Raw genomic sequence first — 72,089 nt, forward strand, 5'->3', positions numbered from 1 at the left:
TCTTTCCGAATTTGGGCATGGGCAGGCGAATTTGGCAGCCGAAAAACCCTACGATAACAGGACGATTGTGCTCTGTCCAACCAATTATTCATTTTGTCCTTGAATATTATTGCTCCAAAGGAGATAGTGGGGAGTAATTTTGCGGTAATCAGTTTTATTAGTGGTACTAAATTTTGAGAGTGCAAAGCACTTTTCGTTCTTATAAAGGCCCCTTCCAGGCTACGGGCCACGGCCTGCATTTCAGTTGTGTGCACAGACGGTCTCCCTTTGTGGTCGATCCACACCCCCAGGTACTTATAGGTAGTAACAGTTTCCAGTCTTTTCCCTTCGATGAACCACGTGGGCTTTTTGGTTTTTCGAGATGTTATAATCATTGCTTTAGTTTTCGTCACGTTTATCTCAAGCAGGTTCGTATTGCAGTACTGAGCAAGGGAGTCGAACAGTCTCTGGAGACCTACCTGGGTATGATCTAGCAATATGGTGTCGTCTGTGTATTGCGGAGTTTGGATCTTTCTTGATTCTATTCTTGGAGGGAAAGCACGAATGCGTGACAACCATTCGGGGAGATCCGCAAGGTACAAATTGAAAAGCATTGGTGCAAGGGTGCACCCTTGCTTTAAGCCTCTGGTAGTGTAGATTTTATTGGAGGTTGACCAACTCGATGTGACTCGCACTTTGACCCAGGTGTCAGTATGTAGAGCGATTAATGCTTTCAGTACCCCATCTTGCAAGTTTTTCCCACAATTTTGGCCGACTTACGCTGTCAAAGGCTTTTCGAAAATCGATAAAACCAAGATGTAAGGTTTTACCTTTTGCGGCTAAGGTGGTTTCCATCAAATGGGCAATGCATATCAGGTTATCTTCAATGTGGCAGCCTCTCTGGAAACCAGTTTGAGTGAAGGGAACTAGGTTGTTGGTTTCTGCCCACGAAGTAAGTGCTGTTAAGAGAATGCTAGCATATGCCTTCCCGTCCACATCTAAGAGAGCTATCATCCGATAGTTGTCGGGATTGGAGCGCGGTCCTTTCTTATGAAAGGGGACAAGGAGCGATCCTTGCCAAGACGCCGGGATGGGGCCACCCAGTATTCCGACCTCAAAGAGGGGTGTCAGTATCTGGGCCCATTTTCCAGCAGAGGTTTTAAATACTTGGGTCGGGATTCCATTAGGTCCTGGGGCGCCATCCGAGCGCATTTTCTTTAATATTCTGGTTATGTCAACCGTTAGTGTATTGACAAGGTTGGTGGTTTCTTCCTGGTTGACTGATTGATCGAGAAAGGCTGAGCTGTTGTAATCTGGCCATGTGGAGCTGTGTAAAGCATTTTAACGTAGGTTTCCCAATCCGCCGGAGAGATGTTGGTTGCGGTAGGTGGTTTGGTGGTTTGACTGGCCTTATTAACCCAATTCCAGAATTTCCTTTGATCTTTAGATTTTATAATCTCAAAGGCTGTTGCCCAGTGCTTGTCTTCTTCCAATTTCTTTAGGGCAAAGCGTTCCTTCCTATAAGCTTTCCGCGCAGCCATGATATCCTCCTTCAAAAGTTTGTGGTCGTTTTCATTATGAGCAGTTTTTCTTTGCAGTTTGTTTAGTTTACTCTTGGCAGTTCTTGTATGATGGTGTTGAACTGACAAAGTTGTCATAGTCAGAATGTCCCTAGATCGATTGTTTGGCATTTTTGAGGCGAAAAGGTCTCTAAAGTTGGTCAATATAGCTTCCCATGCAGGGGCTGTCGCCTGGATGCAAGCGGCAGGGGGACCTCTGAGCATGAGCTTGTCCACCTCCATTTCGATTGTGTCCCGGTTACTTTCTGACCATCGTAGTTTCCTCACGCTCTGCAGGCCTGAAGCTGTCCCAATTGGATTTATATTAGGGCGATGTACTGGCCCGAGGGCAATGCTGCATGTTAAAATGGGTACGCAGACATAATATCGAACTTTTAATATCGAAGTGACATAATATCGAAGTTTAAATATCGATGATGAAAAATATCGGAATCACAAATATCGATTACAAAAATATCGTAATAAGTATGTGTGCTGAAATATCGATAACAAAAATATCTAAGTAAAAATATCGTTGTAAAGAAATATCGATAAATAGTAAAAATATCGAAATAAAATATATAGTAATAATTATGTAGTAATATGTGTTATTGTTGTGTAATAAATAATAATATTTAGAATGTATTAATAGTAATGTGTACCTATAAAATATAATAAAAAAAATAAAAAAACATATATAAATTTAGGAGCGGGATGTTGGGTTAATAGGGGATAAGGGTGGGGAGTGTATTAAAAATTTATATATTATAAATATAAAATTGCAGAATTTTTATTTTAATTAGAAAATATTACAAAAAAACAAAATTAAAAATAATTTTATATAAAAATTAATTAATTGATATATAAATTTAGGAGCGGGATGTTGGGTTAATAGGGGATAAGGGTGGGGAGTGTATTAAAAATGTATATATTATAAATATAAAATTGCAGAATTTTTATTTTAATTAGAAAATATTACAAAACATTTTTTTTAAAATAAATGTTATGTAAAAATTAATTAATTGATATATAAATTTAGGAGCGGGATGTTGGGTTTATAGGGGATAAGGGTGGGGAGTGTATTAAAAATGTATATATTATAAATATAAAATTGCTGAATTTTTATTTTAATTAGAAAATATTACACAAAATTATTTTTTTTTAAATAATTTTATATAAAAATTATTTAATTGATATATAAATTTAGGAGCGGGATGTTGGGTTTATAGGGGATAAGGGTGGGGAGTGTTTTAATTTTTTTTTTTTTTTAAATATTTAATTGAAAAAATATAATTAAATTTAAAAAAATTTAAAAATTTAAAATTTTAAATTTACAAAATACAAATTTTAAAAAATATATGTTTTCAAATATATTTTTTTACAATTTTGATATTTGAAATAGCTGTTATTTTATAATAATTATTTTAAATTAATATAATATAAAAATGTTTATAAATAAATATATTTAAATAGGAGAAAAAAATTTAAATGGTTAAATAAATCTGCTTAAAAAAAGTTTTTTACATTTTACATTTATTTGGAAAAAATTAAATAAATAATTCACAATATTTTGTAATTTTAATATATATATTTTAAAAAATGTTTTTAACATATGTAAAAACATTTATTAAACCAATATGTACATTAAATACAAATTTAAAATTTCGAATTTCGGAAAAATTTTGAAATAAATTGCGAAATTTTTTATATTACATTTTACAATATTGTTCTACTTTAAAATATGTTTAACAATTTATTTGATATAAATAATTGGAATATTTTAATACATTATTATTGTATATAGTGTTTAAGGTATGTATTTTTATTTAACTAAACATATATATACATGCATTTTATGTACCTTGGAGTGGGAATTTAAATGTATATGTAAATAGTGTACTAAAGTATTCCTAATTAATGTAGAATGGAGTAGGAATAGTAAATTATATATAATTAGTGTCCACCATCTATCTCTAATTAATGTAGACTGGAGTGAGAATATTAAATTATATTTAATTAGTGTCCAGCACCTACCCCAAATTAATGTAGACTGGAGTGGGAATAGTAATATTTATTTAATTAGTGTCCAGCACCTACCCCAAATTAATGTAGATTGGAGTGGGAATATTAAATTATAATTAATTAGTGTCCAGCACCTACCTAAATTTAATGGTGACTGGAGTGGGAATAGAATGTTATGTAGAATGAAATGTCATTAAATAAATATTTTAGTGAAGTAAAATATTAAATACTGTAGTGTTTTTTGGAACAAATTAATTTTTTTATTAACATGAGAAAGAACAACAATAAACATTAGTATAACATATATTTTTTACATTTATATTTATTAATATATTTGTGTAAGTTGTGTAAATTTTATTAAACATTTCAAAAAATATTGGTAATATCACTTAATTCAAAGAATACATATTTAATAAACATAAGTATTGTTAGAAGTAAATAAAATGGGAAACAACCATTACAACGCAACTTTTACAACGCACTACCATTACAATGAAATTTTTACAACGCTAAAACTATTACAACACATGTATTTACAACGCATTTTTTACCAACGCAGGTACCTTTACAACGCATACCATTACAACGTAAGTATTGGTAAGTATATAATTATAAATTAAATTTTATATGTTTGGTTTTTTTAAAGGGATATTTTTAAGGGTCCAGGGTCAGTTTTCAGTTTTGGGGTAAAGGGGTATTTTTAGGGTTCAGGGTCAGTTTTCAGTTTTTTGGTAAAGGGGTATTTTTAGGGTTCAGTGTCAGTTTTCAGTTTTTGGGTAAAGGGGTATTTTTAGGGCTCAGGGTCAGTTTTCAGTTTTTGGGTAAAGGGGTATTTTTAGCGTTCAGGGTCAGTTTGGGGTTTTTGTGTAAAGGGGTATGTTTAGGGTTCAGGGTCAGTTTTCAGTTTTTGGGTAAAGGGGTATTTTTAGGGTTCAGGGTCAGTTTTCATTTTTTGGGTAAAGGGGTATTTTTAGGGTTCAGGGTCAGTTTTTAGTTTTTGGGTAAAGGGGTATTTTTAGGGTTCAGGGTCAGTTTTGGGTTTTTGGGTAAAGGGGTAATTTTAGGGTTCTGTGTCACTTTTCAGTTTTTGGGTAAAGGGGTATTTTTAGGGTTGAGGGTCAGTTTTTAGTTTTTGCGTAAAGGGGTATTTTTAGGGTTCTGGGTCAGTTTTGGGTTTTTGGGTAAAGGGGTATTTTTAGGGTTCAGGGTCAGTTTTCAGTTTTTGGGTAAAGGGGTATTTTTAGGGTTCAGGGTCAGTTTTCAGTTTTTGGGTAAAGGGGTATTTTTAGGGTTCAGGGTCAGTTTTCAGTTTTTGGGTAAAGGGATATTTTTAGGGTTCAGGGTCAGTTTTCAGTTTTTGGGTAAAGGTTTATTTTTAGGGTTCAGGGTCAGTTTTGGGTTTTTGGGTAAAGGGGTAATTTTAGGGTTCAGGGTCACTTTTCAGTTTTTGGGTAAAGGGGTATTTTTAGGGCTGAGGGTCAGTTTTCAGTTTTTGGGTAAAGGGGTATTTTTAGGGTTCTGGGTCAGTTTTGGGTTTTTGGGTAAAGGGGTATTTTTAGGGTTCAGGGTCAGTTTTCAGTTTTTGGGTAAAGGGGTATTTTTAGGGTTCAGGGTCAGTTTTTAGTTTTTGGGTAAAGGGGTATTTTTAGGGTTCAGGGTCAGTTTTCAGTTTTTGGGTAAAGGGGTATTTTTAGGGTCAGTTTTCAGTTTTTGGGTAAAGGGGTATTTTTAGGGTTCAGGGTCAGTTTTCAGTTTTTGGGTAAAGGGGTATTTTTAGGGTTCAGGGTCAGTTTTGGGTTTTTGGGTAAAGGGGTATTTTTAGGGTTCAGGGTCAGTTTTGGGTTTTTGGGTAAAGGGGTATTTTTAGGGTTCTGGGTCAGTTTTGGGTTTTGGGTTTTTGGGTAAAAGGGTATTTTTAGGGTTTAGGGTCAGTTTTGGGTTTTTGGGGTACAGGGGTACAGGGTTAAAATAAAATTTAATTTAATTTAATTAAATGAAATTAAATTACATTAAATTAAATTAAATTATATTATTTTCAATTAATTTAAATAAAAAAAATTAGTATATACTTACCAATACTTACGTTGTAATGGTATGCGTTGTAAATGTACCTGCGTTGTAAAAACATGCGTTTTAAATACATGCGTTGTTATAGTTTTTGCGTTGTAAAAATTGCGTTGTAATGGTGTACGTTGTTAAAGTATGAGTTGTAACGTCATACATCCAAACAAAATATACTGTTTGAAAAATACATATACAATGTATATATTCAAATACATGTTGTTAGTAAACTATCGTTTAGTATTCATATTAATATAAATATATTAATATTACATTTTGTAACAAACTTTTTAATTGAAGAAAATATTGTAGAATAGATTTATTTATATACATTTTGTTAAACATTTTGTTAAATTTTTTTACACCATTTCAACATTTTTACAATTATAATAATAAATATTATGTATTTTATAATATTTATTTTTATAATTTTACAAATTGTGTACTTTTTTCTAAGTAATTTAATACAAATAAAAAATTACTATTTTTTCATAGTATTCCTTGGTTTATTAAATTAACAAATACTTTGCTTGCATTAAATAATAAGGTGTCGATTCCGATCCGGTAAAATGCGTTCGGAATGGTCGTACGGAGAGTTTTTTCCCCGTACGAATCGTATCCGTAGACGTCCCGTACGTACGATGAAGTACGATCCGTACTAGGTGCCGAACTCCGTACGAGTCGTACAGGACTCCGTACGACTCAAATCTCCGTACGAATCTCACTCGGAACCCGCTGTACGCGACATCGCGGCACGTTTTTACGACCCAGCAAGTACGATTCGTGTCGGGTACGCGCCGTACGACCCTTTTCCTACGGGAGCCGAAAACAGTCGTAAACGCAGAGTTCGTGCCAAAACAGGTACGGAACGCCCCCCCCGGGTACGGCACGTACCCCCCATGATCGCAGGGGTACGCGGCGTACCCCTGTGGCCATGCGGGGTACGTGCCGTACACCCAGCGTACATGGGGTACGCACCGTACCCCATGTACAGTGGGTGTACGGCACGTACCCCATGTACGCTGGGTGTACGGCACGTACCCCGCATGACCACAGGGGTACGCCGCGTACCCCTGCGATCATGGGGGTACGCGCCGTACGGTGTGTAGGTGATCGTGCGCTTTTCCGTACGAATCGACGTGTACCGTACGAATCGCGTACGGGTCGGCCGATCGGGATCGGAATCGTCCGGTCGTACGGCGTCTGTACGAGTCGTACGGAAACGGCTCCGGATACGATTCGTACGGACGGGGATTTTACCGGATCGGAATCGACCCCAAAGTGTGTAATTTCTATCATTTTCTTTAGTTTTGGGTCCTTTATTTTGTAACCGCTTTAGGTCGTTTTGTGTCATTTTGAGGAAGTTCAGCTAGCGGTTGGGAAACACTTCACGTCTCTGAAGGTAAGGTTTATTTAATATGTTTTAACTGTGTTTTAAATAAATTTTGAGAGTAGTTTGGTCGTATTTAGTGTTGTTAGAAGTAAATGTGTTGTATTGGAGATTATGATATGTTGTGTTTGCGGATGTACATTTAACGTACTTTTTTGTGTTGTATTGGCTTGTGTGTAGAGTTAGTGTTTCGATGTTTAAGTTTATTATTCGAAATATTATGTTGCTATTACTTTTAGTAGGACTGTATGTGTTATTTTATGTGGGTGGGAATATTTCTTTTATGTCTTTCACTTGCAGGAGTTCCTGATGTCCGAAGGAAGCGTTTTTTTTTTGGGAGAAGTGTTCGTTAGTTTTATTAACTAATAGTTTGTAGACACTTCTTCAAATTTTTCGGTTTTCCTGGAGCGTTTTTTCTACATTTTTACATTTTTCAGCTTTTTTATGGTATTTCGAAAGAGCTTCGTGGAATGGATTTATCTATTTTGGGACACTTGTATTTTTTCATTTTTTTTTGGGTAACTGGTATTCGAAACTGGATTATTTTGGTGGAAATGGATTCTACATCATTTGGAATATCTTTGGTAAGTTATTTTAAATTTTTATAATTGTGGGTGGGTAATGTTTTAATGATTATTGTTTAGTTTTATTTATTTCAAACATAATTAATGTGTGTATATATATTTAATTATATAATATATATTCCATACATTAATTATTTTCGAAATAAATTATATGAATGTAATATTATTGTATTAGAACATTTTTCAATTGAGATTGTTTGTGGCTTACAGTAGTTTACAGTAGTGTTTTGGCTATTATATTGAGGTATTCCATGCCTGTTGTGCTAGGGTACAGCTTTACTTGTTGCTCTAGGTATTTGTGCATTTGTTTTGTTTGTTTGGATGTTTTTGGAGTTAGTTCAGTAATGGATTGCTCCATTCTGAATTCCTGATAACTTTGCTCTTTTTGGAGGCATGTAATGAATTTTTCTAATGTTGGTTTAGTTCGGCCTGTTGATTGGAGGAAGGCATTGTGCCAACCTTCAACTGCGTTGTTTGTTTTAGATTCTCCATTTAAGGTGCTTCTGTAAACATTCCACCAGGGTATTAAGATTTTAGGATTTCTCCTGTGGCCAGATCTATGGAGTCTACCTATCCAAGTGTCCTCAAAGTAGTCTAAGAGAGGACTTAACTTTGCTTCATTTTGTTTGTAAAATTAGCTGTCTATTAAAAGGTTGTAGTGTTCGGCCACATCTGTTTCAGGGACGTAAGCTAGTGCTATCAGTTTTTTTATTTGATATGCAAAAGATGAGCTTGTAGCATATTCTATGCTTAGAGTAGTTTTTTGTAAATGCCTCCAAAGACACTGATTAAAATGATAATAGCAGCCTTGGATACAAGTATGGGGGTGTATTTTTAAAATAGCTGAGAGCATTGCTTGTTCAAAATCCAGTATAATTTTTTCAGGGGAATAGTCATTTGTTTTTTGTTTGATAATGTTTAATAAATCCATATATGTTGTATTAGTTTTATTTGGAAGCAGTGCATATAGTAGAGGTATGTTACAGTTTTGATATAAGCCATGTATTGTGTAAAGTTGGTAGAAAGGTCTGGGACAGATGTTAAAAGTACCGTCCATCATCCAAATTTGGCATTGTTGGAGTTTTATTAAATTTATAGCAGTACCAAAGATTATTATTCTTTTCTCATTGTTTTTATTGTCGTAAATTATAAAAGGTATTTTGTTTAAAGTTATAGTTTGGTCATGAGTTAAATTTATATCACTATATGTTTTAGGTGGTGGAGTGGTAGTAGTAGTTGCTTTTTTGGTACGTGATATTGTTCTTTTGAGAGAAATTATATTAGGCATTTGGGTAGTGGCTGTTTTTGGGATTTGTGGAATTTGTTCTTTTAAAATTAGGCTTGTAGGTTTTTGGGAACCTGTACTAGCTTCTTTAATGTTTTCTAATGCTGTTCTGACTTCTATTTCTGTTACATTTGGAGGGTGGTTGTGTTCCCTGGTGTAAAGGACAGTTGCTTCTCTAGTTGTTGCTCTTCCATAACATTTGTTAGAGTAATATTTGCAACATTTCCAATTTACTTTCATCCCAAATTGTTTCTCTTGGGTATAAGTATAACCCATGTAGCAGAGTAATAGTTTCCCTTTTTGACTGGTAACAAATGCAGCTCCTTCTGTCATTTTCTCCTTTTTAAATCTATAAGAAATGTATGGTATAGTTATTATAGTTATAGTTATATGTATTTTAAGTGGAATTTATAAATATTTATATTGTGCATGCTTACCTTTGGTTGAAGTTTAGTCTGTGATTTTGATGTTCTTTACTCTTTTCCTTGTGGTCTGTCTTTTCTGGTGTTTCTTTGCCTGAAAAAAAACATTTATTTGTGTTAATTGTTTAGTTATATTTTTTTGGGTAGCTTTTACATGTTTTCCTATAAGTTAAATCTTTTACTTATTTTATCTTTTGGAAAAGTGTTTGGATATACTTACTTTGGTAGTTGTATCTTTGTTTGTTGAATTCTGTTCTTTGATATTTGTTGTTAGTGGATGTTGTAGTGGTGCTAGAAAAAAAGAAGGATATATGCATAAATTATTACAATATGTTAGCAATTTTTAAATCTTTAGGAGTTACTGTTTGTCACATCATTAAATTGACTTACTTTGTATTAGTTGCTTGTTATGCAGAGTTTTAATGCTGTTGTAGGTGTAAGGCAATCTGTTCAATTTTCTGTTGTGGCCTGTATTTTCTTTGATGTCTTTATCTGTAAAAAAAAAAATTAATCATTAAAATCCATATTTAGAAACATATTTTTTGTAGCAGGTCTGTTTGCTGTTTTAATGTTAAAGCTTCAATTAATTAATGTTGTTCGAGAAAAAATAGAAAATGATTACTTTTTTAGTAGTTTCGTAGTTTTCTTCTTAGGTTTTTCTGTTCTTTAGTAGTGAAGTTTTCTGTAGTGGTAGGAGATAATATACAATACATATGTATGAGTAATTTGTCCTTTTTACTAACTGTGTAATTTTAGCAGTTCCTTTAATTAAGTTACATTTTGTTACTTACTTTCAATCCTCTTAATGGTAGGTTGAATCTTAGTTTTCTTGTAGGCGTGGTCAAATGTATCCACAGTATTCTTTCCTGTCTTCTACTTTTCTGAGGTAATTTGTTTGTTGGATGTAATTGTTTATATAGTGTTTTGGAGTTAGTAATTAGTTAGCTATTGGTGAGTTTATGTTTGTACTGTTTTGATTCGTTGGTTTGTATTTTTGAAAAACTGTTGGTGTAATTAATTACCATATATGGTAAACGCTAATTAATGTTGAGCATACATACCTTTATATAATATGTTAAAGAAATAATTTATAAATGTGTAAATCATTTATTTTTAAATGTGAAAATATTTTTATTTATAAATTGTTGTAAAATGTTAATTGTAGTGCTAATAGTAATTTTTTAATGTTTAAAAGTGTTATAGAATAATAATAAAATTGTTCGATATTGCTTAAATAACGATATTATTGTAGTCGATATTTTTACTCTCAATATTTTAACGTACTGTTTATAAATTTTAATTATCGATATTTAAATATTGCGATATATATGTGGTCGATATAATTGATATCGATGTTTATGTATTGCGATATTTTAATTTCGATATTTGTGTATGTGATTAAATAAGTATAGGATGACTATATATTTGATGTCGATATTTTAGTGTCGATAATTTTGTACTACGATAATGTGTGTTCCGATATTATGTCATAGATTCGTTAAAATGGCATGGTCGCTGTCTGAAGACGATGTTACCAAGAATTGGGACACCAGATGGAAGGCCATTAGCGATATCCACATGTAGTCTAGAGTGGCCATTCGAGAGGAGGATATGTGTGAGTAGGCGGCTGGTTGATCTGTGGCCATCCTTCCATTGAGGATGCGCAGGCCGAGATGGTTCAGTTTTGTTGCCAGTTTTATTCCATTCATGTCCTTTCGCTGGTACGGGGATTTTATCTCCGGAATTGCCCACATTGAGTTAAAAGTTGTTATTTGGGAGGATTGGGTAGAGTCAATTTCCATTAGGTTTGCGTTGAAGTCACCCATTATCAGCCACAGGTCAGTTGGATAGAGAGCTTCAAGGTTGTTCGTTATTGGTAGTAACTTACTCAAGGTGGATTCACGCCTCGTTTTTGTTGGATGTAGATAGATGCTGCCGAGGATCATTTTTTGCTTTGATTTCCCCTTGGCCTGGCTCTCGATCTCCAAGCTGATAAAGACATAGTCGCCGTTCTTCACAGCAATCAGCACACCCCCGGATGCATGGCCGCCCACCTTAGAAGGAGTGGCAGTGGATTCTAGTACAGTAAAGTCTTCCCAGATGGTATTTTCCAGGGCCCAGGTTTCTTGTAGGGCAAAGATTTCGTGGGTCTTCCGCGGACCTGAGATTAGTCGCTCTGTTTTCTCCTGTGAGAGGCCCCGGATATTCTGACCACAAAGAACACGACAGCCGAATGGCCTTAACCTTTTTGCAGAGAAGCACTATTTTGTCCAACATGAATGTTGCAAGGCATACGAACCCTTTCACACACCATGTCACACCATAGCACCAGCACACAGCACACACCCAGGAGGAAGTGAAGGGCCCCAATTATGGGGGAACAGATCGTATTTTCAAACAAGCATTAAAAATGCAATAGGTCTCAGATTTATTTGAGTTAGAGGTAATGGCATTGTAAATGGCAATGTCTTTTATCCATGTGTTATGGAGTGTATGCATGTGGTGTGTAGTAGAAATATGTGGGTTGTATTGGAATTGTATCCATGGTGGCATGCTGCGGTTTAGATGAATATGTTTAAAAGTAAAGTGCACCATACTGCGATTGCTACAATAGTTTATTGTGGATGCGTTAACAATTGATGTGTGCACTGATGGCTGTTGGTGCACTGCCTCTGCACTCACTCTGCACTCACTCTGCACTGTACTCACTCTGCACTCACTCTGCACTCATTCTGCACTCACTCTGCACTCACACTCATTCTGCACTCACTCTGCACTCACTCTGCACTCACTCTGCACTCACTCTGCACTCACTCTGCACTCTGCACTCACTCTCACTCTGCATTCTGCACTCACTCTCACTCTGCACTCACTCTGCACTCACTCTGCACTCACACTGCAGTCACTCTCACTCTGCGCTCACTCTGCACTCACTCTCACTCTGCACTCACTCTGCACTCATTCTGCTCTCACTCTGCACTCACTCTCACTCTGCACTCACTCTCACTCTGCACTCACTCTGCAGTCAATCTCTCTGCATTCACTCTCACTCTGCACTCATTCTGCACTCACTCTGCACTCACACTCATTCTGCACTCACTCTGCACTCACTCTGCACTCACTCTGCACTCTGCACTCACTCTCACTCTGCACTCTGCACTCACTCTAACTCTGCACTCACTCTGCACTCACACTGCAGTCACTCTCACTCTGCGCTCACTCTGCACTCACTCTCACTCTGCACTCACTCTCACTCTGCACTCACTCTGCAGTCAATCTCTCTGCATTCACTCTCACTCTGCACTCACTCTGCACTCACTCTCACTCTGCACTCACTCTCACTCTGCACTCACTCTCACTCTGCACTCACACTGCAGTCACTCTCACTCTGCACTCACTCTCACTGTGCACTCACACTAGGCAGTGGCTAGATCTTTTACCACAGACGCAAAGACACAGACGCTTCTGTGCCCTGTTGAGAACTGATACATCCACTGGGCTAGTGGCCTTATACTAGTACTTGATACATACAGAGTTCTAAGTTACTTTAGGACAAAAACCTTCAAAAACAAAAAGCTCTGATGATGTGACCGCTTTGATTTCTTTTGTTTTAGTTGTTTTTGATTCCGAACTTCCCATCAACATGCTGCCACCCCATTGCCTCTCTCCCACGCAGCCTTCCCGTATTTATGGCGGAGGTACACAAAAGAGATGCGGATGTGCCCTTGCCCGCCCTGGTGCCCATGACCTCTGCCCGGTGGAATGTGTGTGACCAGACCAGCTTCCTGTCTGTGCTGCTGATGCGAAAGTGGGAGATATGAATGGTCCCAGAACCGATGATTAGGCACTGTTGAGGCGCGCTTGCCCACACGTTCAGTGTTTTGATGCTTTGATTTTCGACGACCACAGCTCGCTGGCGCCGGAGCCTACTTCAGGAGCTGCCTGTCCCCAAAAAGTCTTTACTGTTGTCCGCATGTCCTGCTGGGCCTTCTACAATGGGGGAAGGGGTGGGGTGCGGTCTGAAGAGGTGCTCATGACTGACTCTTCAGTTATAGTAAATCCCATATTATATCAATTAATAGGCATTGAAACAGCCAAATGCTGTAGTAACCCAGAGACCCTATGATGAGCAGAACCTCCGACGATGCTTTTGCATTTGATCCTTTGCTCACGCCGTATATTCTATTTGTTTGAGTCCATCCTCGTTGTTTTTCTGACTAATGTATGTTAGTTACAACGTAACATCTTTAAGATGTCTGAGTCTGCCCAATGGAGTTACTATTCTTCCTTTTAAAAACCGTGGAATGACCTTTGGCAGAAACTCACATTATAATATGGCCGCCAATATTCTTTAGGCTGAGCACGTCATCCATGTTACTGACTAATGTACGCTAGCTACAATGTCACATCTTCATGACGTCAGATGCCGAACATAGGATTCATACGCCGCTCTGTTAAAAGCCGTGGCACACACACTCGTTTTTGCCGATTATCGACAGAGCGGGGTGCTGGACGTGTGGCGTAATACGGATAAGACATACAATAAGTAAGTGCACCATGAAAAAAAGTAGCGCGCAGTAAAAGATGCTTTTAAAATAAGCACAAGCAAAGTATTGCCCAGAATAATTGTATTACATAGAATATATTGCAGAGTAAGAACTAAATAACTACACTACTGGGGCAATAGGTATTAGATAAACAAATAGGATCGCGAATTCAGAAGGAGGGCCATAACTTCCAATATTGTCCGCCAAAACTGTAGAAGCGTGATAAACGATTACAAGCCCTGCATTTTATAAGATAGGAAGCAATGGTAAATGAGTTTGTGCCATACATCACAAGAATAGTAGCATTAGATTAGGGGGCTTTAAGATAATCGAATGACATATATTAGTAAAAAACCAGGTATCAACTTAATCGCAGCAGCCTTAATTATATTTCATATCGCATAAACCGTGGGCAGGTTGGGACAATAATTTACAAATAGAAATGTTTGGCACTAGAAAGAGCAACCAAACGATCTATAGTAAGAAGAATAAATGTTTCCAGGGCATTCGCAGCACACCAGCGATGGGGAAGGTGTACACACAGAGAAGAGGCGCTGACAGGGAGAGCTCCGTGAAATGGATTACAAAACAAAAAAAACGTGCGCCCAGCATCTGTCTTCAATTACCGTGGCCCCTGACAGCTGGTAAATGAAGAAATATGCCCTTTCGTGCGCGTGACCGCACACAATATGCAATAGGCGGATCTACTCTACCGCCTATGGCCTATTGCGTGCTCTCTTCTAAAAAAACACGCATGCGAGGCCCAATTGCCATGCAGCTGGCAAAAAGAAGGATGAAAAATCACGAGCAGCCAGGAATTTTTTAGGTAGCTTTTCGGAGATGCTAACTACAGGACTCTTGGGCTCCGCCCACACTGCTACGCAGTGTGACGTAGGCCCGAGTCCTAAAAATCGTAAGAGACACAGAATACAGTCAGTAGTCCCACACATAGAGGCAGCAGGGGCGTAACAAACGCCCCCGCAGCCACCGCGGTGCGGGGGGGCCTCACTCTCTACAGTTAATGAAGGGGGCCCCTCAGCTCTTCTGAGGGCTGTGAGAGAGGCCTGCGCTGAAGCAAACCTCTCTCCCTCTGTTTCTGAAGCAGGTGCAGCCTGCTCCAAGCCCCCCACCCCCTCCCTCTGACTAAAGAGAAACAAAGTATCAACATTGTTTCTCTTCAGTCAGAGCCGGAGGCAGGCCCAGGACAAGGGTGGGGTGGGGGCCCCAGAGACAGCAGTCTCCACTGCTCCTCTGAGGCAGCACAGAGCCCAGCCCCCCCACTCCCTCCTCTTGATAAGCAAAGCCCACCCCACAAAAGCAGAGACAGGGACACGAATGGGGTGGGGGCCCCACCACACAAGAGAAGAGAAGAGACAGGGACAAGGATGAGGTGCGGGCCCCACCCAACAAGAGAAGAGACAGGGACACGAATGGGGTCGGGGCCCCACCCCACAAGAGAAGAGAAGAGACAGGGACAAGGATGGGGTGGGGGCCCCACCCCACAAGAGAAGAGAAGAGACAGGGACAAGGATGGGGTGGGGGCCCCACCCCACAAGAGAAGAGAAGAGACAGGGACAAGAATGGGGTGGGGGCCCCACCCCACAAGAGAAGAGAAGAGACAGGGACAAAGATGGGGTGGGGGCCCCATCCCACAAGAAAAGAGAAGAGACAGGGACAAGGATGGGGTGGGGCCCCATCCCACAAGAGAAGAGAAGAGACAGGGACAGGCCCCCACCCGAGAAGAGACAGGACAAGGATAGGGTGGGGGCCCCATTACACAAGAGAATAGAAGAGACAGGGACAAGGATGGGGTGGGAGCCCCAGAGACAGCAGTCTCCACTGCTCCTCTGAAGCAGCTCAGAGCCCGGCCCACATTCTCTCCTCTCCATAAGCAAAGCCCACCCCACACGAGAAGAGAAGAGACAAGGACAAGGTTGGGGTGCGGGCCTCAGAGAGCAAGAGCAGGAGGCAGCACAGAGCAGTGCTCGGGACCCTGACAAGGGTGGGAGTGGGAGCCCCCAGAGAGAGCATTCTCCAGGGCAAAGCTCACATGAGAAGGGACCTCTTGTTAGAACACACCATGGGCATCCGCAGGGAGAGGGAAAGGGGGGCTAAGAAGGGTGCAAGGCAGAGGGGGAAAAGGATGCAAGGTAGAGAAGGGTGCAAGGTGGAGGGGAGAAGGGTGAAGGCAGAGGGGAGAAGGGTGCAAGGCAGAGGGGAGAAGGGTGCAAGGTGGAGGGGAGAAGGGTGCAAGGCAGAGGGGAGAAGTGTGCAAGGCAGAGAAGAGAAGGGTGCAAGGCAAAGAGGAAAAGGGTGGAAGGCAGAGGGGAGAAGGGTGCAAGGTAGAGAAGGGTGGAAGGCGGAGGGGAGAAGGGTGCAAGGTAGAGGGGAGAAGGGTGCAAGGCAGAGAGGAGAAGGGTGCAAGGCAGAGAGGAGAAGGGTGTAAGGCAGAGGGGAGAAGGGTGCAAGGCGGAGAAGAGAAGGGTGCAAGGCGAAGGGGAGAAGGGTGCAAGGCGGAAGGGAGAAGGGTGCAAGGCAGAGGGGAGAAGGGTGCAAGGCAGAGGGGAGAAGGGTGCAAGGCAGAAAGGAGAAGGGTGCAAGGAAGAGAGGAGAAGGGTGCAAGGTAGAAAAGGGTTCAAGGCGGAGGGGGAGAAGGGTGCATAGCAGAGGGGAGAAGGGTGCAAGGCAGAGGGGAGAAGGGTGCAAGGAAGAGAGGAGAAGGGTGCAAGGCGGAGGGGGAGAAGGGTGCAAGGCAGAGGGGAGAAGGGTGCAAGGCAGAGGGGAGAAGGGTGCAAGGAAGAGAGGAGAAGGGTGCAAGGCGGAGGGGGAGAAGGGTGCAAGGCAGAGGGGAGAAGGGTGCAAGGCAGAGAGGAGAAGGGTGCAAGGCAAAAGGGAGAAGGGTACAAGGCAAAGGGGTGAAGGGTGCAAGGCAAAGGGGAGAAGGGTGCAAGGCGGAGGGGAGAATGGTGCAAGGCGGAGGGGGAGAAGGGTGCAAGGCAGAGGGGAGAAGGGTGCAAGGCAGAGGGGAGAAGGGTGCAAGGAAGAGAGGAGAAGGGTGCAAGGCGGAGGGGGAGAAGGGTGCAAGGCAGAGGGGAGAAGGGTGCAAGGCAGAGAGGAGAAGGGTGCAAGGCAAAGGGGAGAAGGGTGCAAGGCAAAGGGGTGAAGGGTGCAAGGCAAAGGGGAGAAGGGTGCAAGGCAGAGGGGAGAAGGGTGCAAGGCGGAGGGGAGAAGGGTGCAAGGCGGAGGGGAGAAGGGTGCAAGGCATAGGGGAGAAGGGTGCAAGTTAGAGGGGAAAAGGGTGCAAGGCAGAGAGGAGAAGGGTGCAAGGAAGAGAGGAGAAGGGTGCAAGGTAGAGAAGGGTGCAAGGCGGAGGGGAGAAGGGTGCATGGCAGAGGGGAGAAGGGTGCAAGGCAGAGGGGCAGGGTGCAAGGAAGAGAGGAGAAGGGTGCAAGGCGGAGGGGGAGAATGGTGCAAGGCAGAGGAGAGAAGGGTGCAAGGCAGAGAGGAGAAGGGTGCAAGGCAAAGGGGAGAAGGGTGCAAGGCAAAGGGGAGAAGGGTGCAAGGCAAAGGGGAGAAGGGTGCGAGGCAGAGGGGAGAAGGGTGCAAGACAGAGGGGAGAAGGGTGCAAGGCGGAGGGGGAGAAGGGTGCAAGGCAGAGAGGAAAAGGATGCAAGGTAGAGAAGGGTGCAAGGCGAAGGGGGAGAAGGGTGCAAGGCAGAGGGGGAGAAGGGTGAAAGGCCAAGGGGAGAAGGGTGCAAGGCAGAGGGGAGAAGGGTGCAAGGCAGAGAGGAGAATGGTGCAAGGAAGAGAGGAGAAGGGTGCAAGGTAGAGAAGGGTGCAAAGCGTAGGGGGGAAGGGGTGCAAGGCAGAGAGGAGAAGGGTGCAAGGCAGAGGGGAGAAGGGTGCAAGGCAGAGGGGAGAAGAGTGCAAGGCAGAGGGGAGAAGGGTGCAAGGCAGAGGGAGAATGGTGCAAGGTAGAAAAGGGTGCAAGTTGGAGGTGGACTAGGGTACAAGGGGAAGGGGAGAAGGGTGCAAGGGGGAGGGGGGAAAGGTGTAAGAGGGAGGGCAAGAAGGGTGCAAGGCAGAGGGGAGTAGGGTGCAAGGCGGGGGTGGAATAGGGTGCAAGACAGAGAGGAGAAGGGTGCAAGGCAGAGGAGAGTAGGGTGCAAGGCAGAGGGGAGAAGGGTGCAAGGCAGAGGGCAGAAGGGTGCAAGGCAGAGGGGAGAAGAGTGCAAGGCAGAGGGGAGAAGGGTGCAAGGCAGAGGGAGAATGGTGCAAGGTAGAAAAGGGTGCAAGGTGGAGGTGGACTAAGGTACAAGGGGAAGGGGAGAAGGGTGCAAGGGGGAGGGGGGGAAAGGTGTAAGATGGAGGGCAAGAAGGGTGCAAGGCAGAGGGGAGAAGGGTGCAAGGGGGATGGTGATGAAGTTAAAAATGTGCCCCCCCTGGAAACATTTCTGTGGACACCCATGGAACGCACACTTTTTTGTGAGGGAGAGTGGGAGAGAGTGGAGAGAGAGAGAGTGGAGAGAAACAGTGGAGAGAGAGAGTGGCTAGAGAGAGAGTGGAGAGAGACAGTGGAGAGAGAGTAGACAGTGAAGAGAGAGTGGAGATAGACAGTGGAGAGAAAGAGAGTGGAGAGAGAGTGGAGAGAGCATGGAGAGACACTGGAGAGAGTGGAGAAAGAGAGAGTGGAGAAAGAGAGAGTGGAGAGAGAGAGTGGAGAGAGAGAGAGAGAGTGGAGAGAGAGAGTGGATAGAGAGAGAGTGGAGAGAGAGATAGAGTGGAGAGAGAGAGAGAGAGAGTGGAGAGAGAGAGTGGAAAGAGAGACAGTGGAGATGTTGAAAATGGCAATGTATATGCACATAAGCGGCGTTCATTTGTGTTCACTGTACCCCTTGTTGTAAGCAGAACGGATATCGTGAAACACTGACTGTGTTATCCCGCCAGCATAGACCCACGTACACGACAGCCATTTTAGGCACCATGGCCTCTCTGCCCGTTTGTTAAACCCCCGGCACCCCTCCCCGCGCGCACTGCTCATGCATCGGCCATAAAACCCTCTCCCTCTGCGTGACCCTGCTCTAGAAGTAACACTCCTGCTTGACCCACACCCCCCCATTTCCTCCCAAGAACACCCTTCCCATCAGCTGACGAGCCCCCCCCAGCTGCACTTGGCCTTTCGACCCGGTCCCAAGTCCTAAGACCAAGACTCGTGGATGTACACCCCCCCTTTTCCTGCCCAGCATAGCAAAACCATGATACACCAACCGAAGTGCCCGATCTTATCGCCTGCCCGACCTTTGATCTGATCATCCCCTCCTGCCCTCGTGTCCTGTAGGAATGTCCGGCTGAGAGATCACAATCTCTTGTTACATTCAGGAGGGGAGGATGACATCTGAGCGACTGGTATGGGAATAGGCCTGAAGCTGGGATTCCAAGCATGTTTTTTCCTACTTCAAAGCGTCTTTATTGCAATAAGGAATGTTTGTGCATCATAAACATGTGTATAAAAGACGAAGCCTCAGAGAAACTTGTTAGAGCACCTCCTGAAGACACTATGCGAGTGTCCGAAATGACAGGCTCTCCTCATGAGAAATAAAACTCTGTTCTTGTTTTCCTGCTTCCAGCGCCCGTCTCTTTATTTGGTAATTGTTCAAGATGGGAACTAAGAGGCGTCCTGCGCCAGCAGCCTGGGCATCAGGTGCGTTATGGGCTGACTTTTCCACAATTGGCGTCCCAACGCGGGACCCATCAGCGACATAGGGTCCGGTAAGAGAGGTACAGACGATGGGGTGAACATCTAAACGATTGGAGTATACCTGCCTTGAGAGGGCCCTCGTCCGGCTGCCGATTGAATGAACTTCACCGATTCCGAACGGACCTCTCTCAAGTGACCTACTGTCCTGACTGGAATCCCACAGGAATGCTGCGGTAAAAACATGGAGAAAGAGAACGATTGGGCGCTGGAAAAGGGAAGGCGGAGAATTGCCCACACGGTCCGGTCCGGGTAAGGTTAAGTAGGACATCTTTACGTCCGATTGGTAGGATGGCTTTATCCATCTGATTGATTGATTGATTGTACTTGAAGTATTGGTTCTCTTTGAGACATTTTCTATTTGCAAACAGCGATGAATAGGAACGTTCCTCTCTCTTTGCAAATAGTAAAGGATAGGTAATGCAGACGTTTGTCCCCCATTGTAATCCGTCATGCCTATCTTTCTCCCCACTGATTGTTTGTTATCGATTTTTATCGATTATTGCTCTTTGAGATATTCCCTGTCTACAAACAGGGAAGAATAGAAATATTCTGCCCCCCTTTGCAGATAGTGAAGGATAGGTAATGCAGATTTTTGTCCCCTATTGTAATCCGTCATGCCTATTTTTTTCTCCCCACTGATTGATTGATTACTTGGACATTTTATTGTTCAAGGAATAGTTCGTTCGAGGCATTCCCTGTTTGCAAATAACGTAGAAAAGAAATATTCTTTCTAATCTTTGCAAGTAGTGAAGGGTAGGTAATGTGGACCTTTGTCCCCCGTTGTAATCTCTCGTGCCTATCTACTCCCCACTGATTGGTAAAACTAGTTCCACCCGGACCATTTATTAGAGGTAGGTCATCTGGCTCGACCGGAGGGCACCCCTAATAAAAAGGACATATGCAACAATAACGAAGTAATCACCGTATCCTGTTAACAGAAACTTTAGCATGAAACACGCTAGAAAGGAAAGAAAAAAAAAAGAAAAAAAGAAAGAAATAAGAAAGCAAAATCAGTAGGCCACTGATGAGTTTTTGATTTCGCTACAAATAGGAAAACGTTAGAAATAGCTCACGATAAAACACATGATTTCGCTAGAAATAAAGAAACGTTAGAAATAGGCCCGTAATAAGAAACATGAAAATGGTGAGAGAAGCCAAGCTTGACATCGCGACGGCCACGAGGCAACTAGGCTTCGCCACCCCTCACTGCTCCAAACATGTCTGCCCCACCGCCTGCCACGCCCCAATAACGGTAACATGAGATAGATACAAGTCAGCAGATACCTACCCCCATTCTGGAAACTCCCGAAGTGCAACAGGTCCGCGGCTACGCCCCTCCGGAAGACGAGATCTTCGGCACGTGTAGGGCGGGTCCTGCTGCCAGCCGTCGGCCGGGGAGGTCGTCGCATAAGGCGGGCCAGAAGAGGAGCCGAGGCCGACGGGATCCGGGCGTCCCCTCCTCTTCTTTCTTCAATAATGGCTGCGACAACACGGGGGGGATGTCTTGCTCATGCCATCGACCCCCCCCTCGTATCTCCTGGTCCAGCCCCGGCTTGGTATGAGCTCCCCGTTCGGCCCTGAAGCGGCGCCTTGCAGGCCACCGGGGGGGGGATGTCTTGCCTATGCCTCCAACCCCCCCCCCTCTCATCGCCTGGTCCGGCCATCATGAATGTTAACGCCGAGAAAAACGGCACGGGGTGCGCTGGGAGGGAGAGGCGGCGCGAACGAGCCTCTCCCACCTCCCCAGGTGGAGGTCCCCAGTGGCACCCCCAACGCTCCACTCACCCGACAAGGGTTCGTCCACTCTTGCGATGCAGTGACTGCTGGAACTCGTAAAATGGCGGTCGACCCTGCAGGAGCGGGCCCGGCGTGAAGGGATGGCCAGGTTGCTTGTTAATTAAGAAATGAGTCCCACAATCAGAAGTGTTCTCCTCGACTTTGAAGATTCTATAAGAGCCACGGGGGCCCCCGACCCCCGCAGACACCCCCGATGGGGAATGACTGCCATGATTGCCCGCGGAACGATGAAAATGTAGCCGCGAGACGTCGGCGCTCCCATGCTGGCGCCAGCCTCAGTTTGAATGACTAAAATCCTGCAGACTACAGTTCGGATCAGTTCCGGTGAAAACCCAGTATGACCCGGTAGAAAAAATTGTTGCCTCCCTCCCCCTTTGACTGATGGTTCATACCGCCGATCCTTTCTGTTGCCCTTTAACGGAACTTTTGGACTGCCGAAAGAGGCTCTGGGCCAACCATGAGTTGGTGGAGATTTTGACTATGCCTGGATCTGCCTGGCTGCACCCAAAATGGCGCTGGTACAAATGAAACTTTCAACTCCTTGTTGTACCCCGATTGCGCAGCCTTGGTGTCATGAGATATGTATGCAGTTTTTTAAACATAATGAATTGATATGGGATGGGTACTGATTATGTGTTCGGACAATGAATTGACATGAGATGGGTACCGATTGAACATTCGGACAATGAATTGTTGTTACGGTTTGGCGCATCATGATTATTGAAAGTTCGAATTTCAACACTTATGATACTCGCTCACACTGAAGTTTCGATATGATTTTATTGCACTTGTCGCACTTTTTATTATGAAATCAACGACCACCGACTCCATTAGGTTTTCCTGGCCGGCCCACGGGGTTGTAGGCCCGTATTTGTGCACCGACATTCTTATTAAAGATTTTTGGAAAAAGCAAACGTAGTTGTCACGCGTAGATTGGTAAGTTTCGAATAAATGACCACTATTTCCGATATAACTAAAATACAGGTGAAATGGCTCAGCTCGATTAGTTAAGGGTTAAAAAGTATAGTACGCAGAAACATTGCAAATATGAACGGTCCAGGTTTTTGTTGTATGTGTTTTTCATTTTTGTACAGCCTAAAGCAACCGCTAAAGATCCTGGTATTTAGCCTATACTTTATATGCTACCTGTATCAGGAAAGTTGTTTTAAAATGCCCCTAAGTCGCCCCGAAGGAGTGCCACCTGACCCCCCTAGTACGAACGACAACGACCCCGTACCACTGTAGGTTATCCCTTTTCCTCAAAGGAGAGCACGAGCTCACCCCCCCACTTTGCACCGACTGCCCTTTGTTCTGACCCCCCCCCCCTGCACACGATCCGTAATACCACACTTGGGCGACCTATGCTATCCACAGGCTTCCGATAATCATCTCTCCCACACTAAACGGTCCACCTGGGCTTAAACGCCAAGTCGGCAGGGACTGCATCCTGTGGAGATAGGCCGAGTATGTAGTAAGTAAAAGCCTTTTCGGATTTATGCGCGCTAATGTGTTTTTAAATGCTGCCCCCGCGCCCCCCTTTCTTTTTCCCTCTTTCTGCAGGTCACATCGGAACGTCAATTAAAGTACGAAAAAAAATGGTGATCTAGCGGACGAAGAGATGGGAAAAAGGGGTTCGATTATGGTGCCTACACGCGACGGGCAAACAATGACTATTTCTCTCCCTGAACGTAGCGCTTGGGAGGACAGCCTGAAGCGGAAACTACAAAATATGACTTCGCTCGGCACCCCGAATAATACAACCAAGAATGACGTGCACTAATTAATAAATTCCTACGTTTAACTAAATAGGGAAAGTTTAAGGAATATTCCGAGGTGAGGTTTACCCAAGTACCCTCCGCTTGGAGGACTAGGAATGTTGCCAGTGTTTAAAATCTACTACCTCCTTTTCGCACCCTCATAGACATGAAACTCAAAGCTGCCCCATTGTTCTCCCAACTGACACCCACTGTTGCCTCAGCCTGGAAAATGATTCGAAAATCCCACCGTGAGCATTAGCCCGACCAGGTTAGTTCTTGACCAATTGCCAAAGGCGTAAGTGTGTGCAACCAAAGCCACCAGTGAAGGCAGCCGACGATAAAAGAGAAGAAAAAGGTAAAAAGAGCTTAGGATGCTAAGGATGCGCAGCATACAGGAAGAGATCATTTTTGGCCAATAACTGTTCTACGTTTTGTCTTGGATTTTTGTATATAATACCAATAACTGTTCTATGTTCTGTCTTGGATTTTTGTATATAATACATGTACTGTCTCCCCCGCCTGAGTTTGTGTGTACGTAATGTATGAATCTACGTCGTCCCTCTGCCTGTGTTTCCGTATTACTCGACCCCTACTGTTCTGTGTTGTGTGCGCACTAAATGGCCTATTATTGTACACGTTTCTCTCTCTCTCTCTCTCTCTCTCTCTCTCTCCATGTCATACGTGTACCGAATGGTTCGTTTAGAGTGCGGACGACTCTCTCTCTCTCTCTGAGGGTCCCCCTGTTCCCTCCTCCCTTGTGTGGTAACGTTGTGCCCCACCGGCACAAACCTAATTGGGTCTCTTCGAACACAAAGGTGTTCGGCAAAATTGACAGGAACTAAAACGATTGTAACTTGCCATATTACTACCTCTCCTTTCTGCAAAACGATAGAACCCGAGTTGGTAATGAAAGAAAGGACAGGTAAGACGACTGATGTCCCCTAATCTGGCCTTTTTATAGGGGGACTATAACGTCAATGGTCTTCTGTTTTTCAGTTCATTAGAAATGCAATCCCCAATGCCCAGATTGCCTCACCCCTCTGCACTTAAGTGCGGATGTCCAAAGCGTCCTCCTGCTCGCCCGATTGACCCCAGCTCCCTGTCCAAAGCGTCCTCGCTTCTCCCGATTGACCCCAGCTCCCTGTCCAAAGCGTCCTCGCTTCTCCCGATTGACCCCAGCTCCATATCAGCTATCCCCGAAGCGTAATTGATGACCTTGATTAACCGTCGCTCCCCAAGAAAAGCATGTTTAACCTCTGCCCCCCTCTCATGATGATAACCCCCCTGCTTGCAAGAGTTAGCCGACCCCGAAGGGAAATGTAAGATTGTCAGTACTTGGGTTAAAAAAAAAAGGGCGAGTCTCTACCTAAGGACTCGATTTCGAGTTTGATAGAATACACTGTCGATGGGAGTCCGATTTCTCTCCACGTACGTCACGAATGAACGCCAAATAGGCTTACGAATTCAGTGGAAATGCCCTCCTACATACTCCATAAGTGATGACTTCTGACTGTGACCGATGAACCTATCCCCCACCTACTTAGGATTGGGGACGGAATTGAGATGTATAAATGTCTTTTCCTGCCAGTTTTCTAAAACTTGTTTTGTACCCACTCAAAGATACAATCACCGGAGGAGAGGAGCTGGACGTGACGCACAGCCTGGGCACAGATCATGAAGCACGTGTGACCTCAACCAAAGGTGGAGTCGCAGAGCAACGAGACGCGGGACGAGGCACCACTCTCAAACTCGGCAGAAGAAGGAATGAAGGGCTGCCTTGAAGCCCTCGATTTGCTGACCCACTCGTGCCTGAAGTCCCCGTCCCTTTTGAGCCCGACTGATGGGCCTGCCTGCTCGTCGTCCTTTGCTCCTTTGGTCCCTTGGTGTGTTCAAAGATCTGATCCCACTCCGCCCTCTCTTCCCTCGATTATTCGACCACATCACCCTTTTCGCATAACTTTTGACTCAGAAAAGAAGAGCAGCATTTAGATAGAATAAGGTTTTGCCACGGAAGAAGAAAGACATGAGGCACCCCTAAGAAGATCAGTTAGGAAACAGGACTGTGATCTAACATCAGAGGACTGATCGCACCCTGCAACGCGTAAGGATGAATCCGAGCTGGACCTATAGCTCCATCGCCGGTGCTCAACAGCGCCAACGAAAGAACACGGACTACCAGAGCCTACCAGTGATGGCTCGCTGTTAAAAAGACATTGTGACGAAGACCCCCCTTCCTGAACTTTCTACCCACCCCTTGACTAATTGCTTGTATCGAACTGAATTCCTCCCTCAACCATTTTTGTATTGCTTTCAAAAATGTTTCATCGGTCACTCATGTATTTAGTTTTCCAAAAGTCTCTTATAGCACTGACAAGACCCGAAGGTATCAGAGCACTTTTTACTGTATGTTGATGTCACCGGAGAGAAAGTCAGAACCTGATTCTATAATGTGTCGGAACCTTTTTCTTGATTGACCCCGACTAAGTATTATGCCGATCTCTAGACTTGTATGAATAACCCAACAAATGTAAATTCATATGTACCGCGTTCCGCCTATCGTATCGACTGTATATGGTTACACGCAATTTGCTAGTATTGACAAACGCTATTTCATTGGCCACACATGGCTATATGTACACTCCGTCAGTTGAGGTAAACACCGAAATGAACTAGCTTATGTAAAAAGCGGCGACTGTTGAAAATGGCAATGTATATGCACATAAGCGGCGTTCATTTGTGTTCACTGTACCCCTTGTTGTAAGCAGAACGGATATCGTGAAACACTGACTGTGTTATCCCGCCAGCATAGACCCATGCACACACGTACACGACAGCCATTTTAGGCACCATGGCCTCTCTGCCCGTTTGTTAAACCCCCGGCACCCCTCCCCGCGCGCACTGCTCATGCATCGGCCATAAAACCCTCTCCCTCTGCGTGACCCTGCTCTAGAAGTAACACTCCTGCTTGACCCACACCCCCCCCCATTTCCTCCCAAGAACACCCTTCCCATCAGCTGACGAGCCCCCCCCAGCTACACTTGGCCTTTCGACCCGGTCCCAAGTCCTAAGACCAAGCCTCGTGGATGTACACCCCCCCTTTTCCTGCCCAGCATAGCAAAACCATGATACACCAACCGAAGTGCCCGATCTTATCGCCTGCCCGACCTTTGATCTGATCATCCCCTCCTGCCCTCGTGTCCTGTAGGAATTTCCGGCTGAGAGATCACAATCTCTTGTTACATTCAGGAGGGGAGGATGACATCTGAGCGACTGGTATGGGAATAGGCCTGAAGCTGGGATTCCAAGCATGTTTTTTCCTACTTCAAAGCGTCTTTATTGCAATAAGGAATGTTTGTGCATCATAAACATGTGTATAAAAGACGAAGCCTCAGAGAAACTTATTAGAGCACCTCCTGAAGACACTATGCGAGTGTCCGAAATGACAGGCTCTCCTCATGAGAAATAAAACTCTGTTCTTGTTTTCCTGCTTCCAGCGCCCGTCTCTTTATTTGGTAATTGTTCAAGATGGGAACTAAGAGACGTCCTGCGCCAGCAGCCTGGGCATCAGGTGCGTTATGGGCTGACTATTCCACAGAGAGAGAGACAGTAGAGAGAGCGAGTGGAGAGAGCGAATGGAGAGAGCGAGTGGAGAGAGAGAGTGGAGAGAGAGAGTGGAGAGAGAGTGAAGAGAGAGAGAGTGGAGAGTGGAGAGAGAGAGAGTGTGGAGAGAGAGAGAGTGGAGAGAGAGAGAGAGAGAGAGAGAGAGGAGAGAGAGTGGAGAGTAGAGAGAGACAGTGGAGAGAGAGACAGTGGAGAGAGAGACAGCGGAGAGAGAGACAGTGGAGGGAGTCAGCAGAGAGGGAGAGAGTGGAGAGAGAGTGAGTGGAGAGAGAGTAGAGAGAGAGTGGAGAGAGAGAGTGGAGAGAGTGGAGAGAGAGTAGAGAGAGAAGGGAGAGATGGTGGAGAGAGAGAGAGTGGAGGGAGACAGTGGAAGGGGACAGTGGAGGGAGACAGTGGAGGGAGACAGTGGAGAGAGAGAGAGATAGTGAGAGAGTGGAGAGAGAAAGTGGAGAGACAGAGACAGAGGAGAGACCGTGGAGAGAGAGAGACAGTAGAGATAGAGTGGACAGAGTTGAGTGAGAGAATGGAGAGAGAGTAGAGACTGACTGACTGACTCAGAGACTGAATACTGACTGACCGAGAGACTGACTGACTGAGAGAGTGACTGACTGACAGAGAGAGAGAGAGAGACTGATTGAGAGTGAGACTGACTGACTGACAGAGACTGACTAAGGTAGAGAGAAACTGACTGAGAAAGAGAGACTGAGAGAGAGAGGCAGAGACTGACTGACAGAGAGATAGACTGATTGACTGTGAGAGACTGACAGAGAGAGACTGACTTGGAGAGAGACTGACAGAGAGAGACTGACTGAGAGAGAGAGAGAAAGACTGACTGAGTGAGAGAGTCTAACTGACAGAGACTGACTGACACAGAGAGAGAGAGACTGACTGACTGGGGTAAAGAGAGAATGACTGACTGAGAGAGACTGACTGGGAGGGAGAGAGACTGACTGGGAGAGAGAGAGACTGACTGGGAGAGAGAGAGATTGACTGACTGAGAGAGAGACTGACTGACAAAGACTGACAGAGAGAGAAAGAGACTGAGAGACTGACAGAGAAAGAGAGACTGACTAACAGAGAGAGAGAGAGACTGACTGACAGAGACTGACTGAGAGAGAGAGACTCAAAGAGAGAGACTGACTGACAGAGAGAGAGACTGACTGACAGAGAGAGAGAGAGACTGACTGACAGAGAGAGAGACTGACTAAGAGAGAGAGACTGACTGATTGAGAGAGACTGACTGAGAGAGAGACTGACTGACAGAGAGAGACTGAGACTGACAGAGAGAGAGAGACTGACTGACAGAGAGAGAGACTGACTAAGAGAGACCGACTGAGAGAGACTGACTGAGAGAGACTGACAGAGAGAGACTGACTGACAGACAGAGAGAGAGCGAGAGACTGACTGACTGACTGAGAGAGACTGACTGAGAGAGACTGAATGACAGAGAGTGATAGACTGACTGACAGAGAGAGAGACTGACTGACAGAGAGGGACTGACTGACTGATAGACTGACAGAGAGAGACAGAGAGAGAGAGAGGGAGAGACTGACTGACAGAGAGTGACTGACTAAGAGAGACTGAATGACAGCGAGAGATAGACTGACTGACTGAAAGAGAGATACTGACTGACAGAGAGAGAGAGAGACTGTGATGGAATTGGGGTCAAAGGGTGTATGAAGCTATGCAATGCCTCTTAAGATTGGTATTGTCTAATAAAAATAAAAATTTATTATCAAAATGTGCTCTTTGTATTTACATCTGCTTTTGAAATACTGCATTGAAGCATTGTCCAATGTTTTAAAACGGAAACGGGAAGGAGCAGTGGATGCACTTTTGTCAAAACTAAACGATGAGTGGGCCCGATGTTGTATATCATGACAGGAGTCTGCATCAGGAAACCCACCAAAATTGGGCAAACTTCCCCGGCCTACTGATGGCAGGGACCCTGTAATGAATGGACCACCACCTATGACAGCCGGCTGACAGTCTAAGCTCAAACCTTTGACTTCACCATCCAGTGTTACTTATACTGTGGTTCCCAAAATCCGGACCCTGTGGTTTTCCCGATATCGAGGTCCAATACCCGTGTCACGAAACCTCAACGTACCGAGACGATTTTGGTGTCTACGAACCGATAATGATTAGGACATCATTCCTATGTATTTGCGTTACAATCGAGGGTTGCCAACACCCCTAAATCACAGTTTCCGTCCCATCCCTTAAACTCCATTTTGTGAACGGCATCCATCTTGCATCTTGCCCTCATGATAAGTCAATTAAAGGTCGAGCTTGATCCAAATAGACACGTCCACCTTTCGTGACTTTCCCCTGACCTGTCCCAACTGACTCCACTGTCTTCGGCCAAACCTGTTTAGGCAGCTCCTCGCCCAGTGGCCGAATACGATAGCATCTACGCATAACATTCCACGAACCATTCACTACATACAGCCCATGTTTCCTTCAAACACGCACCTGTCCCCGTATCTTGTTTATGGCCCTTTTATGGCTGGGTTGTACCTTCCTTTATTGGTGGTTCATCTATATCTGATGGGAGTTCCCGATCCAACTGGGTAATCTATCAGCAAACTGGACATCTAAAATATGGGCTTGCTTACATGACTTCGCTCTTTGTATTGTTGTAGAAATATGTGTGTTGCCATACCATAAACTCAAGAATTCTTGCTTGAAGCCATATATTTGATATATAAGGAGACGGCTGGTTCTGTAAAAACGAACAGTCTCCCAAGAACCTACTCTCTGTGTGGTGTACTTCTGGGACACGTGTTACTTGGTAGCTACCAATAAAACTTGATCTTTGACTGCGACTAGAAGACTACGTGTTTCTGTGGTCCGGAACAAGGGAACTCAGAGGTCTTCGGGTGTTATCCCCTGACACCAGCGGGTTCCTAAAAACCCGTTACCTCAGTTGGCGCCCAACTCGGGGCGATATCAAGCGGTGACGGTCCAAGCCAGATGTTCGTGAGGAGCTTCGTGTGAAAATTCCGGAGGACGGCCAGCCACTTCAGCGACCCCTGTATGTCGACGTGGTTCCGAAGGTCTTTGCTGCGAGGTTCCCCGCATCCCGACGGCTACGAAGGACTGCTGCCCTGACTATCGCCTTGTTTTGGACCCAGTGATCCTTGGTAGAGCGAAACGATAGACGAGTCTTCTAGCGACGTCATCGATCTTCAAATACTTCAGTTAAGTATAAGTGGAGCATCTCCTAGTCCTTAGTTTGTTCTTAGTTTTTGGTATCCTTGAGATACGACTTGATTTGGAACTTGCAAGCCCCAAAGCCGAAGGACTCGTGTATTCACGAGAAATATCGTAACAGATAATCCTTTGAAGTTTGAAGCTAGACCAGTGAGCGAAGATGCCTGGTTTTAGCAAACTTGGAAACTTGTTTTGTCTTGGTTGTAGTAAGGACTCCCAGTTGGAAGATTCTTGTCCGGTTCCTCCAATTGGAACTCCAATGTATGAACTCTATGTGAAGCACGGCGTAGGTCCTATCACATATAACGAGGTATGGATAAAATACACCCGCAAGGATGGTGTTTTAAAATGGCCCAAATATGGTAGTTTCGACCAAGAAATATTAGATAACTTAGAGGTCAAATTGTTCAAGAAGAAAGCCCGGCCGGCAATGTTTGACTCTTTCCGCTTATGGCGCAAGGAAGCCAAACAGAAAGAAATAAGACTAGCAAAAAAGAATAAAAGAGGTATGTCAATGGTGCAAGCTGCCGTTGCATACAGAGATAATGAGGAAGAGCAGGAGAGCGAACAGATGCTTAGGAGCAAGAAACTAGCGATAGATAAATGTTACCCAATGCTGCCAAATAGAGGAAAAGGTCAACAGGAAGGATCCGAGAAAGATCCATTGATGTCCCACCTATTAAATTCTCCGCCACCCTATGCACAAAATGCCACAGCACCTCCGCAACCTTTCGTTGCACCTTTGGTAGCTGTAATACAGGCTCCTTTACCGCACTCACCAGCTACTCTTCAGCTGGCTCCTGTTTCTTTGGCACAGCGTCCTCAAGGGTCACCGATCACATCTATTTCTCCTACCGTTCCTTCTAAAATTTCGCCTAGCGCACCTTCTAGTCTCTCTGATACTCGTTCTACGAACATTTCTGTTTCTGCTTTGCGTGACTCTGTTCTACTACCAGCTATTCCTCCACTTTCACCTTTCGTCTGGCATAAAATGGCCAGCATTGTTACTAACTTTCCTTCACCACTTTTTCGGTCGCCTAAAACGACCCCTAACACGGAACGAAGACAATTACGAAGCCAAATGCCTGATTATCAGGAAAGGGAAACATTGAATAAGTTAGCACGAAATTGGGCTATGGATACAGCGAGATATGATGTAGAGTCTGTCATGAACGTTTTCCGTCAATGGGATGAACCAACGCAAAGATACGTCTTTGAGCAGATGTGTGTTTTCCTGTGTGAGGATTTGGAAGATAATGGTCAGAAGAGCAACCTGCAGGAGTTGTGTAGGTTACGATTTAAATTTGGGGAGGGTATGATAGTTGGTCCCGACGTTGAAAGAGCAGTAGAGATATTATTATCACATCGAAGTACAGGTGGTAATTCTGGGTCATCCTCTGACAGTGGTACGTATAGTAGGAAAAGAGCGAGACAGTACCCTATGAGAGAAGTTCCTCCGGTTTGGAGGGAAGGTGATGCAAACGCAGTTCCACCGGTTCTGCCTCATTTCCAGCGTGTATGGGTACATGTCCCCTGGAAAAGATCCGAAGTTCTAGCACTCAAGCAGACACTACCCGATCCCCGTAAAAACCCGACTGGGTATTATAAGGAGTTGTCCCAAACTGCAAGCTCATGTATAATGAATTTAGCGGATATAGACATGTTGTTTGGGAACATTGTTCCACATCCTTTATGGAGTAAGATACGTCATACGGATCATGACCAAGAATTAGGTGACTCATGGGCAAACATTGCGACTACAGATGCTAGACAAATCGGTGGTTTCAAGCCTGAGCCGTTAATAGCTGAACTTCCTGGTAGAATTATCGCATACATGAAGACAATTATGCCTGAAGTACGTGTAAACTGGGACAAGCTATCCGCGTGCAAGCAGAAGAAAGACGAGAATGTGTCTGACTTCTTCACGAGATTTGAGGAAACCTTCACTGACCATAGTGGTCAGGATATGGCTACCGAGGGTGGCCAAAGACTGTTTGTAGACAAGTTTGTACACAATTTGCTTCCTGAATTGTGTGCTAAACTAAAAGACTCAGAAAGTGCTTGGGCTGTCTCTACGTCAGCGCAGATTCTAGCAACAGCCCAGTACTATGAAAATAGGCGTAAAGACGAGTTAGACAAGGCAGACAAAAAGACGAAAGATTTGAAAACTAAAGTTCTTCTCCAACAGGCCTACCAGCCTCGTATGGCTAGCCAGCCTAATTATCAACAGAATCAGCAGTACTCTAGAGACGCGCAAGGAAACGAGCTTTCCCATCAGCGTCCTACGTATGGCCCGAATCAATGTGCATATTGCAAAGAAGAGGGCCATTTTAGGAATAATTGTCCGGCTCTTGCACGACGTTTAAACGGTGCACAAGGTGTAAGGGAAAGAGGTGTTCAGCATGCCTCTAGAGGTAGAGGCCGTGGAAATTTCACTCAGAATATAACTTCTTTTCCACCTCAGAAATCAATGAATAGCTTTGATCAACAGGGTAATTCATCGTCCAAGTCAGCTCAGTACTATGCTGACGACTATTACACCGAACACGACAATGAGGGTAACGATCGCTAGGACAGCCATGGACAAAGAGAGGGAGTTGTTTCAGTTCCAGTAGATCAGGATGGACCTTATGTCGAGGTAATTACCTCAGGAGTGTCAGAGCCATTTCTGCTGGATACTGGTGCTACAAAAAGTTCTATTATGCACTCAAAACTTCCTGGCGCACCTTTGTCTGGCGAAATGAATGTCTCAGTAGGCTTCTCTGGCGGCCCTGTTAGAAACCCGATTTCTAGTCCTGTTTCCGTTTCTGTTGGCCCCTGTGAATTAGAAGCACCCCTCATTCTTACAACAGGTTGCGGTGAAAATTTGTTAGGATTGGATTTGCTAAAGAGGTTGTACGCGACTTTGTACTGTTCTCCCTCGGGAGTACAGCTTACTTTAGGGAGAAAAGTCATTTCTCCAATGTACTTGTCAAAAGAAGGTATCCCAACCGAATTGTCATCACTTCCAGATATACTATGGGCTAATGGTTCCAACGATGTAGGTCGTTTAGAGATAGCACCGTATGTCATAACTTTGAAAGCAAACGTCAGATTGCCACGTATTCCCCAATACAAAATTTCTAACGACTGCGAACAGGCATTGTTAACGATCGTTTATGATTTGGTCGATAAAGATGTTATCGAGGAAACAACAGGAAACATTTGTAACAGTCCAGTTTTACCGGTCTTGAAACGTACTGATCCTTCACAGCCCCCTGTGTATAGGTTTGTGATTGACCTCCGAGAAGTAAACAAGGTAGTTATACCGCAGTTTCCAGTCGTCCCCGACATTACTGCTTTATTGACAATGGTTCCAGCTTCAGCAGCTTGGTTCTCGGTGATTGACCTGAAGAACGCTTTCTTCAGCATCCCGATCGCCGAAGAGAGTAGAGACCTTTTCGGCTTCAATTTAGGAGGACGAAGCTTCCGCTTCAAATGCGCTCCTCAAGGCTACTGCGAAAGTCCATCAATATTCAGTCAGGCTCTGAAAACACAACTAGACACAATTGTACTGCCAGATGGGTCAACATTGATTCAGTACGTAGACGATCTACTGATCGCTGCAGACACTGAAGAGATTTGCAAGGAAGCTACGTTGTCGCTATTACGTCACCTATGTGACATGAAGCACAAAGTCTCCCTTTCAAAACTGCAATTTTGTCGACAAGAAGTAACCTACCTAGGTCACATCTTATCGAAGGAGGGAAGGAGACTGACACCAGAAAGAATACAGGCAATCACAGAACTAAGTGCCCCAAGGACATTGAGAGGTGTCCGAGCTTTTTTGGGCATTACATCGTACTGTAGACAATGGATACCGAATTTCTCACTACTAGCCAAACCCTTACTGTCACTACTCCGCAAAGACACGCCTAAACCTATGCCTTGGTCTGAAGATTGTCAGACGAGTTTCCGCGAGTTGCGCGATGCATTGTGTTCGGCTCCTGTGTTGGGAAACCCCAACTACAGTAAGCCTTTTACATTGTATGTCCACGAAAAAGAAGGTTGTGCATTATCAGTCTTAATGCAACTCTTTGGGGACAAACAGCGCCCATGCGCGTATTTTTCGGCAACTCTGGATCCAGTGGCTAAGGCACTGCCAAGTTGTCTAAGAGCAACAGCCGCAGCAGCTGTCTGCATTCGACAGTCTGCTGGATTAGTCATGAATAACACTCTGATCGTTATGGTTCCGCATGCAGTAGACATTTTACTAAATAGGACAAAGACACAACACCTTACTAGCGCTCGACTATCCAGTTACGAACTTACCCTGCTAGCAAGTCACATCCATATAAAGAGGTGTGATACACTCAATCCCGCTACGTTATTACCCATCCCGACAGAGACAGACAAGATTGACAAGCATGACTGCTGTTTCAGGACAGAGGAAGAGACAAAAGGGAGAGTAGACTTACAGGACACTCCCCTTCCCGAATGCAATGATACTCTATGGGTTGATGGTTCATGTTTCAAGTTGCCGAATGGTGATACGACTACAGCATATGCCGTAACGACGTTACACACCATTGTAGAGACTGCACGCATTCCCCACAGTTCTGCACAAGCTGCAGAGTTGATAGCGCTTACTAGAGCATGTGTGCTGGCGAAAGGAAAGCGAGTGAATGTGTACACTGACAGCCAATATGCCTTTGGTGTGGCTCACAGTTTTGGGAGATTATGGCGTGAACGTGGGTTCCTTACGTCCCATGGTGCAAAGATACAACATGGCCAGCTAGTTAATGAGCTCCTTGAGTCACTCACCTTGCCCCTACAAGTCGCCATTATAAAATGTAGTGCACACAGAAAGATTCAGGATGATGCTGGCCGCGGAAATGCATTTGCAGATGAGGTTGCGAAAGGAACTGCAAGGAACACAATGAATCGGATGTATGTCATGGGTCCCGCTAGATGGACTGCTGATGTAGGAATGTGTGAGGACACCATTGAAAGCGTAAAATCAATACAAGCCGAGGCCACTGACAACGAGATGAATGAATGGAGAGAAAGCACAGGTAGATTGGATGCGAATGGTTGTTGGGTCGAACTATCGGAACACCAGCGATGGTTACTACCTAATGCATACGTACTTGCAGTGGTAACGATGGCTCACGGAATGGCACACATCAATTTGAGAGGAATATATAAACTATTGGCCCCAGTATGGCAGAATAGCAATATCCCAAAGTACGCAGAAAACGTGGTCAGAAAGTGTATGGTATGTTTGAAGTACAATCCCGGTAGGGGAACGCCAACTCCAGCTGGTCATTTTGCGCCTCCAACGTACCCGTTCGAGGTTTTGCAGCTAGATTTCATCCACATGGAGAGGTGCAACAACCTGAAATACGTTCTCGTTGTTGTTTGCGCCTTTTCAAGGTGGGTGGAAGCGTACCCCCTTAAGGACAACACCGCCTTATCAACTGCCAAAGCCCTTGTCAAAGAGTTCTTCCCTAGATTCGGTATGCCTAGAATTGTCTGGAGTGATAACGGAAGTGAATTCGTAGGATGCGTGATGAAGAGAGTGTGTGAGTGTCTAGGCATACACCAAAAATTCCACTCTGCGAATCACCCCCAATCGGCTGGATTAGTAGAATGCTACAATGGGATCACTGAAATATTATCGACGGACACATTATCGACTTACCAAAATATCGTTGACAAATTATCGACAACAAAAATATCGACTTACTATACTTATTACACAAACTACAAAAATATCGAGTAAAAAATATCGAGTACTAACTATATCGAATACATAAATATCGCTTAAAAAAATATCGACTACAATTATATCGTTGGACATGAAATTAGCCCTAACACTACAAAAATATCGACTACAAAAATATAGACTACCACAATATCGTTAAAAAAATAATATCGAGTTCATGTTTGCACACTTTTCTTTCTAAAATACCATCTTTATCATCAATAAAAGTCATTTCTCAGTAAAAAAAAAATTTCACATATAATACCTGTTTCTTACATAAAATTACTATTAATCCACATTTACTATACATTCTATTACATGCATTTTATCATTTTCTATTATTATTTGCATTTAACTAACATTTTCATTACTTATTTTCACATATAAATATATTTCATTTAAACACGAACCTGCTTTAATGCGGGAACAACCACATACCACCATTCTCACATCAACAAACACTCCAATTAACTTAAAAAAATTTAAACTAGCCTATACTATGCTTCCTTACATCCTAAAACCAATCAAATCAAAGCACACATAACACATATACTATAAAAGGGCTACATGCATTCTACCATTTGTTGCTGCTACCTATCTGGAAAGTAGATGCCAACACTTTGAAGATTTTGCTGCAGAATAAACATCTTTAAAGATCCAGCTTACTAGCTAATTAATAAAGTAAGTAACACAGCATTTTAGTAGAAAACTACATTAGAAGTGCACTATTTTCCTTACATATCCTAACTCTTAGACTTATTTTATTTTCATGTCTTCCTACTTTTCTGATAGAAACTGCTCCAACACAATTCCTATTACATGGTCATATTTCTTCATGTGCAAAATCAGATAGTAAGTATATAATAATTCTCTGTTACACACCAACTGCTTTGTTTAAACACTAATTTACAAGAGTATTTATTTTTAATTGACATTATATTTACAGATATACAGAAATGGTTCTATTTCTACAGCAAAAACGATAAAATTAACCTAATTACACATGTAAGTATAGATGTGTTTGTTATAAAACTGCCAATTTCATTAATGCACATTTTTAAACAACATATCTTGCTTTTTACATCTTCCCTATAGATCATTTGAAAAATCCAAAATCAACTATAACAAAACACAAAAATACCCTTCAGAAAAATGTAAGTATAATTGTTATTTGCTAAAATGTTGGCACAAAAAACGCTAACTATATTCTTAACACCATGTTATTTATTTTAAATTGCCTCTACAGATATTCAGAAAACATCATACATCTATTCTACATATCATATGAAAACATCGTACACAAAATATACCAATATAGAAGAATCGCCTTTTAAAAAATGTAAGTATATTTATCATTTCTCTAAAACTGCCTAAAATAACACAGTCTATGTTCTTAACAACATCTTATCTATTTTATATTTCCTCTACAGATATTCTGAATACATCATACAGCTATTCTACCTACAACAAAGAAAACGACATATTTAGAAGTTAGTATACGTTTAAATCTGTTACATTTCCAAACGGTTCAGTATTAAAATTATAATATTTTGCTTTTATTTCTTCTATCTACTCTACAGATCATACCTGTACTAAATTGATGAACTCCAGCAATTACTACTATTCTACTATTTAAACAAGTAAGTATATGTAATGTTTACATCAAATGCACTAGTAGACAAAAATGACAACTGCTTTTGAGTAGGAAATACATTTGTTATATATAAACATTAACGTTGTTTTTCTATATTTTCATACCAACAGCAAATAAAGACATACATACAAGAACATCATTCAAAAGACATTTCTGCTTCTGTGACTACTACTTTGATTAACTGTAAGTATAAATGCATCACTAATGATGTTAGCACCACATAAGTAAAAAAATGTGTACTGATTTTGTTTCTTTCTACTCTTTCCTAGAACAAGTAAATCAAAATGACTGAAGGTGCAGAATTTGTCATGTCTCAGAAAAATAAATTGCTATTATGCTACATGGGTTATGTGTATAATCAGGAGAGACAAAGTGGTAGAAAGGTTTTTTGGAAGTGTACACAATATTACTCCAACAAATGTTATGGGAGGGCCACTACCAAGGAAACTAATGTGCTATTTACTAGAGAACATAATCATCCCCCAAATGTCACCGAAATTGAAATTAGAGATGCCTTAGAAAGTATTAAAAGTGCTAGCACACAAAGTGACAAACCCACCACCCAAATACTTAAAGAAGAACTGGTAAAAATACCTCACCATGCTTCAGGTCAACTACCCTCTATTGATTCCCTGAAACACACAATTGCACGCACCAAACGACTCACTAGCACAACCCAACCCAACCCAACTTGTTTTGAAGAAATTATTATTTCACCCGAAATGTCCATCACACACAATAAAGATAAATTTATTCTTTTTGATAATGAAAGCAGTACAAACAGAATAATTATGTTTGCAACTGCAAGTAATTTACGAAAAATCCAACAGTGTCCCCAATGGATGATGGACGGAACATTTAAACCCTGCCCAAAACCTTTTTACCAACTGTATTCCATCCACGGTTTATACCATCATTCTAACATACCTTTCATTTACTGTTTGCTACCCAACAAACAGCAAACAACATACACCGAAATTTTAAATGTTCTCAAAACGGAAATCAATAATTATTTTCCCGAAAAAATAATTATTGATTTCGAATTAGCTATGATAAATAGCATTTTGAGAACATTTCCCCACACAGCAATCCAGGGTTGCTATTATCATTTTAATCAGAGTATATGGAGGCATCTCCAAAAATCTACTTTAAGTGTACTATACTCTACAGATAGCACCTTTGCCTATCAAGTTAAAAAGTTAATAGCCCTGGCCTACGTCCCTGTTACAGATGTTGCTGAACATTACAATTTATTAATTGACAGCGCATATTATAAGAGGAATGAGGATAAGCTAACACCATTGCTAGACTATTTTGAAGACACTTGGGTGGGAAGGTTGCACAGATCAGGACATCGACGCCAGCCCAAATTCCAAATCCCTTGGTGGAATGTCTATCTCAGTACTTTAAACCAGGAGGCGAAAACAAACAACAGTGTTGAAGGGTGGCATAATGCTTTCCAAGCAACTACAAAGAAAGGCAAACCCACATTCCACAACCTTCTTGAAGCTTTGAAAAAAGAACAAAGCTATCAGGAACTAAGAATGGAACAATCAGTGTCACAAATAGGGCCCAAACTCACTAAACAAACCCAACAAATGTTCCGACTGCTTCAAAGTCAAGTCACATTATACCCTACAACTAGAGGTTTAGAATACCTGGCAATAATAGCAAAAAGTCTTCTATAAAAATGTCAAGTAAATATACGAATGTCTTCTTACAATACTAATAAAAATAACATGTCATAAACATATATAAAGAATTATAAATAAAACATATTTGTTTGACAAAATTTTTAAAAATATGTTAAAAAATTCGTAACAAATATGCAATGTTTATAATTTTTTATAACATACACATAACATTAGAAATAGACATTTCTTACCCAATCAAAATTGTAAAATAAATACTTACAATTTTTGGAATTGAGAGACGCAATCAAGGAAAAATCAATCCATACAATCCAATCCAATATCTTACTATTCCAATATGGGAAACCCTCAAAAACCCGAAAATAAATTATAAAACGTAAAAAAACGCTCCAGGAAATCCCGAAAACAGTAGTGTGTACACGTTAGGATTTAAAGTTATATACACACAATTTAAAAAAAACGGTCACGCATATCAAAGTATCAATCCGATTCGAAACCCTCCAAAAAACCCGAAAAAGATTTTAAAAGTGAAAAAACCGCTCCAGGCAAACCCGAAAAATAGGAGATAAAAGTCAAAATATAAGCATAATAACTTAAACATTTGTTTCTCCGTTAAAAAACACGCTTCCTTCCATGTAGTTTTCATGCGAGGAACCGAAACCTGTAAAATAACATACATAACGAAAGCCACCCACAAATACCCCCTTCACATTTGTAAATATACTAACAATTAACATTAACTATGTAAGAAGACATTTCCGAACACTTAAAATTACACTTGAAGGAAAAAAAGCACGACACATCTATAACGCAGACTTTTCACCCAAACGCTACTTAAACTAATAATACATACACCAAAAAACACTACAGACTTTGATTACACCCTCAAACATGACCACTTACTTATAATTTGTAATAAAAAATAACCTTACCTCTCTCCACGCGAAGCAACTCCCAACCGCGAGCTTCTCCAGTCCTGAATGGAGCGCAATAACCTTACGCGGTAAAAAAGTAGTCCCCTTAACCCATTTGTGTAAAAGGATAATAGAATAAACAATGTGAAATAAAAAATATATAATACATACACATGTATAATGTAACAAATGAATACACTATACTCATGACAATTTTCCTTTATTAACAAAAAATACTATATTTAATATAAATTAATATATAATATGTATTATATATTAATAATATAAAATAATTATGTAAAACTTTGAATAAAAGATGTAAATATTTAGTTATTCTGTATATTTATATGAATAATTTTGTGTATAATTTTTATAAAACATTATAAATGTTTATGGGAATAATTAATAATGATAAATAATATAACTTATTTATTATTATTAATATAACAAGTAGAACCATTTAGTACATAAAGAATGCCCTGAAAAAAGTCTCTATTTTATCTGTGAATATATATATTTTTGTTAATAATCAATGAATGTTTATGTTTATTAATTAATAATAATAATAATTATTAAAATAATTATTATTTTTATTAATTATTAAAAAAATATTATATAATTATTTCTAATTATAACAAAATTATATAATTGCTTTACTTATATTTGATAAATACCAGATATTCTAATTAAACATATTGTTTCCCTATACAATTATAAACTTTATAACCAAAGCAATTTATATGTTTTATGTAAAAACAACATTGTGTAAAATATACACCAAGAAAATTTATTTTGGTTTTTCAATTTATCCTAAGAAATGTAATAATAGTCATGTTACTTGTTAAAAAGAAATATGTATGATATATTTTATTATATTAATATTTAATATTAACATTATTAAATATTAATGTAAGAAATATATAACAAATCATTGTTTAATTTATTTCTATATAAATACTTTAAATTGTAAATGACTGATGGGAATATGTAAAATTTACAGAAAGAATCTAGTAATCCAAATTATTGTTTACATTTACCACATGTATATAAATGTAAATATGTTATTGTGTGAATAATAAAAGTAAAAAAAAATGTGATGTTATATTTGTTTTTGATTTTATTGTAGTACACAATAAAAAAATTAAAAATTGTTTAATAAACTAATTTGAAAACATCTATGTTGCATAATTATTTATTATTAAAATACAGTAATGAACAAATTTATACAAATGTGCTGCACACTGACCAATTTTATATGTATTGTTACTACTCCAGTCAATCTAAAATCATAGAAGCTGCAGGACACTAGCAAAAAAAATTTTACTATTCCTACTACACTCAAGGTAATACCATAAAATGTGGTGGAGACTAACCAATGTATTTTTATTAATCCAACTCCAGTGTTGGTAATATTACTGATGTTGCTGGACACCAACCAATTAATAATTAGAATTCCAACTCCACTCTAGCTACTGTCTGGAAACATGCTAATACATAAATTGTTTTTATGTAAATAAAGTATACTAATGTAAAGTTATAATAATATCTATTTTCGTGTAATAAATTTAATGTATCACTGTTAAGTTAAACTATACATCAGCACTCTAAAATACCCAAAATTGTCCCAAAACACTAGAAAGACCCCTTGACCCTAAAGGCCAAAACTGACCCAGAACACTACAAATACCCCTTTATCAACAAACTGAAAACTGACCCTGAACCCTACAAATACCCCTTTACCCACAAACTAAAAACTGACCCAGAACCCTACAAATACTCCTTTACCCACAAACTGAAAACTGACCCTGAACCCTACAAATACCCCTTTACCCACAAACCAAAAACTGACCCTGAACCCTACAAATACTCCTTTCCCAACAAACTGAAAACTGACCCTGAACCCTACAAATACTCCTTTCCCAACAAACTGAAAACTGACCCTGAACTCTACAAATACCCCTTTACCCACAAACTGAAAACTGACCCTGAACCCTACAAATACCCCTACAACCACAAACTGAAAACTGACCATGAACCCTACAAATACTCCTTTCCCAACAAACTGAAAACTGACCCTGAACCCTACAAATACCCCTACACCCACAAACTGAAAACTGACCCTGAACCCTACAAATACTCCTTTCCCAACAAACTCAAAACTGACCCTGAACCCTACAAATACCCCTTTACCCACAAACTGAAAACTGACCCTGAACCCTACAAATACTCCTTTCCCAACAAACTGAAAACTGACCCTGAACCCTACAAATACTCCTTTCCCAACAAACTGAAAACTGACTCTGAACCCTACAAATACCCCTTTACCCACAAACTACAAACTGACCCTGAACCCTACAAATACTCCTTTCCCAACAAACTGAAAACTGACCCTGAACCCTACAAATACTCCTTTCCCAACAAACTGAAAACTGACCCTGAACCCTACAAATACCCCTACACCCACAAACTGAAAACTGACCCTGAACCCTACAAATACTCCTTTCCCAACAAACTGAAAACTGACCCTGAACCCTACAAATACCCCTTTACCCACAAACTACAAACTGACCCTGAACCCTACAAATACTCCTTTCCCAACAAACTGAAAACTGACCCTAAACCCTACAAATACCCCTACACCCACAACCTGAAAACTAACCCTGAACTTCCAAAAAACTCCTTTACCCACAAACTGAAAACTGACCCTGACCCCTACAAATACCCCTTTACCTACAAACTTAAAACTGACCCTGAACTCTACAAATAGCCCTTTACACAAGTACAGAAAACTGACCCTCAACCTCAAAAATACCCATTTACCCACAAACTTAAAAACTTCCCAAATCCCACTAAATACACCTTCACTCACGACTACCAAAATTACCCTGAACCCTAAACAATTAACCTATAACAAAAACTATGAAACTAAGCCAGAACACTATAAATAATAATGAACACAACATTAAACATAAATATATACAAAAAACAAATATTTTTCAAAAAACTATTATAAAATATATTATCACATTAGCTATAATAATAATTTAGATTAATTAATATTGTTTAATTCCAATTAATTAATTAACATCAACATTAATTAACACATTACATTTAAATGTATATAATTAATGTAATAAAGTCATTATTATAAATTAATTACCAATTAATTTATTTAAATGATATGCAATATATTAATTACATCATTAACTAATTATAATTAATGTGTTAGCAATTAATAAATGTAAATAATATACTAATTCTTAATCTAATAAATAACTAATTATTCTTAATTAATAACCAATGTATCAATGAAAATCATATACAAAAATTTTTTAACAAAATTAATTATTAATAATCAATTAATCAATTAATCAATTAAATTATATGCTAATTAATCAATTAAACAATTAACTAATTAATATTAATTAATTACCAATTAAAATCTAATAAAAACAATTACCACACATATATTAACTAATTAATTATTATTAAATTACTTCCCACCCTATTCCCCTATAAACCCACAACCCGCTCCTAAACATTTGGTACTATTTATTTATATATTATATATATATTATTTTATAAAATCAATATTTTCTAACATTTTCTCGATATTTTTTACTTTCACTATATTTCGATATTTTGTCTAGTCGATATTTTTAAGTCGATATTTTTGTATTCGATATTTTTGGGTCATTTTTGCAGTCGATATTTTTTTCAACGATATTCCTATAGTCGATATTTTGTTAATGTCGATATTTTTCCGTCGATATTTTGTCCATTCGATATTATGTAGTCGATATTATGTCCAGTTACCGCTACAATGGCACTCTGAAACTCAAACTAGCCAAAATCCAAGCCAGTACAGGTCTTAAATGGCCTGATGCCTTGCCTCTAGCACTTTTGTCAACCAGGACGACTGTCCACTCCAGGTTAGGACTTAGCCCCCATGAAATCGTGTTTGGCCGCCCAGCCAACGTCTGGGGCGTGCCAAGACCCAGGAAACTGAGCGAGATAGAGCACCCCGTACTGCTTGACTATTTGTGCGAATTGACAACTAAATTGCGTGTTTTACACCAACGGGTTCACAGTTCTTCTCCACCAGCCTCTGACGATCCAGGTCACCTCATCGAACCCGGTTCGTGGGTTTTGTTGCGGAATTTTCAGCGCACCAACAACGGACAACCGAGGTGGACCGGACCGCACCTGGTACTACTTTCAACAAGATCTGCTGTTCGGGTTGAAGGCAAGAAGAACTGGGTACATGGGACCCACTGCAAACGGGTCCCTCTACCCCTTCCATACGACCGGTGGGTCAACAAAGGACTTGCTGACTCTGAGACAGAATCCGTACCTCGCTTCATCCCTTTCAGCGATGCCCGTTTGAAAGAAACTAGCACCGAAAAGAAGAGTGATCATATTTTGCAAGGACTTGTGACACCATCTATGCAATTGGACACTACTGACCCTGAAACGCTGTTTGAAGATCACACCGTACCTGGGAAACGACGATACAACCTGCGGTCTAGACAAAAGAACTAATAAAAGCTTGATCTAATGTAATTTCCTCTTCTCCCTTAAGAACTATTTTTGAATTTTCAGCTATCTCGTCCCAAGGGAACTAGCTAATTTTTTGATTTTTCGAACCGCCATCCGGTTCTGCTGCTAGGGTCGCGGTTGAAGTCTGGGGAGTGCAACTGGGAAGTTCTAGGTCCACGGTTCTGATTGGTCCACGGGAGTTACCCCGGACTGAGCAGAGCACGCTCCCTGGGAGAATCAATCAACCACCGCGGGCAGCAACTAGAGGATGGAGTTTCCAAGGGTAGAGAGACCTGTCAGACTCACGAACTTCGAAAAACAGTTATGCAAGATACTGTCCAGAAGAAGATTCCTGATATTATGTGTTTTAATGTTATGTAGCATACTTGTGTTTTTTATTGGTTATACCTTGTTCGTATTTAAAGTTACCTTTTCGAATGACACCCAGACACCACCTCCTCCCACTATTTCCTCACACTACTTTCACCCTTTACCTGAACACGAGTCTGCCCGAAGACTCGAATTTGTAAACAACTCTTTCATCCAGCTTCTACACCAACACCAGTCCATAATGAACACGTCAAACTGTTGGATATGCGGACTTATGCCACACACAACCGATAAGGGTATCCCATACTTCGTTTTGCCATTTAGCTACTATGGTTCTCTGTGGGCTTTCCAGACCATGTTCCTATTCGCCCTAGAACCATACCCGACCCGTTCCGCTGCGAGCGACTCCAGTAACAAGGCACTAATTGCAGGGATAAGGAACATGAGTAGGGATATCGACACCTATCTGACAATCCCCAAAGATGAACTGAGTCCCTACACCCGTTGGAACATGACCAAACATGGGGTTTACCTGGTCAAGAGCCAGGCAGCACAGAAATCTCGCCCAGTTTGGATAGTTCCCCACCGAGGTCACTTATGCTTACAGGGTATTGGTAGGAACCCCACAGCACAGTTAGGAAAGAGCATTTGCACGGAAACATATGTATTTGCTTCCCGAACTTCCCCAATACTCTTGGCAGCTAAAGGCACGTATTTCGTTTGCCACGACCAAGCCTACACGTGGTTGCCCCCTGATTTCTCAGGTATATGTTTTATTTCATTTCTGCTGCCTCCTACCTACACGGCCCGAGCAGATTACCACCGGACAAGGACAGCTAGAGGTGTCGTGAGGAAAGACGACACCGCGGGTCAGGAATTCGCTGACTTCGCAAAGGGTTTTCTGCCATTTTGGGGGCCTATGGTGAACAGCAGGAATATTCGCCAGTTAGCGAGGATAGTTGAATCCGCCGTGACCACAACGGCCGGAGCACTTGGCAATTTGACAACAGAGCTTCAGTCGGATCGACTTATGACCCTTCAGAACCGAATTGCCTTAGACATTATACTCGCCGATCGTGGTGGTGTGTGTAGAGTCATCCAATCCAGTTGCTGCATTTTCATCCCTGATAACGCACCAACAGTATACCAGGCCATCTCCAAACTACACGAAATATCTGGTTCCCTTCACATTGAGAAAGGGGATTGGTCCCTGCTGGGGTGGTTCTGGGAACTGATCACTGCCTGGGGATGGAAAACTTTGATTTTCATCAGGATGATCTTGGCACTTCTGTTCATCTTTTGCTTGTGTATACAGTGTGCTCCTGCACTATGTGGCCTCTGTGCTACCTCGTGTGTACGGAAGCCTGTGTCACAGGACGAGCTGAGTAGCAGAATGATGCTCCAGCAACATCTCCACGAATTTCTTCATACCGATTTGGACTCAGATTAGCATGAGTTATTGCCTTATATGAGGGCAAAAGGAGGGTCTGTGGTTCCCAAAATCCGGACCCTGTGGTTTTCCCGATATCGAGGTCCAATACCCGTGTCACGAAACCTCAACGTACCGAGACGATTTTGGTGTCTACGAACCGATAATGATTAGGACATCATTCCTATGTATTTGCGTTACAATCGAGGGTTGCCAACACCCCTAAATCACAGTTTCCGTCCCATCCCTTAAACTCCATTTTGTGAACGGCATCCATCTTGCATCTTGCCCTCATGATAAGTCAATTAAAGGTCGAGCTTGATCCAAATAGACACGTCCACCTTTCGTGACTTTCCCCTGACCTGTCCCAACTGACTCCACTGTCTTCGGCCAAACCTGTTTAGGCAGCTCCTCGCCCAGTGGCCGAATACGATAGCATCTACGCATAACATTCCACGAACCATTCACTACATACAGCCCATGTTTCCTTCAAACACGCACCTGTCCCCGTATCTTGTTTATGGCCCTTTTATGGCTGGGTTGTACCTTCCTTTATTGGTGGTTCATCTATATCTGATGGGAGTTCCCGATCCAACTGGGTAATCTATCAGCAAACTGGACATCTAAAATATGGGCTTGCTTACATGACTTCGCTCTTTGTATTGTTGTAGAAATATGTGAGTTGCCATACCATAAACTCAAGAATTCTTGCTTGAAGCCATATATTTGATATATAAGGAGACGGCTGGTTCTGTAAAAACGAACAGTCTCCCAAGAACCTACTCTCTGTGTGGTGTACTTCTGGGACACGTGTTACTTGGTAGCTACCAATAAAACTTGATCTTTGACTGCGACTAGAAGACTACGTGTTTCTGTGGTCCGGAACAAGGGAACTCAGAGGTCTTCGGGTGTTATCCCCTGACACCAGCGGGTTCCTAAAAACCCGTTACCTCAATACCGGCTGGATTGGTGACAGTGGCGTAACAATCGCCCCGCATCCCCTGCAGTATGACAGGTCACTGGCCTTAGAGCTCTAGACTGGCACGGAGGATGGGGGCCCCCTCCATGTAGTTTGCAGGGGGGCCCCCTAATGTTTCGTTACGCCACTGAGAGGCAGCCACTGTAACTGGGCGAGAGCACAGAGTCTACCCTTTATAATGAGATTGGAGTACACATTGGGTGTACCCTTGTGTAGCAAAGCCTTATTTACTGCGGGCAGAGCAACACGCACAATGTAAACCGCATCCACTGGGTTTGACGATGTCAAACTACTAATATGAGAAAACACATAAACTGCCCAAAAAGGTTTAAAAAGAACAGGAGGATGGTATGGCTGTCCGCAAAGTGCAAGACTTTTCGCCCTAAAAGCGTGTTGCACTGTATTTGATAAAGAGCGTTTTATTTTTAATATGTTCCTTTTTAATTTGTGTAAGTTCAGTTTCAATAGTTTTTGGAAGGCAAGCACATCAAATTGAAATTCCTCAATTTGTAAGGTTTATTACTTTTGACTGTAATCGATACAGTGATTTTGTCAGCAGTGACTACAATACAAGGTATTTCTGTCTAAATAAATGACATACCTGTTGTTTGTAGCTCTTTGTGAATGTGCATTTGTCCTGGGCGCGCATCTACTTTCATGTTCCAATTCAGCGTTGAAGGCTGTAGAGTCACTCCCCCTCCGCAGTAGTACATCAATCACATTTAGACGTCACTACACTGAGAGAAAACACAAAATGATTTGATCGGTACCGCTTTGTGGTAGCGGTCTAGCTCTCTGTTCCCCGGAACAGGAAGAGCGGGGACGGAAGCGGAAGGCGGCCATGTTGCAGATCGGCGCCGACCGCGAGAGAAGTTAGTAGGCAGCTCCCGGCGCTCCAAATAAATACTTAAGTTTAACTCCAAGCGAGCGTCTGTCTTTATTTACAGACTTTACAATGGCGACGAGGGTGTTCTGAGCGGACACGAACACACGCGAAGACGCGGCACCACGCATTTTGCGTGTGAAACAGTGGAGCGCGGCAGAGGAGCCGTCTGGCAGCCACAATAGAGCGCGTAAACTCGCCAGTGCCTCAGGAAGGACCGCACAGCGCCCTAAGAAGGTACTTGGGGAACAATTGAGGTGACCACCTGCCTAGAAACATCCCAAAGAGGAGTGCACATCAGCACACTTACAACTGTGCACACTAGTGGCACAAGAAGCGCAGAGAACAGCTACCCTTCCCCGGCCACTGTGCAGTGCACACGGCAACCTGGCGGCACAGAGGGTGTTAGCAGAGGCACCGAGGTCATCGCACCAGCCTGAAGGGGACATTGACCCACCGAAACCCGGTCGTAAAAGGTCGGCGCAGGGGGAAGGAGACAACGGGGATCACAGAGAAGAGGACTCAGCTGTCCAGAACACGCCGGGGAGCCCAACTGTTCGGATGACCCAACCAACAGGACGAGAGAGAGGAGTACCCAAAATGGCGGCTCAATCCTCATCACTCACGCAATTGGTACCGTTCTTGACGAAATGCGGTGAACCGGATATGAAGTGGGAAGATTGGAAAAGGTATTTCCTCAACTATCTAGAGGCCCTAGAAGAAGAAGGAGACACCGTGTTCTCGAGCAAGAGAAAGAAGAAAATCTTGTTACATAATTTGGGTCCGGAAGGGATCAGAATATATGACACCATAGTCAAAGGCGAGAGATTGCGACAGATACCGACGTCTTCAGTCATGCCATTGCGGACTTGGATGCACACTACAGACCGGTGGTGTGCGTCGCTATTGACAGATACAACTTCTTTCAGAGGAAACAGAAGAATGGGGAGTCGGTGGATGAGTACGTCGTGGCCCTGAGGAAATTGGCCCTCACATGCAAATTTGACGCGCTACACGACGACCTAATCAGAGACCAAATTATCATGCACACTTCCAGCTCCCATATACAGGAGAAGTTGTGGGTCAATGGCGACGCCCCACTTAAAGAAATCTGGGCAATGGTCAAGAAAGCAGAACTATCAAGACGGTGTGCACAAGCAGCGAAAAAGGAGGCAGGAGAATCGCAAACTGTGTGCAGGATTATGACGCCGACGAGAGGAGAACGACAGAGGCAAAGGGACACACAAAAGACCCAAGAAGGAGGTAGATCGAACAACAGCAAATTCCAGCCAGACAACAGGTCAAGTAAAGGAGGTAGACCCAGCTGCTACAGGTGTGGCAGCACAGCACATCTCGGAAATGACAAAGCATGCCCTGCGTTCAGGGTCAAATGTTCATATTGCGGTGTCTTCGGGCACTACGAAAAAGTGTGCCGCCGGAAATCCAAAGGCGCTACAGTGCGGTACGTGGACCAAGAACATAAGGATGACGCTAGCGACCATGAAGACGCGGAAGACCAAGTGGAGTTCCTGTACATAGATGTCCAGGTGTTGGAAATGGATGGATCGGATTCCGACAAACCACGGCTGAGCATGCACATTGGCGGAATACCTATAGAGATGATCGCGGATAGTGGAGCACCCATCTCCATCATACAAAAACAAGTATGGGAGGACAAATTCACGCCCAAGATCAAAGAGCAGCTACTACCGATGGATCTGAGGCCAGTCACGTACACCGGACAAAGGATTCCTATGCTGGGATACTGTCCTCTCATGTTCGAATTCAGAGGGCGCCACGCAAGTTGCAAACTATACATAGCAGAAAAGGACCCCTCCGTTCTGAGCTGGAAGGACCAAGGAGCACTGGGAATCCAACTCAATCCGGGGGGGATTGAAAAGATCATGCTCATGGACATGGACGATACAGAGGATACAAGTCGATGGCAGAAAGCCTACCCTGAGGGCTTCAACGGTCAGATTGGGGAGCTAGGAAGGTACGAGCACCTCATTAAGCTGAAAGAGGGAGCCAACCCTGTAGTACATAAAGTGAGAAATATCCCACTCCGCAGCAGAGACGCCGTGCAGAAGGAACTGGACAGACTGGAAAAAGCAGGAGTGATCAGAGCCATTGAGAGTGCTGAATGGTTGTCGCCCTTAGTAGTGGCCCAGAAGCCAAACGGCAATGTAAGATTATGTGTTGATCTGAGGGAGTTAAACAAAAATATAGTCATCGACAAGTTCCCCTTGCCCCGTATCAGCGAGATGCTGGCGAAAACCAAGGACGTCAAATGGTTCTCCACAGTGGATTTATCTTCGGCATACCATCAAGTGAGACTACATCCGACGAGCAGCCATCTCACTTCCTTTATCACACCTTTTGGATGCTACCAATTTGTGAGGATGCCCTTTGGGTTGGCGTCGGCTGCAGCTGTCTTCCAGAAGCTTATGCACAGACTACTCAAGGACATAAAAGACGTACTATTCTTTCAAGACGATATCTTGGTGATGGGCAGATCAAAACAGGACCACAACGAGAAACTCCATAAAGTGCTGCGAACACTACAGAACAACGGCCTGACGGCAGAATGGTCCAAGTGCAAGTTGGGAGTGCAATCAGTCACGTACTTAGGTCATGAAGTGAGTGGAAATGGGATAACGCCGAAAAGAACTAACATGAAAGCCATACTGGAAGCCCCCACTCCCAACAAGAAAGAGGATGTTCGGTCATTCCTGGGTATGGCCGAATATTACAGTAAATTCATCCCACACTTTGCCACGAAAACCCATTTCATTCGTCAACTACTCAAGGAACGGAACAAATTTCAATGGGGAAACGAGGAGCAGACAGAATTTGAAGCCCTCAAAAAGGAGATGGCCGTCGCCATTCCCCTCAAGGGATTTGACCCAAGCGCGGAGTCCATCCTCACAACGGACGCCAGTGATCGTGGACTTGGGGCCGTCCTCATGCAGAAGTCGGAGAACGGAGACATGTCCACTGTCAGCTTCGCCTCAAGATCGCTAGCTGCAAATGAGCAGAAGTTCAGCGTTATCGAGAAGGAAATGCTGGCTGTGGTTTGGGCGATGGAGAAATTTAGACAGTACTTGTGGGGAGCCAAATTCCGAGTGAGGACGGACCACAAACCATTAGTCAGAGTACTGACGTCCAGTGGGCATGAACACGCGACTCCCAGGATTGCCAAAATGACTCTCAGGTTATTGGACTTCGTGTACGAAGTAGAACACATTCCGGGACCGCAGAACAAAGTGGCAGACTTCCTAAGCAGGGCGGCTGCCATGGATGAAGCAACGAGCAATGACAACCAGAACTGGGAAGGATATGTGGTAGCCACCATTCAAGACACGGAAGAAGTAATAAGCACCCAGGAATGGGAAGCAGCTTACAGGGAAGACGTGGATTTAGAAGCCGTGAAAGGGTACGTGGTCCATGGTTGGCCAGAAAAGAGACACCTCAAGGAAGAACTGAGAAGGTACTGGGAGGTGCGAGACGAACTGTCACTGGCGGAGAATCCCACATTCATCCTCAGAGGTGATAAAGTGATACCACCACAAGGAATCTTGAATCATCTAATGACTCTATTACATGAAGGACACCAGGGCATCACGAAGACCAAAGCCCTTGCCAGACAAGCGTACTGGTGGCCGGCCATAGACGCGCAGGTTGAGCGTCACGTGCGACAATGCGAGTCATGTGCAAAAGCAGACAAATCACAAAGCATGCTAAGACCACCTCTGGGGAAATTCCCGATCCCAGAAGGACCATGGGAAGCGATATCAGTAGACATTATGGGTCCTGTCCTCGACAAGGCAGGCACGCAGAAATACGCTGTAGTCATCATTGACAAGTATTCCAAGTGGCCGGAGGTAGAGATCATGGAGCAAGTGGACACGGAGGCAGTGGTGAACTTCTTACGTGCCACGTTTGTCAGAGAAGGAATCCCAAAAATTATCACGTGTGACAACGGGCCCCAATTCATTTCAGCAAAGTGGACTGCTTTCACAAACAGGAATGGCATTGAAGTGAAACATACACCTATCTATCATCCCGCTGGTAATGGTCAGGTGGAGCGTTTCAATCGAGTGATCATGGGCACCATTCAAGCGGCCATAGACGATGGCCTGGATTGGGAAAAGGAATTGGAGAAAATGATATGGGCCTATCGCATCACACCTGGGAGCACTGGCTACAGCCCGTTTAAGGTTTTGAGAGGAAGGGAAGCCTTCACCAAAGACAATATGGCATGGAGGAAACTAGTAGTGGAGAGTAAGTGGTCACCAGCAGTGGTTAGGAGGAATCTGGAGAAAGCACAAGAAGTTTATACCACTCACTACAACAAGAGACGAAACACTCAGGAGGCAGGATTGGAAAAAGGTGAATGGGTTAGAGTAAAGCTGGCCACTTTGAAGAGAAAGGGGGAAAGCAAGTTTTCTCCACCCATGAAAGTAGTGGAACCTTACGGCAGGTCAGCTTTGCTTAGTGACGGGAAAGTATGGTCACTGGACAGAATGGCGAAATGCAGTAAGATCTTGAAGTGGGGAGAAGAGACTACAGGAGGAGCAGAACATGCAAGTGACGAAAGCGAAAACGAAGGTAGAGGCAGGTACATAGAGGAAGTAGGAGAAGGTGTGCAGCAAGTGGAAGACAGAGAAGAGGAAGGAGGAGTCCAAGGAAGAGAGAAGAGCGAAGGCAAGGAAGAAGGAGAGAGAGAGAGAGAGAGAAGCAAGTCAGGAAAGGAGATGGAGATAAAGGAAACGAGAGAAGAAGAAGGCACGGAAGTGGTGAGAACAAGAGCAGGGAGGAGAGTGAAGGTACCAGAGAAGTTCAAGGACTATGACATGAACTGAAAGTAAGGACATTGTTAATTACTATTGGTTATTGCATAAAGGGGGGAGGTATGTGGTAGCGGTCTAGCTCTCTGTTCCCCGGAACAGGAAGAGCGGGGACGGAAGCGGAAGGCGACCATGTTGCAGATCGGCGCCGACCACGAGAGAAGTTAGTAGGCAGCTCCCGGCGCTCCAAATAAATACTTAAGTTTAACTCCAAGCGAGCGTCTGTCTTTATTTACAGACTTTACACGCTTTCCTCTTATTTTAGAGAATAGTTTGCCAACAAGTGGGGTAATGGAAACCAGCGAGAAGAAAGTATACGAACAAAATATAAATAAACTGCAACGTGTGGCTGCGGGTGAGAAACCATGCACAGGATAAGGAAAAGAGGTGCATACTATATTAGGGACACTGACAGGTGTACACATCCTCTTTGATGCTGTCGCCCACAGCATCAGCACACGTCAGCACATAGGTCGTACCTATTCCTTTCCATCAGAATATTATGCCTTCAGACATTGGTGGCCCTCGTGGGGCAGCACGTGCTGCACCAGTTCAGGGCATTATCACAGTGATGTAGCAGGCATGCCACCTAAATCACGCCAAACTCGAGGCCGAGGACGGGCTGGGAAGAGGAGTGCTAGCATCCTGTTTTTCCTCTCAGTGTCTCTTCAGACATGCCCAGCTGCTGCTGCTCCATTGTAAAGTCTTTTGTAGCATGTCAGTCTTCCAAGGACTGTTAATGTCAAACCATTAGTAGTCATTTGCCTTCATTTGAAAGGCTAATTCTGCCGCCTCACCCACTGAGGGAGCTTTATTTCATACCTTACTACAGCTCAAATAGTCAGACAGTTAGGAACAGAGTTTTATTTTGCATTAAATACGTTTTCCCAGTGGCACTAAGACATACGATACTGTAGCGTCCTCCCCAGCCTGGAAGCATGCAAAGAAATACGCCACACATGGAGCTCTGGATTGTACATCTTTATTCCTCAGCATGCAATCACATTCTGAACTCCGATTACATCATAACCATTAATAACCACACCTTAACACCTCCCAACTAGTTACGTACTTCATCTACTGAGTTCGCTGTGATCCGCAAGGGTCCTAGTCCACATATGGGGAGATTACAAAGCTTTTGCCCAGTGTTTGCATCACAAATCGGCGAAAAATATTTTTTTATCCAATATACTTTCCAGCGATAAACGTGTTTAGCACTTGAAATAACATAAATGCAATGTATAGCAGCACATGGCGATTCTTTACATTACTTAGTTATCGCCATGGGGGCATGCCAAGTGTGGCGCATGGGTGTTCCCATGCAATCACCCAAGGTTTCCCAGGCTAAAACAAATTTACTAAATAAAGTAGATTTTGTTTAGCGTGAGAAAACTGATCCCTTTTAAATTAGGTGCAAGGAAGCTGAAATGCTTTCATTTCTCCTTCCTTTTCCGACTTTGCATGTGTGATGCATTGTGCAGCTTGCATTCAAAGTGGGAAAAGCTTTGCATCTTGTCTAGGCATGATATTTTGTACAAGAAGGGTCACCTTCCTGTACAAAACCTATGCTAAACTCACTCACACACACACACACACCATAGCACTATGGCGCTAAGGTGTGTACATGGGGTACGGCAGCTGTAATCAGCACCAGTGCGAGGGAAAAGGGGCGAGAGAGCCATATCTTTGAAGATATGGTGCTCTCCTGTTCCCCCCATGTCGCGCAAAGCAGCTCAGTGCAGCCCCCTCACTGGGGGCTGCACTGAGTTGGAAGGAGATTTGATAAATCTCCCCAATAGTCTCATGACACAACATCTCCCCCTTTATTAAATAAAAAGTACAAACAACAGTTATATGACATTTGTTCAATGAGTCATGAAGACGCTCGCATTAGACGACCAGATCAAGTGACAGGGAGTGGTTGTGATGCACTCTTTTCAGGAACCGATGGTTCAGGTTCTTCTGCTTGATCTGGGCTGACAGGTGGGACGACTTCATCAATAGGTGTAGGAGCTGACGATCACAGAGGTAGGTGTTTAAAATACGATGAGCCCTGTGTGATTCACTGCCTGGGGTGATATGCAGTCACCATGTGTCCTTTACATGTCACATCCCTCAGAGGATCAACAACAAATCGAGTGTCTGTTTTCTGCTTTTGCTTCTGCCTAACAAGGACTAAGGTACCTTCATAGAAGACTGTCTCTTGGAGTCTATGACGCCGATCAGCATGTGTCTTCATCTTGCACTTTCAAGAAGTGTCAGTGACACAAAATTGTCAGCATTGAAGGACTGCTCTACAATCCATTGTGGTAGTTTGGTTGTACTGGGTCTTCCAAACAGCAAGGTGGAGGGGACTTCACTCATTGTGGAGTGAGGAGTTGAATGATAAGTACGGAGGGCTTGACACAGTGCATGCTACAATTCAATCTCCTTACGGCATGCTCGCTTAATAACTCTTTTGAGGGTAAACATGAAACGTTCCACTACAGCATTTGCTTGGGGTCACAGAGGTGTACTTTTTGGTGCTTGACATTCATTCTGACTAGAAACTCTCTGAACTCTTTGCGGACCATTGGCAGGTTTGAGAATGGCAGGGATACCCTATGCTGCAAAGATGTTATCCAGTCAATAAATGGCTGTGTCATGGGTTGTTGATGACAAATCCTCTACCAAAGGGAAACATGAATATTGATCAATGGCTATCATGAGATGATGTCCGATGGGCCCAAAGAAATAATCAACTACAATCCTTTCCCAAGCTGATGTAGGAAGGTCAGGCATGGTCAGTGGATGTTGAGTCATTTTAGGGGAAAGACAGTTACAAAGATGACACTTTTTAAGCTCCCTCTCAATCCGCTCATCTAACCACGGGAACAATACTCGGTCTCTTAAGGCTCTTTTGGTGGCTGCAATACCAGAATGTCCTTCATGGGCTAGTTCAATGATGTGGTGTATCAGACTCTCAGGTATGAAAATTCTTGAGCCTCTCAATACAACACCTTCTTTGGTCACAGACGGTTTATCCTGTACGTTTTTGATTTTTTTAAATTTTTACATCATTAACAAGTAGGTCAAACACTCCTTTTCCAGATTGAGCCAGAATGATGTTTTGGAGTATATGCATGTCTATGTCAGCATTTGCAGCCTCAATAATCTGTTCAATTTATATGACCACTGGCGTACTAGACTTCATAATGAAGTTTGTGTACTTCTCAGCTGTATTGGATGCAAACTGTGATGATTTAGCAGTACTTGTGAAAAATAATCAGCAGGGTTCTGGTCTTTACCTAGCTTGATGTAAAATTGTGTAATCATACTTTTGCAGTCTCAGACACTACTTTTTAATGCAGGAAGGCATCGTGGCTTTTGAATTTCCAAAAATGGTGAGTAACGCTTGGTGATCTGTGATGATAGTGAAAGGTTTTCCATGCAGGAAGCATGATAATGTTCCCAGGCCCACACTACAGCCAGACTTTCCTTATCAAGCTGAAAATAGGTGTGTTCTGTGTCAGACTAGCTCAGACTGGCATAGGCCACAATGTGTCTCTGAGCATTCGGATAACCATTATGCTGAGCAAGCATTGACCCTACCCCACGGGCTCGCATCCACTATGATCTCAGTGTGTAATTTGAGGTCAAAGTAGGCCCTCTCGGTTGCATCACATACAACAGACCATAGGAACAGGATTTTTCTTTTTATCAGCTTTCTTAATGGAGCATTTACAGTAGCAAAATTATAAAAGTGCCTTGAGCAATAGGTAGTAATACCTAGAAAGGATCACAGCATGGCGACATCTTGTGGGCAGCAAGTAGCATACAATGATTTTACTTTCTCAGGAGCCATTCTTCTATCAGAAAATATGTATACAAAGAATTTGAGTTTGGTCTGAAGCTCACACTTGGCTGCATTCAGAGTAAGACCTGCATCAGCAAGTAATTGACACAGTTGTGTAATGGCCATGCCGTGCTCCTTTCGTGTTGCTCTATATGCCAATGAGTTATTAGTGAAATTAAAAGCATTTGTGACAGGTTGAATTATATAACGGATATCATCCTGAATTAGTTCTGCAGCTGACAACACTCCAAAACTCAACCTTTTGTATCTGAACAAGCCAACATAAGTCAAAAAAGCAGTAATGTGCTTACAGATCTCTTCCAATTTGAGTTGATGATCTCCCTTGTTTTGGCCAAGAAGGGAGAAAAATGTGGTACCATTCAGTTGCATGATCATGTCGGCTATGTGTGGACCAGGATGTCCTTCTCTTTTGCTTGCTTTGTTGGCCTGGCACATATCAACACAGCACGCACTGCACCCTCCCTGTCCTTTTTTGGCACCAGCACTATTGGCTACACCCATGGCGAAGACTGTGTGGATCACTCAATGATGACAAACTTCATCAGTGTTTCTAGTACTTTGCCAATTGCTTCTTGCAAGTGGAAAGTGACTGTGTTGTGCTGCTGGGCAAAAGGGCAAATGTCCTCATTGATGTGAAGTTGCACTTTCATTGTTTGTGCCTGCCCAGGCCCTGAAATAATGACGGGAAGTGACTCCCAACTTTAGATTGAGAGTGGAGGTTGCCATTGATAGTTAACAGTCCTATATCAACAGCGGTGGCAAAGCTGACTAGGCAAGTACTACACGAAGCTGCTTGAAGGACATGGATGGGCTCTTGCACGATACTGCTTTATGTCTCAAAGTCGCTGTGAATTACCGCAGACTCGGTTTAGAAGCTGCCCACTTGTATACTTTCGTGTTTGATCGATGGAGACGTTGAACAGGAGATAAGCTGTTGAACTTCTCAACTGGCATAATGTTAATTGATGCACCACTGCATATATTGAAAATTGTGGGGCAACCGTTAACCTTTATTGTAATCTCGGAGCAATGTGCAAATGAGCTTTGTTGTTTTGTTTGGTGTTTTGCTTTGGTCACTGGTGCTTCTTTGCAAGTAGCCAGACCTGCTTGTGCCCATTGTTTGTCGGTCAATACCATCAGCACACATCCATTTGTCTCACTGGCGCTCGATGATGACATTGATGAGCCTCTGTAGGACTAACTTGACAATGATCGACTTTGTCTGGTTTCTACTTGTCGTAACTGATGTAGCCTTTTTGTTTTGGGAGTGTGGCAAGAAATCCTCTGGAACTTCCTGATGTGCATTTATCTTCTCAAATTGTGATGCAGTTAGTTTCTCTTTCGCTCGACTAACCATTATGAAGTGATTATCATTACCTCAGCCTTTGCATGTCTGGCTTATGGTGGGATACTAGTCTTCCTATGGATATGGAAACCCACATCAGAAACACAACCTTTCTTTCTTTCTCGACGACAATTTGTGTGTATACTCAGTGTTTCTCCTTACTCTTAATTGCCAACATTGATTGATTTTTCATTGTTCCAGCTTCCATGTCAGCAGCTTGTTGATCCGCTCTTTCTTCGGCCCTGGCGGCCATTAGCACTTTTGCTAAGCTGAGCGCCTCTCTCGACATGTGTCTTCTGAAGGAGTCTGAAAGACAGTTTTCGATAACTTGAAGATGTCTGGCTTCTTCATCATTGAATTCACAAAATTTGCAACGCTTGATAAGCATGTCAAGTCTTGCAACAAACTCGAACCATCGTTTCATCAGCTTGCTATCATGCTTCGTAGTGTTACAACATTAAAGCTGATCATTCTTTACACAACACAAAAAAATGATTATAACAATGAAACTCTAATGTGCACTTTGCACACGTCTAGAAAAACAGCAATGACACTGAGAAAAGTTAAAGTACCAGCACCGTAAAAATGTGGTTGTATATGAAGCGAAAGCAGGATTAATAAAATGATGAATTAAACATGTTTAATAGCAGATTACCTATTATTTCACTAAAGTTGTTATGAAAAATTAGTGATTAAGCTTAGCATCGCTATTGCCTTCATTGTAATACACCATAACAAACGTTAAACTGGTGCAAATAAAACATGCTGTATTGTATAGGACTGAAAATTTCAGTATCAGTCTTTGGCATTTTTAGGTTCTTAGATTTCTCAAAATGATTTCATTTTATGATGTTTAGGAATAGTTTGCATGTAGGTACTTTTAGAAATGTGGTAGTAGGCCATAAATATAGTAGAACATTGTTGTGTAATAATCACTGACAGCGTTACAAATATTTCCATATATGATATGGTAGAATAATTTTGTTATGTTTGTACGTTTATTTTACTAAGTGAAAAATGCTAACTCTAAAATGCATTAAATTGCATTTTTCCTTAGGCTGCATTATTTCATAGCCTTGTGTAATTAACTTTTGATATGTTTCCTCAGATGTTGCTTTATCTGTTCTGTTTCTGCAACATTCTTTAATCAATAAGACACGATTTCAGTACTTTATTGTGTGTGAATTGGTGGGAACTTGCCCTCTTGACTTAATCCATGATGAGAAATAAACTAAATAAGCTCTTTGTCAACTAATCTGTGAGGACGGAATGGACAGTCGTTTCTCAAAAGCAACAGGGGAAAATATGTTGGAGCATCGATTTTGTACCTGCTAAACAGAAGAATGGTCACATGAAGGTCATAAACTGATGTCACAAATGGACAATTAGGAGTATAAAAAGTGATTTTCCAAGGAGGGGCCTGGCTTCTTCTTAGCTGCTTGATTGAAATCCTTCTCGACTGCCTGCCGGACTATCTTTACATGCCCCTTGCCTTTTCCCCTTTGCTGATGAACTTACCTGCTGGACAATTTGGAGCTGTCTGGTTTAGAGACCAGTCCTGAACTTTCCTGATTGTTACTCCTTTCCCCTTGCCCATGTGCAAAGACCTTTCCCTTAGTGGACTCTAACTTGATACCTTTGTCCATGCTAAGAGAACTCTTTTGAACCATCCCCCTGCCTTTGTTGGTGGAAGGAATCTCTAACTTTAACCATCCTCTTATGGAGAGATTCATTTAGAAATAGATTTACTTTGACTAAATGTTTGTTTTTATCCACCGGGCTGTAAGATTCATGACTGAACTGCTTAAAATGTTACTTATATGCATGATTTTGGACTTTTAAAACAAAAACCAAATTATCTAAAATTGTCTGAGTCTTTTATTGTGTCTTAATGTGCTTTGTGCAGAAACTTCTCTTGCAACTATCTGATTTCTAATGCTTTATAGGGAGAGTCATAAATTATTTTCATAACATCAGGTTCTTTTGCTCCTATTCTGTGCAAAGAAAATTTGATGATAGCCCAGATTAAAGCAGAACAAAGAGGTCAGATTACTTTGGGTTGTGACAGCTCAGTTCTAGCACAGAGCGGATTTAATTCTGCTCCTGTAATGCAAGGTAATAATGGTTTTCAACGGCAGAATTTTGAGTCAGAAGTCATCGTGTTCTAGTACATTCTAGAACAGGTGTTGATGTGTCAGTTTTGAACAAAATGAATCCAAGTCACGTGTGCGAAACATTTGGGCATTGGAAACGTGAGTGTAGGTTTAATGTGAACAATGCTGAAAAGCAGATACAAATTGGAGGGTATACACAGTCTCAGGGAAATAACATGGTCCAAACTCAATAGACACAAAGAGTTAAAAATCCTAATACATCCCAATCAATGCAGATACCACAAGCTCCGAGGCCTCAACAGAATGTTTAGCTACAAAGGTACAATATGAATTAGAGTTAGCAGACAAATAGAAACTCTTTCCCAAATCAAAATGCCTCACAACAGTATTTGATTTAGACAGATGATTTCAATCAGGACCTGTCAGCCTGACAGTACCTGAAGGGTGTGGTGGTCTGCGTGCTTGGCGCAGCCTTAGAGGTAGACCAGAGTGGTCCATATGTGGACAGAGAGAAAAATGTGAGTCACCCCTCATTCCTCGTTGACACTGGTGCTTCCCACTTTACTGTAAGAACAGCAGAGTTTGCTGACCTACCCCTCTGGGGAGAAAGTATCCAAGTTATAGGAGTTCCAAATATAATAAGTTGTCCACCTTAATTTCTGAAGAAGTTCCTGTTAAAATAGGATCCTTTGGGGATGGACATCGATTTGTGGTATGTGATTCAAGACAGGTTACTCTACATGGACGTGACTTATTGAGCAAGCTTAATTGTTCCATCTATTGCACTCCAAAAGGTATTGAATTTCATACCAATGATGAAGATGATGTAAACTCACTGACTGAGATTTGGCATGGGAATGTAGCCTCTCCTGACGAGAGAAGATTTGCCCATTGAATTAAGAGACACTGTGTTACCTAAAGCCTGGAACTTTACAGGTTAAGACAGTGGTTCCCAAACTTTTTTGACCTGTGGCTCCCTTGACCTAATTGGCAGTTGGCCGTGGCTTCCCACCTTCACCAACACTGACCCAGAGTGACGCATCTAGGTGCAGGACTATGCGTCTCAGTACATGCGCAAAGGCTTCTCGACTCTGCGCCACGCATGCCTATGTGGACAAAGCTATGTGCCTGGCTTCAGAACTCATTCACCACTAGCAAGAGAGGAGCTGGAGTGAACCAGGGCAGGCAGCTACATGGAAGTGCAAACATGAACTGTCAAACATTGTGTGCATGCAGATGAGTGTGTGTTTGTGTGTGAGCATGTGTGTGAAATTGAGCGAGAAATAGGAGTGAGTGACTGCTATTGTGACTTAGAACGAGTGAGACTGAGAATGAGGGCAAGTGAGTGAAAGTGATAATGCATTGTACTGAATCAGTGTGAGTATGGAAGTGAGAAATAGTGTGAGTGAGTGAGTTTAAATGAGCATGAGTGAGAGCGTGTGTCTAAGTGTGCTGTAGAGCTTGTGAGTTTGGTGCAGACCCTGACATTCGTGGCGTCAATTCTAGTTGTGTTTCAAGCCGCTACTTTAAGGGTGATGTGCAGTGACAGGCCCCATGTAAAGGTTATAGGTCACCTTCCAGTTACTGATGTAATCAGGCGTTAAACGTGTACTAAGGGTGAAACTCTGTTTCAGGCATTATTCATTTGCTTTAAACTCACACAACTGGAAAGGCGTCGAAATATGCTGCTAAACTTGCCCTTTCTTGATGGGTAATTTGGTGGCCTCTGCCATAATTTTACAGAAAAGGAAGGGTTTGCATGGTTGAAGCACGGAATCTGTGGTTTCCACAGGATCTTGTCGCTCAGCCAGAGTCATGCGCTATGTTTACCCTCAGAAGTGTGTATTATGCCAACCATAATCATATACAGAGCCACAACTATCATTCACCTCTCATAAAACACTCGAATCATGTTGCTCACTTTAGCACAGAAGGTGCATAGGTAATAAAGATATTTGTACAAAGTATTAACATATGCCTATAATTAAAGTGAATCCCTGGCACAGTGACTGGGGTTCTGCGCACAAAAGATGCTGCGGTTAGAAGCGTGCTGCCCGGGTGGCACGACGGCGGAAGACACCCCCACGATGCCAGGGCTTCATATATTATACATGTTACACATACCCACTCACTCCCTGCCCATGACTCGCTAGCAACTGCTAGCATGCTGCAGCTCATTCTTCGTATTAGCCTTAGAGCCTTAGATGCAGTTTCTAAGAAGTTTAAACAAAAGCCCTAATAGACATCAATTTCACAACATCAGCAGGGTAGAAGCCAGAGCTGGCTTTGTAGGCCTTCGAGTGTGTGAGCTGCAGAAGACCACAAAGATAACATTAGTAAGCGTTCAACTCACTGAGCCGTCTTGTCGCCAGGGCCTAATAAATCTTGCGTTCAAATAATAACAAAACGGCAATAATACAATAGTACATGGATGCCTGTAAATACACAAAACTGCCGTTCATGTTCTTACTGTACTCGAGTCTCCTATGATAAGTAAATAATGTGGCTGCTGGCCTGTACCAAGCTATGGCAGCTGGCAGGCAAGGTGTGTGGCAAGGCAAGGCACCAGAGTCCGAGCACGAAGATCAGATAATTTGATATCATTACTGTCCGATCTTGCCAGTCGTAAGTGGGTAGAGGAAGTGGGGCACCCCAGCTCAGGCAAACATTTCCCTGGGGTAACTAATGGACTGAGTAATCGATTTTTAAGACATTTGTCTCATGGATCACTCGAGCCGACTGCCACCACCAGGGAAGCTTCAATGTAACTTGTGCATTCTTAAGCAAATGTCTTTCGAAATGGGACCTTTGATGTTTTGAAGCTATCTTAAGTGATGTTTCACTTGACAGGTAGCAATGAGAGGACTTTTCGGCGGTCTATTACAACTTCGCTTAGGACCTAAGAAACAAGCTGGATTGGACGAGCAAGTGCATCACCTAGTGGGCGCCAGGTACAGTGCACCCGGCCTACATACCAGCAGCCGAGGGAATTCCTAAGGGTTCTTCTCAACAAATGTGACCGTTGCGCCCCTGGCTGGTTGTGGTGGCGCAATGGGGTGCCGCGGCGCACAGTTTGGGAACCACTGGGTTAAGATATCAGACTAATCAGAGGTGTCGAACCAGTCTGTCTCACTGTCAAATGAAATTCAGAGTTTCAGAGGATCCCACAGTACGATTTGACTCCAGATGCTATTGCTGGCATTACTCCTGTGATCGACTCAATGATTGAGCAAGGAATCCTGAAGGAGATATTGGGGAGTCCATGTAACAATCCCATTATAGGCTTGCAGAAGCCGAATGGCAAGTATCATATTGTGCAGGATTTGCGGAAGGTGAATTCAATAGCTATTACCTGTTGTACTGGGGTAACGAATCCAGCTGTGATATTTTTTCAGATTCCATGTAAGGCTGAATGTTTTTCAGTCATTGACTTGTGTAAGGCCTTTTTCTCTATCACTTTGCATGAAGATAATCAGTTCCTCTTTGCTTTCCGTTTCGGCAATCGTGTTTTGGCATGGTGGTGAGTCCCACTAGGATATACAGAAAGCCCCTCAATCTTTAATCAAATTTTCAAAAAGAATCTTGAGTTTCTAGTAATGCCAAATCATTCAGTGCTAGTACGGTATATTGACGACCTGCTGGTGGCATCAAATACTAAGGAAGCTTGCTAGATTGACCCTATTGCACTTATAAATCATTTGCTTAAAACATGGACATGAAGTATACACAACTAAGATACAGTTTTGCCAAACTGAAGTCCTGTACTCAGGACACCACATTGAAATATGGGCAAGGAAAGTGTCTCAAGAAAGAATCTCTGCGATTCTTAACATGAGTCCACCATCTACCCAAAATGACGTCTGAGAATTCTGATTCAGAGGAATTAGAGGTTGACACACAAAGATCTGTCTGATCCGGGATGACACTTGTATGACCGCTTTCACTGAGCAGCATGGATGCCTTTGTAGGGCACTGGCTCTGGGCCTGATTATAACAAGTGATTTGTGTTGTTCTGAAGTGAAGGAGAAAGCTGCGATCTTTCACTGCTGACAAAAATGCATGGAAGTACCCGCGGCCTGTTGCCTATTTTTGGTGACTCTTGATTCTGTTGCCACAGCTATGCCAGGATGTTTGAAAGTGTTTGCATCTGCGACTCTTGAATTGTGTGAATGTATAGTCATGGGACAATTACTGACTGTGTTTGTGCCCCACTCAGTGGAAATAGTGTTACCCATACTCAAATTCAGTATCTGACTAATAATGTATTGAGGGAGTATTAACAAACACTTCTGAGCGCAGAGAATATAACCCATAAAAGATGCATTATTATGAATCCATCCATTCTGTTGCCACTGCCTGGAAATGAAATCATGACTGATGTGTCATGTGCCCGAGTTAGGCCCAGAAGGATTTGTGCAATTTTTTACATGCACAAAGTCCTTTCCTAAAGTTCCCTTTTCTTTGTCACATCAACCTTTGGCACACATTTGCATTGGTGACTCTTAATGGAAACACTGGCATTGCTGACACAGAACACTTTGTGAGCACACTATCACACTGCCTTGACATTAGACATGGCCCTCACATGTGTGCCACAAATGTGCTTTAATATTACGTCCATGTGGCGACACAGCTACCTGCAAAATACCAACAATGGCAAGCTAATTACAATCTCGGCCTGAGGCTTTTATTCCATTTTCTATATATAACTTTTTTCCCTAACATAATTAGAGATAACACTTTTACTGACTTCGAGAGGTCCCTGCATGCTGAAGCTTTCACCTGCAGCTGACCGACATCTCTGTGAGGGGTGTCCAGTTCATGACCAAGATGGGGTCTTCCACTCTTACCCTTCAGATAAAGGGGTTAAATCACACAGGAGAGGGCTTCTTGGCAAAACATGCATTGTAAACATGTAGGTTAGGGTTTTGTATTGTAGGGGTGTCCTACACAGTTGTCCTATCATATATTTATTCATATATAAGTTGGGTCAACAAAGTGGTTGAGTCATTCATTTTGTTCACCGTTCTGACATTCAGTGTAACTGCTGTCTGCTTTTGTTTATTAATCATCACAGTCCATATATTGTACACAGGAATCACTACGGTTCAATAAACATTGAAAACTCCCCTCTCTGTATTCTTTGTATATTTCTCTGAGCGAAAGAGAATACGAGCTTCTGAGCAAAAAGTTGGGAGTCTGTCACCACGGTTCATTAGGGAACAGAGTTGTCATGTTCAGTGGTTGCCAGAACTGTTCGCCCCCTGTTTAGGTTTAGGGGCATAACGGTGGCACTGTGAGCTAGCTAGTGTGAAGGACAACATATCCTGCGGGAGTGCATATAATCAATCTGGCACCATCCTAAGTTTATGTTGCCCCCAATCACGCAGTTCCTACTGATAGGTGGAAACTACACGACAGATAGAGTTGAACATGATTTCTTGGATATGACTACTGATATACAGGATGAACCTTTGCCTGAATTCGATCATGTGTTGTTAGTTGATGGTTCCTGTTTGCGAGACAGTGAAGGAAATCTAAAAGCTGCTTATGTCCTTTCTACAGTTGCAGGTATTGTGGAAGTGTCATGGTTGCAAGGACTGTATTCAGCACAAGTTGCTGAATTGATTGCCTTGACACTGGCTTGCAAGGTTTCAGAACAACTCAGTGACAATTTTTACTGATAGTCAGTGCGGCTTTAGAATTGTACATGACTTCAGGCAAATGTGGCCATCCCCGTGGGTTCATGACTTCCTCCGGATCATATATACTAAATGGAGAAAGTGTGAGGAATCTTTTGTGGTCCCTACAATATCCTGCCCAAATTGCAGTAGTTAAGTGCGTAGCTTATAGGCAAGGCACTAACTACGTGACCGTTGGAAATAGATATGGCAACAAAATTGCTAAATACAGTGCATAAAATGTTTATAAGTTTAATAGGGATGTAAGTAATGAAACATTAGACATCACAAATTGCAAGCTATTTTTGACAGCTATAGACACATGGGAAAAGGTTAGGAGATTGTAGGAAGAAGTGACAGAAGCTTAACAACAAAGTTGTGTGTGAGATGGATGCACCAAAGGGAAGATTACGCTTCAGTTTACACTGATGACAGACCTTTATTACCTGAAACGTTGTGACCACCAATGGTGAGACATTATCATAGTCCTGCACATAAGGGAATAGATGCAATGATGCACCTCTTTCGGCAGGTGTGGTTCAATCCCAGATTCAGATTGATTGTTAAGAATTTGTGCGATTGCTGTGTAGTGTGTCAAAACACTGGAAGAAAAACACAAGTTACAATGAGTCATATAATTAAATCAGCAGGTCCCTTTAACTAGATGCAAATGAACTTCATAGAGATGCCCCTTTGATGTGGTTTGAAATATGTTTTAGTCATTGCTGGCATTTTCTGAAAATGGGTGGAAGCTTATCCAAGATGAAGAAATGAGAGTCTAAAAGTAGCTAAATTGTTGTTAAGGTAGTTGTTTCCAAAATTTGGAATTACAGCATTTCTTGAGTCAGACCAAGGAACTAATTTTAACAATGAGGTATAATTTGATAATGAGGCATTACATGTTACAAGTTGGGCAGACGCCCCATTGCAGTTACCGTCCTGAAGCTTCTGGACTCGGGAGCAGATTAATGGCATATTCAAATCCAGATTGGTGAAGGTGTGGGCTTCAACATCTTTGAAGTGATCCGATGCATTGCCTCTTGTGTTGATGAATCTGAGAAGGTCACCAGACAGCATTGTCACCCCATGAAGTCATCAAGGGCCGAGTGATGAAACATCATGCTGTTCCTGAAAATACTCTCGTCAACATAACAGATGACCTGATATTACACTACTGCAAAGGTTTGGCTGATGTGGCACGTTCTTTGTCTCACCAGATCAGAGAGGCTGCACTTGTGACTCAACAGGAGCAGTGCCATGACCTCAGTCCTGGTGACTAGGTAATGTTGAAGAAGCACGTGTGGAAGTCATGCTTGGATCCCCATTGGAGAGAGCCCTACCAGGTGATCTTGGTCACCAACACTGCTGTGAAGTGTGTAGGTCTTCCGAATTGGGTACACACTGCCCACACTCACCAAGCCCCATTTCCCCTTGATGATACAACAGCACCTGTTCCAGATGTGACAGTGATTACAGTGAGACAAAGGGAGCAGGTTAGTCAAGCTGTTGGTGACCAGCAAGCAGCTGGGACAGCACTAATTTGGCCTGAGGGGGGTCTTGACTATTGTTGGTATCAAAGGATCCCAGCGAGTAGAGTTGACTACCAGAGGTACAGATCCTAATGAAAGGATTAGTGCAGCAAAAAAGTGAGTTGTACCTAGAGACCATTGGCCGAGGAAGATGTGAATTACTGAGACACTGCCCAACTGAAGGATGAGTGTGAGTACCACAAACCGTTCCTGAAAGCTCCAAGCATTCCGATCAGAGTGATGATGAGCGAAGAGCTTTAAGGAGGTCTAGCCAAAAGTACTCATCTCCTGAATGGACTTATCTGGCAGCAAATCAATGGGAACAGGAGTTTTCTGCATTTTTCTTTACCAATGGAAGTCTAACTGAACCGCCTTGAAACAAACTTTGTTGTGGATTTTAAATTTCAATCTGGGTTTACAACTTGACTGGCGCAATTTATCTTAAATATGCTCATCAATGAAGCTGATCTGTCTATTTTCTCATACAGAACAGAACCATTGAACTGTGCCTTGGTATTTTTGTGCCGAACTTTGTTTAATTGCTCAAACCACTTGTTGCTTCTTTTAATTTTGTTTGTTAAACCATCTGAATAGGGAGAAGCCATAAAGCCTAACACTGAAATCTCTTTTAGATGGCAGCGTGTATAGACAGGACTCTTTTCTGTTATTTCCTTGATATTATTTGCATTGCCTATTATTTTAAACGTGCCACATTATGTCCCCGTAGAAGATCCTACACTTACAACTTCTTTCAAAACTGCCAAAACGAATGACACTGAGTCTAATGCTTTGAATGACAAAACTTTACATCTTTATTTTTCAAAAACGAATCATTCACTAAATGTTTCACTTGTTTACTAAACTAGTACATTGACACAATGGATGGTAGTGATTACTACGTATGTATGCAATTACCTGCATTAGTTGCTGATGGTGTTACCTATCATAGTCTACCATTAACATATTGAATTTCTTGCAGTGTATTCACTAGTTTGTTTTATGGTACTGATCACTTGTAGTATCACTATTCAAATGAAGATCTGATCTTTTCTGAGCTTCCTGTACTGAAAAGCTTAAATCCGCATCCTAAACCTTCGCTAGCTGAAACTATGGACTATCTATGTAGGCTAACCAAACTTTGGACATGGCTTATACACATAGAAATAACAACGTATAAATTACAAAGAGATGAAACAAAATGCATAGATTTAGTAGAAAGTAGTCGGGGTGATGGAACAGTTAAAACCCAAATTAACTCTTTGGAATTTACCGGAAGTAGAAGATAAAGTAGAAGGAAAGGCTACATTAGCTTTAGACTGGCAACAGGAAAACATTGTATATAGAAAAAGCTCAAATATTAACACAAAAGTTGTCAGTTTTAGTGAATGTGAACATACATTTGATGTCTGTGAGAGCTAGGGAAGATATTTAGAAGGAGTTGATCCTATCTTTCCTGGAGTGTATTATATTTGTGGAAAGAATGCTTTTTTATAAATTGCAGAAGATGTAAGGTGGGAATTGTTTTTCCAAAAATTTATCATGTGAAACAAATTGAAAGAGAATTAAAAGAAAAGAATGGAAGAATTAAGAGAGGCGTGAGTACAAGTGAAATACTTGGTGATATTTTTGGGGCTTTAATACATTCTGTAGGAGTAGCTTTACACTGACATGAAATTAGAAAACTTTCTACTATTGCTGATAAATTTGCCACCAGTAGAGCTGAAGGATTTTCTGCTGTAGATATTGAAATGAGTAAATAAGATCAATGGTGATGAAAAATTGACTTGCCCTTGACGTACTTCTCACGAAGGAGGGTGGAGTCTGTCAGTTGTTGAAGGTCTAACAATGTTGCACCTACATACCGGATAAGAGAAGAGATGTAGAGAACTATTTTAGAAACAATACTGACTTAAACAAAGAATTGAAAGGGTTAAAATCTGAATATGCCTGGGAAATGATAGAAAAAGGATTGTCAACTGTTAGCAACTGGTTGGGTAACTTAGGTAATTAAATAGTGATTTCTATCCCGAGACCATTAGTGGCGATCTCTTGGTGCATAATGCTGATATTTTCTATCAAACTCTGTAGGTATAAAAAGAATATAGAGGGAGTGAAAAGGACAAGATCTGATCTTGAACTAGAAGACAAACAAAGTAAATACTTTGATGAAATGAAAATTCTGGAAGAGTCCAGATGAAAAAGGCTGAAGACAGCAAACTGTCATTTGTGATGATCTGATGTGGATAAAGTGGAATGGCTTGATTCACCATCAGAGGGGGGCTTGATGCAGCATAAAAGCTGTCCATTCTTTACACAACATAAAAAACGATTTTGACAAGGAAACTCTAATGTGCACTTTGCACACGTCTAGAGAAATAACACTGAAACTGAGAAAAACTAAAGTACCAGTGTCGTAAAAGTGTGCTTGAATTTATAGAAAAGAAGAATTTTGAGAATAATGAATTTAACATATTTACTAACTGATTACCTTATTACTTTAATAACGTTGTTAGGAAAGATTATTAATGGAAAGGCTTTCTATGATGCAAAATTACACAAATTATTCATATTAGGCAGTATATCCATGAAATAAATTAGTCTTACACCTGCTTTTGCAAATATTACTGATGAAACTTAGCATCTCTATTGCTTTAATTGTAATGCACCAAGAGTTGACTGGACCCAATCCACTCTTTACATCTGACACGCACTCCATCGCGATCGGTCATATTTTTGGATTTTGATCCGGTCTTGCATGACTAGATGTCCGCGGTTGCCACTTTGATCTTTAAGAGATTGTGGGCTGTGGGATTTTCTTGTGTTGTATTTTCACTTAATTACTGTTTGTGTGCCAAATAACTACTTTCCACATTGCCTCTAAACTAAGCCTGACAGAGTGTTAAGCACAGGTTAATTTAGTGAATAGTGTGGCACACTCTGATGGGGATTGTTACTGTTGCTTTAATAGTGGTCACCCCCCCCCCCTTCAACCAACAACCCAGTTTTTCCCAATGGGGTTGGGAACGTAGCTGACACATGCACAAGTCAGAATGAGGGTGAATACCTACCCCCTCCCCAGGGACAAAAGAAAAACAGTCTTTGGACGCATGTTATGACAAGCACTAGGTGTCTGCTAATCACACAAATCATTCATTGTGTCATGTGTATACACAATGTTATAGATATGATATGACCTCTGGCCTCTGGGCTAAAACAGCCTTCCATCACTTTTGGGATTTGCTAGCCAATGTCAGCTCGTATTTGCACCAAGTTTACATTTGTTGTACTTCACTTCTCATTATGGCAAACTTTCTGTCTATTACCAATTATTAGCAGATGTTTTGTAGGAAGAGGATATACATATATTATCATGTTAACTTTCTTCATAATAATTATGTTTTTGGCTTTTGCTTTTTTTATTGACACGATAAGTGTAGTATTAGTTGCTAATATTTTGCATGTATCCTATGCTAGTTGACAATAAAAAACACTAATGCCACTAGTTCAGATACAATGTTTGGGTGCTACTTCAGGGAAAATAGTGAGAGGAACCTAAAAAGGTAACTTATGGAAGAGACTCACGGAACACCTGTATGTTTGTTCCTGTCCAGATGGTAAATTGGTATACCTACACTGCCTGGAGACATAGAGGAGTCTATCAAGCGTGACCAAGATTGACAATACAATAGTTGTGCATATGCATTACTTGTCAACATAATGCCCCTTTGAACTATATCACTTCCCACACTAACACACAAACAGAAAGAACATGTAATATGTTTAAAACCCTAAAAAACAATATTCACATGACGGGCCAACAGCTAAACCAAGAAGTAATTTAAGACATTAAATATTAACTGACCATGTTCTGCGTAGTCAAGACAATGGCAAATCCAATAAATTATTTAAATTGATCACATAATTAAAATTATCTGTAGGTATTCCTCACCACTGTGGTAGTTGTAGAACTACTTAAAGTTTTATTGTTTCAAAATATGTCCTAAACTCTTGATTTTGATTGACGTTTGGTCATCAAATTCCATCTTCAAACAGATAGTTAATGAACCGACTGACACACCATCCTTTAAGGTACTCAGCAACCTCATCCTACTTCTCATTTCAGGAGAGGTTATGTAGGACAAACCAAAGTACACCATATGGATCTCCATTAGAGACATATGCTATCCGAGGAATATAACCAAAAACAGGCACTGTCTGATTTCAGAACAAAAACACTTATGTATTGCTTTCTTCCAAAAAACCCAGTGTCCAAATCTTTCAAACACTCAAGTCAAATCTGCACTAAAGGTAGACACTGGCCAAAACGTCAGGTGCATTCTAAATAATTTGCATATTTCTGTGGTGTAATGCACTATGGTCTTAGAAAAATCAGAGGTTGTACTAAAATAGGCAGTTATAGTGATACCACACTTTTTTTGCACCTACTGCAGCTATAGAAATAAGAGCTAGAGTACCACATCAGAACAGTAATTGTGTGCTTTATTACAAGAATAGGGCAGTCTATTAACTAATTTTGTAAGTCATCAAGACTAAGATTTACTAATGCTTTGCATCAGGTTTTCACTACTT

This window comes from Lissotriton helveticus, chromosome 1_1 (genome assembly GCF_964261635.1).
Source record: "Lissotriton helveticus chromosome 1_1, aLisHel1.1, whole genome shotgun sequence".
Taxonomy (NCBI): Eukaryota; Metazoa; Chordata; class Amphibia; order Caudata; family Salamandridae; genus Lissotriton; species Lissotriton helveticus.